The 72089-nt window shown below is 45.4% G+C and overlaps 2 protein-coding genes across 2 annotated transcripts; one reads left to right on the top strand and one right to left on the bottom strand.

The window, feature by feature from the left end:
- Nucleotides 1–13382: 13382 nt before the first annotated feature.
- LOC136473944 (uncharacterized) lies at nucleotides 13383–15158 on the bottom strand. The gene has a single exon (XM_066471562.1). It carries the CDS (start codon nucleotides 15079–15081, stop codon nucleotides 14515–14517), a length of 567 nt encoding a protein of 188 aa, XP_066327659.1. The 5' UTR covers nucleotides 15082–15158; the 3' UTR covers nucleotides 13383–14514.
- Nucleotides 15159–17452: 2294 nt separating this feature from the next.
- Nucleotides 17453–17981, top strand: LOC136470140 (uncharacterized). The gene is made up of 2 exons (XM_066468089.1): nucleotides 17453–17854; nucleotides 17970–17981. The coding sequence occupies exons 1-2, from the start codon at nucleotides 17453–17455 to the stop codon at nucleotides 17979–17981; spliced, it is 414 nt and encodes a 137-aa protein (XP_066324186.1).
- The last annotated feature ends 54108 nt before the right edge of the window (nucleotides 17982–72089 follow it).

A 72089-nucleotide genomic window follows, 5' to 3' on the forward strand; every position in this document is an offset into this window, starting at 1 on the left:
GGTCTTGACCATGTTTCTTGTACATGTGCCTGTCCTCTTCGAATCCTTGCTTCCAGGTCATCCTTTTCCCTAGCCCCCTGGTGTGGCCTGTGTGCTCCTTGTTTCCCAAGCCAAGGCTAAGCTCGTCCCTCTCTCTAGAAGAATTGAATGAGCTCGTCTCTTTGTCTTCAGCATATTTTAGTATCCTTGATACCGCCTCTTGGGTCTCCAGCTTATCAAACTTAAGATTACTGCTGGATAGTTCTGTACTCCTCGCATATATCCAGTTCCTTGAGCGTACCTTCAAGTTCATCACATCGATATTCCCAGCAGTTGTGGCCTCTTCATCCATCTTCCTAAACTGCTCTTCCTTGGCATAGTAGCCATCGGGGCCTAGATGATGGTGGTGTTTGTTCCTCTTCACCAGCTCGGTGTTACGGGCACTGAGCTCCAATGCCTCCGCTGAAGTATTCTGAGCCATGACCTCCTCCCATTGACTAGGAGTTATTTTGCCGAACTCGTTGAAGGGAGTTAACCCCTTTTGGATATACTTCGTGCTGAGCTCCGACCTCCAACGTCGAAATGACTCTCCCATCATCCTGATAGCATTTTTTTTACCAATTCGTGCTTACCCTCCGGAAATCTAAAATTGACCTTCAGCTGCCTATCCCATAGTGCATTCTTTATGTTCTCTAGTACCTCTTTCTAGTTAGGGATTGCTAGGTTTAATTTATCTCTTACTAGGGCCCCGATCGCATTACGGAATCGTCCTCTTAATTCCTTTGGCTCAAGGATCTCCCCTGCTGGCCCAACCTCCGTTATCACATAGCAAGCCTTATCTAGATATAGATTTCCTTTTCTATCCCCTCATTTCCTCTTAGGCTTGGTAGTCGTGGTTGTGTCTTGAGTTTGTGGAGCAGAGGCATCGTGATCCGTCTCTGTGGTTGTTGCCTCTGCTCTCCTTTCCTCTACTCCGTCTTGTCCAGCGAGATGTCGTGGATGTCGATGTCGTCTTTTCTGAGTTTCAGGAGGGACCTGTATATAGGATATGTCAAAGTGTTAGCAGAGGTAACATAGCCAAAGCTTTAGCAAAATTTACAAGCTAAGGCTTCTTCCCTACCTCCTCATTCGGGTCAAAATCCTTGTCCAAATCTTCCTCCGTTGGCCTCCTTCTTGCTTCAGGTGGGAAAGGATCCTCAGGACTTTCATATCCCTCTTCTGACTCATCATCCTCTTCTTCTTCGCCTTCAGCAGCCTCTCCTTCGGGGCCTTCCTCCTCGTCACACTCATCCTGAGTAAGCATCACTTCTAGATCCTTTTCTACCTCGTTATCGAACTGTTCCTGAGTAAGCTGGTCCTCTAGTGCTTGCTCCTCAAGGGTTGGCTGCTCATCATGCTCGGGGCATCGAGCTGCACTATCTGTTGTCTGCGACATTATTTCGTGCTTTGTTCTAAAAGATGCAAGAAAGTGTGCTTTAGGTACGCGAGAAGGTATAAGAAATCAAAAAGGTCTATAAACCAAAGTAGTCCTATAAAACAACAATATAAAAAACAAGAAGTAGCAGTGGTAGAGGCCTCAGAAACATGTCAATCATCATCGGATCTTGAACTTGGAGCATCAAGGCATCATAACAGAGAAGAGAGGAGAAAGTAATGTAGGGGCGGCTGCTAATGATGCCAAGTTCCTCACAAGTTCTTGATCATCAGCTCATATTCCATATAATGTATGGACTTAGACAATTTCATCATCGGCAAAACAAAGGAGGGGAGAGGAGAGGAAAGATTTGGCAAAAAAAGCAACAACTGCTTAACAAACACAGAGAGAAAAAGGTGTAAAAACAAGCAGCTGCTGCTTCCCAAACATAGAGGATAGGAAATATGGCAAAAATAGAGGAGAGGGGAGATTTGGTAAAAAACAGTAGCTACTGCTTCCAAAAAAGCAACAGCTGTCATACTGCCATCAGAAGTAGTAGACAATAGTAGTAGAGAACCTGTTATCTAAAAAAAGTAAGCAAGAACAGAAATATACTGTGTAAGTCTATAAATAACAAGGTGTAGATAAGCAAGAACATGCACTTATATAGAGAACAGAAATATACTGCCATCAGAAGTAGTAGGTAAAGGTGCTAAACTCATAGAACATGCACTTATATAGAGAACAGTCACAATAAACTGTATAAAAGAAGAAAAAGAATGTGTAGCAGCCAGCAAGTACCAATCAAGAAGCAAAACGCTAAAAATGTAGCACTAGCATAAAAAGAAGACAAATCTGCATGTGGGTTACTTGATAAAACACTAGATCACCTTTTTCTAGCACATGGCTATGATAGAGACCACCTAGGGCAGGAAGACGGGCCATGCTCTAAAAAGACATATACTCCAATCTAATCATACTACTACTATCATACCCTTGCATAGTACAGTAATTACCCAATCTAGTCATAAGCGTGTTGCCTTCCAATCTAGCCATTGTCAACACAAGGAATGACCTCTATTATACATACACAGCCTCCGAAGGATCACCCTACATACGCGTCTAGCTTGACTACACCGGCAAGATAAGGACTCAAATAGACCGTACATTCTATTTAAGGCAAACAGACATCAAATAAACTGTATCAAAATACCATCTCTCGTACTTTATGCTGGTGTTGATGCCTTGATGGCATCAAATAGTAAAAGAAAAGGGTTAGAAACTGCTCGATTTACTTTTAATTTTGCAGCGCTGAACTTCATACGAGCATGAATAAAGCGACTTGAACTTTTGCGCGGACACTAGACTAGAACACTTTGCAGTGGCAAATTATACATAATTGTTCCTATAAAGAAACCCATCAACAATGTGCAAGGGTAACTGCTTTGAGTGTTCACAAATTGGTCTTTTACTTGTATATAAGTTAGTCAAGGATCACCACTAAGCATGGCCCTTTGCAAGTAAACTCACACTATTGCAAATGATGCTTGATGATGTAAATTTAACAAAGAAGAGCAATTTAACAAAGATTTTACTCCCGGTTATAGCTTTTGTGCTGCTACTCACATTCACAGCCCTTGTCTGGACATGTAAAAGAAGAGGTGCATAGAAAAAGACCCCTTATTTTCAGAAATGTAGTTTAGTCTATAAATGTACCTACAGGCATGGATACCATTGTGAAGAGTAGAAGCAAAACGGAGCAGGTGGAAGGCCCAATCTTGTAAATGCAAAGGAAAGCTAGAGTGTACAGGAAACATGAAAAAGAGGAGCATACCATTGTACAAGCCCTCAGGACACAACACAGCAGCGCAGTTCATGCATAAACTCCATGATCAGCAAGTTGTTCAAAATAATGAGTAGTAGGTTCATAATGTAAATACTAACTAGTGTGCGTGTGCGTGTTTGTTTTAGTTTTGGGAAGGGATGAGTTGTGAATGTCAACAAAGGGTAGAGTAAATTTCTTAGATCTACATATATACTTGTGCAATACTATCATAGAATTGGAATTTTTAAGAAAACACTATGTACTACCTCGGGTGACAAAAAAGAGATGTCATTTTGGACAATGACAAGCCTCCAAAGTTTTATTCTTTTGGCTACCATTAATTTATATTGGAATACATAATCATGGAATAATTGTTGAAACAACACTTAGCATATGATTTCCATTCCTAATATTTAACTTTGTGTTGTGCTTGTTTGGACAATATGTTAACCAAGTATACTATGTTGAAATGTCTACGGTCTGTTAAAAGTGTTGTGGGACGAATGTTTTTCTGTTTTGAAACAATTAGCAGCAGCTCTGCCATATCACATAAGAAGGGGAGGAGGTCCAAGTTTTTCAAGGTTTCATGCCTAGACTCAAGAGGCGCATACATATTGCAAGGTGAGAATTTGGGGGAATTTGACATGGCAGGCAGCCCACTAGCCAAGCAAGGACGAAGTGCAGGTACAAATGTATAGTGCTAGAATGGAATCTCAAGACCAAGAGGAGGAGGGCGGGCGCCGTTATGGCATGACATGACATGAGGCCATGAGCATAAAGGAACTGAAGACAAGAAGAAGGTTCAAGGCACGGAACAAACCTGAGCCGAGGCCCCCAGCGCGTTGCCGCAACAACGGTGTTAATAAAACCAATGCTTGTTAACAAAAGCTTGGATTACTTCCTCTTTGGTACATTCAATTATCATATTTGTTAATAAAACCATACAAATAAATATGCGTATGTTCCTAGTGATATGCCTTGTTTCATGTTATTCTCATTAGACTCGTCAAAAAAAATCAATGCTTCAGGGAAGGCAAGGCAAGTCAATCACAATTAGAACTTCCGGGAAGCGAGGTCTGTCATGGTAGAATACCTGAAAACGATGGACCCAGCAATCCAGCCCCAAGAACAATCTAGGGCGCGGGTCGTCGCGTGCGGGGGCGGGCGCCGGGGGCCGGGCGCGGGACGCCGGGGGTCGGCGCGCGGGGGAGGGCACCTGGGGTGGGCGTGCGGGGGCGGGCGCCGAGGGTCGGGCGCGGGACGCTAGGGGTCGGCGCGCGGGGGAGGGCGCCGGGGGCCGGGCGTGGAACGCCGGGGGTCGGCGCTCGGGGGAGGGCGCTGGGGGTCGGGCGCGGGACGTCGGGGGTCGGCGCGTGGGGGCGGGCGCCGAGGACCGGGTGCAGGTGTGGGTAGGCACGGGACCGGCGGCGGAAACCCTAGGCAGCCTGACGGCGTCGGAGGAAGAAGACAGCGCCCAAACGATGACTCCCGTACGTTTCCTCCTATTTATACTAGGTACCATTTGTAGGGATGGTTCCTGATCCAGCCGCCCCTACAAATACATTTGTAGGGGCGGTTCCTGATCCAACCGCCCCTACAAATATTTTCTATTTTTTAAAATTATAAATTCTATATTTTTTATATCATAAAAACACAAAGTAATATAAAAAATTGTGTATATACACAAATATAATATTTTGTATTATTCTATATATGAAGAAATATATATATAAACAATTATAGTCAAAACAATATAGAAAACAAAAAAAAACAAAAATAAAAAATTTGAATTTTAAAACTTCGAATACAATTTTATGACGTTAAATGAAATAGAATAAAAATGTTGTAAACATAAAAGTTGTATAACTCATCAACATGTACAACTTTTATTTTGGTCATCTTGTCATGTGACTTTGTTTGAACGATTCAAATTTTGAAATTCAAATAATTTCAACTTGAAACAATATTTTGAAAGAGTAAATGATTTCATATGAAAAACTCATGAATACCAAAGATGTAGAACTTATCAATATGTACAACTTTTATTTTTATCATATTTTCATTTGACAAAATTTGAATAGTTCAAATTTTGAATTTCACTAAATGGCAACTTCAAACAAGATTTTGAAACCTTAAATGATTTGAACAATAAAAGTCGTGAACATAAAAGTTGTTGAGCTCCTCACTATCTACAACTTTTATTTTGGTCACTTCTTCATGTGACAAAGTATTAGTAAACATTGTTCATAAATTCACATGACTCATAGTTTCATGAACTATACGAGAAATATGTTGATTTGTGAACAATGTTTACTATCACTTTGTCAGATAAACAAATGATTAAAATAAAAGTTATAGATCTTGATGAGTTATACAACTTTGGTATTCATCACTTTTTTAGCTCAAAAACATTTAGTGGTTGAAAATCTCGTTTGAACTTGTTATTTTTTTAAATTTGAAAATTTGAAGTGCTCAAACTTTGACAAATGAAATTTTGTAGTAATAGAGTGGATGTTCAAATAGAGTCATCTAGATGTTGCAAAGGGTAGTCTCACACACATGCATAAATTGTAGTCTCATACACATACAAAAATATGTAGTCTTACATACATACATAAATATATAGTCTCACACGCATGCATAAATAAAGTCTTACAAACACACACTTACACAAACACTCCACGTTCAACAACTAGCTAGCCCGCTATAACGACTTTTTCTTTGACACCTTTTCGTTCCCATGGCATTATGTCTTTGGGGAGGTTCTTTTCCACAACACTGATCTTCTTAGGAAAGTCTATGAATAGCGGCATCTCATCGTAGTTATTATAAGCTTTAACATCATCCACGCCATCAACTCCAATAATGTGTTGTTTCCCGGAGGCAGCCACGTGCTTTGTCTTCTTCTTTGGGGGGAGGTTACTTTGTGGGTCAGACATATAGAAAACTTGTGCGACACGTAAAGCGAGCACCCAAGGGTCATCTTGGTAGCCTAGATTCTCGAGGTCCAGGACTCTCAATCCGATCTCGTTCAGTTGGTGTTGTTTGATCCAGCGGCATCGAAATAGGGCCACCGTTATATCCCTTCCATAGTCAAGTTCACATATCTCTTCAATGATGCCAAAGTATTGGATCTTTCACCCTAATCCATCGAGAGCCTCTATTCGAACACCGCTGTTTTGGTTCATATATTTACTATCCTTTGCGTGGGTATAGTACGTGTATCCATTGATGTCATAAGTATTCCAAGATGTCACTTGTCTCGATGGCCCCTCCGCCAACCTACTGATGGTAATAGAGTCTATGGTTTCTCCAGGTGGTATGTTTTGGTCCTTCAACCATGTAGTTAGTCGTTGCTTGTGCTGTTTCATGACCCAATCATCCGAATGGCCATTTCTCTCCGCCATAATGATAGCCAAGTGTTCATCAATATACGGTTGCATCAGTTGTGTACTCTGCAAGACACTGTAATGCGCCCGACTCACCTCTTTGTAATCATGGTCGATGAACACTTTTCTACCACTGGTGTCCTTCCCAGCTAGCCTACCCTTGTGATGAGAATCGGGTTTACCAATCCCTTTCTGTACTTTTAGGTACTCTTGACAGCACTCGACGACTTCTTCAATACTATAACCCTCTATCATGGAGCCCTCTGGGTATGCTCGATTATGCACGTATCGACTTAAAACCGACATGAACCGCTCATAGGACCACATTTCATGCAAGTAGCAAGGGCCAAGCGCATGTATCTGATGAACCATGTGAATCATGAGATGTGGCATTATATCAAAAAAAGCATGAGGTAAACACATCTCCAGTTGGTTTTGTGTCTCCACCACAAATTCATGTAGGTCACTCAGCTCTTCCTTGCCAATCGTCTTCTGTGAGATCTTCGAAAAGAAGTAGCACATGCGGGTGATGGCCATTTTCAAGAACTCTGGCTTTATAGCCCTGATTGCAATAGGTAGAAACACTGTCAGCATCACATGATAATCAGCTCTCTTCTCGTCTGGTGTTAGGTTGAAGCACGCCGCGGGCAGAGTGTATTTTCCATTAGCTTCAGGTATCGGGTGAAGCTGTGGCATCACATTTAGCTGCACCATGTCTTTCCGTGCTTTCAGACCATCCTTTGACTTGCCTATGTCCATCAAGGTAGCAATGAGACTCTCAAAGACATTCTTCTGCACGTGCATAGCATCAATGGCATGGGGGACCTCCAAGTATGGCCAATAAGGCAGATACTAAAAGAAGATCGATTGTTTCTTAAAAGGTACGCCTTCAACAGGAGGTGTGCTTCTATCTCTGTTCGTCCCATCTGGATTCTTCTTTCCATAGACGACGCGTATGTTTTTCACCATTCTGTACACATGTTCTCTGTTATGACGTCTCTCCGGAGGGGGTTCAATCTCTGGGGCGTTGTCATAAAATCTAAAGAATAATTTGCTACGATACTTGTGACTTGTCTTTAAGAAGCATCAGTTCCTTAGGTAAACTATCTTCTTGGATGCATCCAGGTACACCCATATAGTACTATCCAAGCAAACCAAGCATCTCATCTTCCCTTTGATCTGTCTAGACAAAGCAAACAGCGCAGGGTAATCATTGGTAGTAACAAATATTATTGCTCTACATATGAAGTCCTACTTTCGGAACGCATCGTACATCTGCTCCCCATGCCTCCATAGCCTCTCCATTTCTTGCATCAAGGGCTCGAGGAACACGTCTATATCAATGCCTGGTTGTTTAGGGCCAGAAATAAGAATAGTGAGGAGAAGGTACTTTCTCTTCTGACACAACCATGTTGGGATGTTGTACATGGTCAAGATCATTGGCCATGTGCTGTGGTTGCTCATCCTCTCATTGAAGGGATTCATTCCATCGGTGCTCAGGCCAAACCGTACATTCCTTGGGTCATCGCTAAATTCTTTATGCTTCTCATCAAACCTTTGCCACTGACTACAATCAGCTAGGTGTGCAATCTTATCATCATCCACCTTGCGCTCATCATCCCACCATGTCATGAGTGCGGCTTCTTTAGGGTTTAGGAACATACGTCTCAAGCGGTCAGTCACTGGCAGGTACCACATTACCAGGGCAGGAATTCTTCTCTGCTTTACATCGTTGCCTAATGGAGTGTCCTCTAGGGGATGAGATTCTTGTACCACCTTTTTTGTACCCTTCTTATTCCTCTTTTTTCCTGTGGATGGTTCGTCCCCACGGTAAAGGTCATTGTTCTTGTACCGACTGGCCCCACACCGGGGACATTTATCTAATGACTTGAACGTTTTGCCACGAAAAAGTATACAGTGGTTGGGGCATGCATGTATTTTTTCAACCCCCATTGTCAATGGACTTATGACCTTCTTCGCTTGGTATGTGTTGGCGGTAACTGAGTTTGGTTGTGGCAGCACCCATGACAGGAGATGCAATAGATCGTTGAAACTATAGTCTGACCAGCCGTACTTAGCCTTCAGGATGAGCAGCTCAAGCACGAAACGTAGCAATGTCCAATGTGTCGGACAACCCTTTTCAACACCATACACAGTCTCCTTCGATACTTTTGTCACTCTTTCCAAATTTTCTGGACCTTTTGGGCTATTTAGTAAAATCTCTGGTCCAAGGGTTCGAATCATGTCATCTAAATCATCTTCAACTCCAACACGTGCTCCACCATCATTATTGGCACCACCTTCGTCGTTACCATCCCAACCACCAGCATCACCACCTTGTTCATTGCCAAACTCGAAATCCATTCGTGCATCAAACTCTGCTGAATATTGGGAGAGGGATTCTATGGTTTCGTCGTCGTATTCCTCCTTATCCTCGTCATTAACAATAACCGTTTCACCATGATGAATCCACACTGTGTAGTCCTCAACAAATCCTCGCATAATCAAATGTGATCTGATGATAGTCACATCTGTCCATGCCATACGGTTCTTGCAATCTTTACAGGGGCAAATAATTGTATCCTTATTCTCTTTCAATGTCGTTGCATGCTTCGTTGCGGCTTCAATAAATTTATCCACCTCTTCACGGAAACCTGCCTTGAACCTTAACAAACCATACATCCAAGAGTTCCTGTACTCCATCTTTTACAACAACAACAAAACAAACATTAAAGGAGTACTTATTCAGATATATATAAAAATGAATCAAAGTAATAATTATTTGAGAATAATTATATATACCTCAGATATATATGAATATAAATCTAATATAATTACATGAAGCATACAAACACACCATGGTAGAGGAAAATTAATTAATGGCCCATTTATCCATAAATAATTAAAATACATATTTATTGATTACAATAAACAATTTCAAAGATAACAATTAGCAATAATTATACTTTACCCTATATCTTTCATACAAACCCTAGTCCAATTTTATCAAACATAAATTTATAAAAACGAAATTAATAAAAAAACCAAACCCTAGATCTAGATCACATGCACATGAAACATCCATAAAACTAACTAATGGTTCACTAAAATCAAGAAACATGGACCAAATAAGGGTATGATCTTGTTCCCCTCCCTAATTTATTCTAGTACATTTAAAAGTTGGGTCTAATTTGCTCATAAATAGCTCAAGCACCATAGAAGAGAGAGAAAAATAAAACTCTAATTACTCACTAACCAAGCATTAAAACTTTAAAAAAATGTGGAATAGCATTTTCTTACCAAAGGATTTGAGACCAAAACCTTCCCCTTTAGTAGAGCAATTTTTGGGAGGTGCCCAGGGCCTCCCCACTTTTCTTTCACGGGTTGGAGTGAGTGACCCGAGGAGGAATAAGGTGCTGCTTCTGTTTTATATGGGGGCCATTTGTAGGGGCGGCTGGTGATTGAGCCGCCCCTACAAATCGGAGCTATAAATACGGAGCCATTTTTAGAGGCGGCTCAATCACCAGCCGCCCCTACAAATAGCATTTCCAGGGGCGGCTGGTGATTGAGCCGCCCCTACAAATCAGACCCCATTTGTAGGAGCGGCTCGTAACAACAGCCGCCCTTGCTGTTTTATTTGTAGGGGCGGCTGGTGTCTGGGCACCCGAGCACGCCACTGTAGGGGCGGCTCCATCATCAGCCACTTCTAAAAAAAATCGAACTGTTGCTAAAAATCGTTTTCTACTTAGCGTAGCTTGCTCGTCCTGACAACCACATAATACTGCGTGATTTGGTGGCTGCATGCTTTGTGCATGTCGCAGCACCAAGCTGTCGGTTAACACAAAGCTAGATCTATCTATATGCACACACATCTCGTGTCACAGAAATTCGATCGTTTCCTTGTTGTCGCTTCCGGCGCTTGCATTGCGTGATGTAACTAGTAGTGCTTTCTCTAAGGAAAACATGCACTTGTTTTGCGTATAACCAGGCAGCAGATGTAATATATAGCAGCATTACCAAGGGCTCCGATCCCTCCGTCTGCAATTTACTACTCCCTACGTCCCAAATTATAAGTTATGCTGACTTTTTAATATATAGTTTTTACTACAAATCTATATATATATTATGTTTAGACACATTAAAAACATATATATCTAAAAAAATTAAACCAACTTACAATTTGAAATGGAAAGAGTACTTATGATGGATTAAAGAGCAAGAGCACAGTTGTTGAACTTGACTATTTTTTTTGTTTAAAAAGGAACTAGCACTGTGATGATAGTATATTTTTATTGGACATTGGTCATGAACAATAATTTTATAGAATAGTAATAATGTCACAAATTTTAACTATCAGCATAAAAAAGTGATACTATTCTCATACAACTAAAAAGACTAAAAGTAAGACTATTTCTTGGTGACTTTTTTTTTGGGTCGCTCCTCCCTTCCGGCCATGCGATACCCCGCGCGATAGAAAAAGAAATTGCCATCCCTGCGATCCCCACCTGCTTTGAAAAAAAAAACAAATCGATCACCTAAGGCCACATGTATGGAAGGAAACAATAATCATGCATAGAAGGAAACAATTGGCAAAGATCAAGCAAGACTTCTCTCTTCCAGCCATGCGATACCCCGCGTGATAGAAAAAGAAACTGTCATCCCTGCGATCCCTGCCTGCTTTGAAGAAAACAAATCGATCACCTGAGGCCACATGCATGGAAGAAAATAATAATCATGCATGGAAGGAAACAATTGGCAAAGATCAAGCAAGATGACTCAACGAGGTTGGTCCTTAATTTTAGTGTTTCCATTATGCAGACCTGAAATTAAAAAGTGGCTGCTCCTTGAGAATATTAGTGGTGCCAAATAAAAGATGTGCAGGTTATACATGATGAGACTGGTGAACCTTCTGTAATTTTCTAAACGAATATTCCCACCATTCGTATATAGGTCCATTCCTCTGCGTTTCTTCGTGCTCCAATTAGCATATAATATGAAAGTATTATTGTGTTCATCACGACTTCCAGTTGACTACTCCCATTAGTATATACTTCCTCTGCCCCAAAATATAAATCGTTATGGGATGTGTGCAGATCAAACTTTCTCAACTTTGACTAGGTTTGTAAAAAATACGTGCAACATTTAACAATCAATTGGTCGACTTCTGAGGCCACATGCATGTAAAAAAATACCTGTATTATAATTGGTTGAAGTTAAAAAAAAGTTGACTTCTCGGAAAACGATAATGAATTCTATTTTGGGACAGAGGAAGTATATGAAAGCAGTGTTGAAAATATTTTAATAATCAAGTTCATCTCTGTCTGATTGGTAAGCTTAGACATCATAATGGCATCAAAATTTTTGACTCTCATGGACACCCTCATGGATCAGTGCAAAGCATCCCAATCCTACAGCATACACAAATGGCAACCTTAAAGACCATCTTAGACGTTCTGGCATTAGAGTATATACGTGCAGACACATAGGCATGGTGGTGCAAGTGAGCAACCAATAGGAGTCGAGAGTTAGGGGGTGTTTGGATCCCAGGACTAAACTTAGTCCCTGTCACATTGAATTTTTAGATATCAATTAGGAGAACTAGACACACTGTTCGCCTAAACGGCCGTTTAACCCGTTTAAACACCGTGTAAACGCTACACGGTGGTGCGCCGTTTCCGTTTAATCACCCGTTTATCCTGTTTAATTGGCCGTTTAGCCCGTTTAATGGGACGTTTTGCCCGAATAATGACTAAACGGTAGGTGATCGACTGTTTATCGTTTAGCGTTTAGAAAAATACTGACTAAACATGAACTAATTATAAAACTAATTACATAAGTTGTGGCTAATTCGCTTGCCAGCGCCGTGTACAGGATGGTATAGAGATGTGGTGAAACTTATTCGTGGATTTATTGGCGCACGAAAGAAATGGATATCGAAAATCTCTTCCTGCCGGTATAAAAAATGATCTTAGCCACATCACGAAAAGATCAACACAGTAGAGTTTGTGAGCCTTCGACGCCATGCTCTCTGTGACTGTGTAAATTTCACGAACTTAGCTTTTTGGATTAAATGTCACTTTAACGTCGATCATATACTTTTACAGTATTGTTATCTTATCGTACGATCTGTGTGTTTTTAGTATGAAAGTTTAGCTGTCTCGTAGCAATGTACGGGCACGAACCTATTTACATATATAGTCAAACCTGTGTGTACATGATTATATGAAGATGCAGTGGAACTTATTCATGGATTTATTGACGCATGAAAGAAATGGATATCGTAGAATTCTTTCTACCGATATAAAATATTATCTTAGCCGTATCACAAAAAAGTCTATACAATAGAGTTTATGAGCCTGCAACGTCGCGTTCTCCATGACTGTGTTAATTTCACGAACTTTACTTTTTGAATTAAATATCACTTTGACGTCGGTATTTAATTTAACAATATTGTTATCTTATCGTGCGATCCGTGTATTTTTAGTATAAAAGATTTAGTTATCCCATAGCAACGTACAAACACGCTACCTAGTTTCTTAAAAAAAACAACCTACAACCCTTTATAGCTCTCTGTACTAGCTATATATTTATTTACATACATGCCACTCATCCCTGGTGGATAGATTTTATCACAAGTAATCTAACCAGTATGCTAGTTATAATAATTTTATAATATGTTTTACAGTTAATTATATTTGCAATTATTTTCTGGTCTAGTTTCTAGAACAGTTGGTGCCAACAGAAAAAAAAATTACAACACATTTATTCCCGATACTTGACACCTATAAAGGACCTTCTTGTATCTAAAATAAGGGTACATATTGTTACCAAAATTTCGGCATTGCTAGAGTAGAAGCCAATGGCTGGGTATTGGCCTATTGGGCAGAAAAACCCTTTAAAAAAATTAGGAGTACCTAATTAAGTCATGTTGCCTGTACGTAGTATTTCTTACATATGCCAAAAAAATAATCTGTATTTCTTCGAAGGCGCGCTGCTTAAAAAATATAGGTCAAAGTAGCATATTTGAGGCGATATATATATATATACTACACACATATCCATGTCAAAAAGACCATACAACGTATGTCATGCTTACACACCTTCATCTTTCCACCATCATCGTCTTTTCAGGATCACACGCTTCGACTTTTGATGTCAGCAGTGGCCACCCAGCTCAATTCAACCACAAGCTTAAAGTTCCCAGTGAACTTTGAACGTAAACCCAATAATTAATGATGAATGCTTACACCACCAGCAGCACCAAAACAATTTCATTGACTGCCTGAAATTTATGCTACGGCGGCGCCTCACGAATTATTGGCAACTCTAAATACAACATGTATATATATCAAATGGAATCATATACTCCTATTTACTGTAATACTTATACTAGTAATTCGAGTAATTTACAGTGAATTATCGTCGCACAAAATGCAAACGGCATCAAGCACACCAATATCAATCAACACAGCACACACACGGGAGCTGGGAGTGGGAGAGATCAGAGATGAGACTGAGGCCTGGTTTAGTTTCTAAAAATTTTCAATCTAAATTATCACATCGAATCTTACGGCATATACATGGAGTATTAAATATAGATGAAAAAAAACTAATTGCACAGTTTGGTTGGATATCGCGAGACGAATGTTTTAAGACTAATTAGTCCATGATTAGCCATAAGTACTACAGTAACTAACATGCGCTAATGATAGATTAATTAGGCTTAATAAATTCGTCTCGCCAATTCCAGACGAGCTATGTAATTAATTTTTTTTATTAGAATCCGAAAACCTAAACCAACATTTTCGAAACATCCGATGTGATGTAAAAAATTTTCATTGTGAACTAAACCTGAAAGTTGCAGCAGATCGCGGGCAACAACGACTTATCTCTCGGGCCTCAGTCGCTCAGGCCGCCGGCGACTTGGCCTTTGCGGCGAAGCAGGCGGCGGCGCGCTTGCAGGAGCGGTAGAGGCTGGGCATGGACAGCCACTCGGCGAGGGCGTCGCCGAGCCTGCTGGGCGACCGGCGCCGGGTCCGGCGCACACGCACCCTCCAGCGGTTCGACGGCGGGTCCATGGCGGCGGCGTACTCGGCCGGGACGACGGAGGCGTAGGGGTCGGAGCCGCCGGCGCAGGAGCGGGCGAGCAGCGACGGCGGGAGCGGGAGCGGGAGCGCCTTGCTGTTGTTGCCCTTGGAGTTGGAGCGGTTCCGGGCGGGCGTCTTGGGGATGCCCGGGCGGTGCTCCCACGAGAAGGGCACGGCGGAGGCGCGCAGCGGGGAGGGGAGGAACCGGTGGAACGGCGACGGCGACGTCGGCGGGAAGAAGGAGAACGGGGAGGTCGGCGCCTGCAGCAGGGACGGCGACGGCGAGTGGTGGTGGTTGGGTTTCCCTGCCTGGAGGAGGCGCCGGCTGCGGCGAGGCGTGGCTACGGCGGAGGGCGGCGGCGTGGGGCGCGACGGTGAGGTGGGCATCGGGGCCGGCCTCTGGTGACTGCTGGTGCCGTGGTGGTGGTGGTGGTGGCTGGTTGGGGTGAGCTGGGGTCGGTCGGTTGGTCGGGCTTTTATGCCTGCGCGCGGGGCCGGGGAGGAGCAGCGGCGCGGGTTTGGGCGTCGAGGCAAGGAATATTTTAGTACCCCGCGTCGGCCACGTGGATGCTTTGGGTTGGTTGCTCCAGTCCAACGTGGTAACTGAGCACTGTGGTGCTTCAACAGGCTTTGAAGATCCATGGTTTTAACTTTTAATGTGTATTATTTTGGCTCAAACAGTAAGTTTTGCCTTTGCCCATTTGGCCCCACTAGTCTTTATTGTCAAGCAGTGGGTGACGAGATGAAAATCGATCCTAGAATTGGCACCACTAACGCGGTCAGGATCGATCCCCACTGACTCTTACTTGGGTCTGCATTTGGCCTTTGACCGTCGTGTCATCTGAATCAGATGGCCATTGGGTACATGGGGTCTAGTAGATTCAGGTCATCGAGTGTGTTTGGTTCATGGTCTTCCAGGCAAAAAATATATTTATTATAAAAATATATTTCAGCTGCTGTTCCAGCTGCTTCCAGAGTTCCAGGTCTGTTGAGCTGCTTGTTCCAGCTGCTGTTGCGTTTTTGTTGAGACAGTGCAGTTTTTTTTTTTTGGTTGCGACAGTGCAGTTGTTGGATGGCTATATATAGATCATAGTTCTTTCTGAAAGCTAGGGCCGCAACGGGCAGCCGAGCAGACCCGTTATCTTTCATGTTTATGTTTATATTTATATATAGATCATAGTTCTTTCTGAAAGCTAGGGCCGCAACGAGCAGCCGAGCAGACCCGTTATCTTTCATCTTTGTTTATGTTTATATATAGATCATAGTTCTTTCATTGCTACCAATCATATTTGAAAAATCTCGAGAAAAATGTAGTACTACAGACTAAAGTTGCTTTATTAGTTTGTTTTACTTGCGTCAGACTTCCATGACAACAGTTCTGTCACCTCCCACTTTGAGATGGAGAAGACGAGGAAGGCAGGAAACGACGAGGCGGGTGAGGCAAAGAAAATTGAACACTTTGGGGGTGTTTGGTTCTCTAGTGGCTCCTAAAATTTATGTCACATCGAATATTTAGATACTAATAAAGAGCATTAAATATAGATTAATTATAAAACTAATTACATAGATGGAGGCTAATTTGCGAGACAATTTTTTAAGCCTAATTAATATGTCATTAGCACATGTTTACTGTAGCATCGCGTTGTCAAATCATGGACTAATTAGGCTTAAAAGATTCGTCTCGTAAATTAGTCACAAGTTATGTAATTAATTTCGTAATTAGTATATATTTAATACTCTATGTATATATCTAAACATTCGATGTGACAGAAAATTTAGACGCCCCTGCAGAAACCAAACACCCCCAAAGTAGAAGTAGGAGTAGGCCATCATCATCAAAGGGAGACGAACGGAGTAGTATAGTACCACCTCTGTTCTAAAAAAAAACAATTCTAAAACAGTGTCTTATTTTAATACATTAAGTTTGATCAATTATAAATATTTATAGTCTCAAATTAATATCATTAGATTAATTATAAAATATATTTTTATAATAAATTAATTATGAAATATATTAAAGCCGGCTAAAACTAATTTGTTGTGAGAGAAAAATACCGTAAGTTCAAATGAACATGCCCCCAAGCAGTTTGTCAGGCATCCGATTTTGGCCTCAACCGATATTGGACATCTAGGACTATTACCTGGGCCAGGCAACTCCGACAAGGAGGAAACCAAACAGAGCCTTAAAAGCCTTAAATTCGTGTTCTTTTCTAGTTACGGCTCTCTGAACTATCTTTAAACTATTGTGTTTCTGTTAAATTATTAATGAAGATGAGGAATGTATTGATTCATGAAAAAATACAGCCATGATCCAAATAGCCCAAAAGTACGTGTTCATGTATCTCTGATTTCGTCTAGCTAAGTAGCTAACAAGATGTGTGGTGGCAACACGGCATGTGTGGTGAATGGCATGGATCATGGAACTATATACTCCCTCCGTATTCAAAATACTAGACGTTCTGGACCAACAGCCCATTTTCGTATAAGCTGACCTTATGGCCTCCCGATGGAAACTTTGGACGCGAATGCCCTTGGCCATGCATGCGCCGCCGCTTCCGCTCCCGCAAATCCTGTTGCTCGTGCGCCTTCGGTCGTCGCCCGCATTGATCGCGCGTCGTTCCTCGCCCTCGGTACTTGCAGCAGAAGCACGCGCGCCTCCTCTCTTCGTCTCCCGACGCAGCCACGCCTCCTCGCTCCTCCATCGCTCCGTCTCGCAGAAACTCTGCCACCGCCACCTTGTTAGGGTTTAGCCTTCGCCATGGATTCCTACCGGTGGAGCCTCGATTGCTGCTCGGAGGAGGTGCTCGCACAAGCTCGACGCTCGCCAGTCTCCGCGGACGTCGCGCCGGTCTCCGCGGACGTCGTGCCACACGCTCGCCCACGGTCGACGCTCGCCGCGCACACCGTCTCAGCCTCGCTGGTGGTGTCGGACTCCGACGAGGTGCTGCAGGACTCCGACGAGGTGCTGCAGGACTCCGACGCAGTGCTGCCGGACTCCGACGAGGTGCTGCAGGACTCCGACGCGGTGCTGCCGGACTCCGTCGAGGAGGTGCCGGACTCCATCGAGGAGCTGCCCGACTCCGACGAGCTGCTGCCGAACTCCATCGAGGTGCAGCTGGAGTACGATGCGGTGCTGCCGGACTCCGACCAGCTGGACGAGGTGGTGCATTGTCCTCGCTGTGGCACGTTCCATGCCAGCGGCGTCTTCAGAGAGGAATGCTACCAAGCTCGCCACGAAGCTCGCCGGTGTGCCCGTTGTGGCCTCTTACATGAAGACTACGATATGATAGCAAAGTGGTTGGACTACCTGGACAAGTTCGACTGTGAGATCTACATCCCAGATGTCTCCAAACTTCAAATGGATGGTAACACCATCATTCTGCCAGAGCACGTCATCAACAAGTTGGACAAGATCAGAGATGCAAAGAAGTTGGAACTTGCAAAGCTCAAACAAGATGCAAACAAAGAACAATAAGGTACTACATGTCTTTTTTCTAATTTGCTACTACTGTAACGTGTTTGCATCTTCTAACATGCTTGCTGCTATTACAAAATCAGTAAAGTGCAAAAGCTAACTTGCTTTTTCTAATGCTTTCATGCAGGGAGACTTGCAATTGCTTCGGCCAGCAAGGAAGCTTCACAAGGGATTTGCAATGGCAGCCTATCTTCCCTCTCTAGTCTTTGTTTGTTCAAGTGAGGAATCTTTATATTGTTGCAACCTTTAATCTTCATTGCTTCCTTCAAAACAGTTTGTAGTGTTACAAATATCCTGTTTGCTTTCCATGGACTGTACTCCAAGAATGCCTACAAGAAATGTGTTCAAGAAATTAGATCTTTCATTGTCTTAGAATCTTTATTGTATTGAAACAATCAAATGGATGATCATTTACCTGCTGCACAACTAGAATTAGATCTTTCATTGTCTTAGCATTTTTCTTGTATTGAATAGCTTGAATAGCTCAGAAAAAACCCAAATCTAGGATGTTAAAATCTAGAGAATTGGGTGGTTGACATATGAGCCGAATGTCAAACCCATCTTGCTTAGCAATCTCACAAAATCGAGGATCATCCACTTTTAAATGAGAAGGAGCATTGTCTTGTTGTATGAAAATAGGCTTGTGCACATCTTCTCTTGGCCACTTGGCTCTAATTGCAGGCAAAACTTTATTTATCATGAATTCTCTGATCACCTCCCTTGTGATTGATTGAATTGGCTTGATTACTTCCTCTCCACGAAGGCGATTGTGACTTCCTCTAATAGCTTGTTCAAAAGTGACTAGTGGAAAGCAACCTATTTTTCTATCAAACACACATTCTCCATTTCTAAATCTTGGCCGAGCACATACACACAAGAACATGATCCTAGGGATGTAGTTCTTGTTTTTGCAAGTTCGATGTGGCTCATCTTCCTCGGGTAGCAAGTAGTACCTCTCTGATTTCTGATGGAGGTAGAACCACTTCTCATCAATAAACACAAAGTCAAACAAATCCTTGAACTTTGGATCATCAAGCAAACCTTGGTCAATCATGTCAATGCACCACTTCAACCTAGTCTTCTTGTTAGCATTAGTGAGATAAGGTTTGATACTACTAGAGTGGCGCCTAATCAAACCCTTTTTCAAATACCTTTGTATCCTAGATTTGCTAATACCAAGTCTACTAGACACATCTTCTATTGTCATTCTTTGTTGGAGAGGAATGTTGCACAATTGTTCCAAATCAAGAGGGATTGCTTTACGTCCACTTCTACCTTTCTTTAGATTAGGAACCATGACTGGAATGTTGTTAGCAAGCTGGTTTTTACCTTGCTTCCATATGCGCTGCACTGATTGAATCTTTACTACAAATTGAGCACCAACAATTGTTGTATCATGCTTGCCTAGTTTGCCATTTTTGCTTCTCATCAACAATGCTTGGTACACTTGTTGTCTAACATGATCAGAATAGTCATGCTTCGGTTGGTTTACTTGATCGGCATGTTGTTCTAGCAAAAGGAAAAAACAACCATTTTAATAGTACTCACGGCATGATCTAAATATAGGGAAAAAAAACAAGCACATTTACAATAGATGTTCACGGCATGATCTATTTATAGGGAAAAAAACAAAGACACTGATATAATAGATGTTCACTGCATGTTCTATTTATAGGGAAAAAACAAGCATGTTCATGGTAGTAATAGTAGTCACGGCATGATCAAAATATAGGACTACAACAAGCATTTTAATGGTACTCAAGGAGTGAAATAAATATAGGAATCTGTACATACTAAAAAAAATAGCATGATGTAAATATAGGCATGCTTACCATGTGGGTTATGTAAATAATCAAAATCTACAGCTCCAAATTCATCTAGTGGCAAGTTCAAATCAATTCCTATCCAAAAATAAAAGAGCATGCTGAGAATGGAACCTAATATGCATGCCATGCTCCACCGGATACAATGAAACAATTCATGTTCAAAAAGAAAAGAACATACCATTGCCATGCTCCAACGGAGGCTCGTTCAGATAAAAAAAAGCGTCGCCGTCATCATCTTCATGCTCTGCGAGATGAAACTCAGTGTTGCCATCGCCATCTTCATGCTATGCAACATGAAACCGTTGATGTCGTTGAGATCCCACGGTAGGTTGCCATCGCGCACACAGAAACAACAAAACAAAATGGAACTAATAATAGATGGTTACCGCTGTCGTCGTTGAGATCCCACGGCAGGTTGTCGTCCTCTTCTTCTACATGAACGTTGAGATCAAAGCCAGAGAAGTAATCAGCCATTATGCCGTAGTAGTAGATGTGCAAGGAGAACATCTAGTCCATGGCGGCGTAGTAGCACCAAGCAAGGCAGGGAAGGCAAGGGAGTAAATGGCGTTGGAGAAGAGAGAAAGCAAGTTTTTCACAGGCAGCTCAAACGTTGGTCTTCTCATTCGAAACGAGCGCGTACCATCAGCCATCCGAGCGCGCAGACGAAATAAGAAAATCAAACAACCTGAAACGCGCGCCAAGCGAAAATGCAGGCCCCCAAGCGACTCTAGCTTCCATCCGCGCGAAAAAAGGACGCGCCACGCCGGTGGAACAGTGGCATGCACGCCCATGCAAAATTCCCATGCAAAATGAAGGGGGCAACAAAAAAAATGTGGCTGCTAGGGTTCAAACCCGAGTCGCAGCACTCATGCCTCCACGCACTAGCCAGTTGGCTGAGTTACTTTCTCGTAAAGATAGCATCCGCAACCATATTTATTAGGGGCAAAGATGGAAAACTAACCCCTAATTAATCATCCTTGGTTACCGCAATCATATCCTAAACGTCAGGTTTTTTTTGGTATGGAGGGAGTAACTCTTAAGTCTCCTACTAGGATCTTTGGTTGTGCCAGACCCCTTGGTCTTGAAACCGACTGCCACCAGATCAGCAGTACTCACTCCGTCTTAAAAATAGAGTCGCTATGGGAATTATGCTGATCAAACTTTTTCAACTTTAACTAGATTTGTAGAAAATACGTGCAACATTTATATCTTCAAATAAGTTTATTATGAAAATATATTCAACGATCTACCTAATAATACTAATTATGTATCACAAATATTAATATCTTGTTAAATATATTTGATCAAAGTTTAAAGTTGCTGACTTTTTGAAAGCGAGAACGGCTCTCTTTTTTTAACAGATGGAGTAGTCGGTAAAGTAGTAACTCTGCTTTGGTACGTCAACGTTTGTATAAATCATGTCGTTTCTTTTTAGTGAAATTTTATAGTGCCTAAAAAAAATAGAGCCATTCATTTGGCTAGATTAGATGGCTACAAAATAAGAAGAACCAATATGAAGGAACTTAAGTTGTCGGCCAGAACCCAAAATACGTGGGCTAGTAACCTGAAATATATGAGTTAGGAATTATTTTCAAAATAAATTTAAAGGGTAGAATAGTACTTTTACTGCCCTTGTCTCCTTGTTCGAGCTCTGTTCCCCGTCCGCGCCGCCTCTGACCATGCGAGGACTCTGTGGGTTCGCGCCGACGCCGTTGCAGCAAGCCGCAGGCGCAACAGTTGTTTTCTAGGCTGCAGCCTCTGCCGGCCGGCGGCATCTTCTCCGGGTTCCCTATGCCAGCGTCGCAGCCACAACAGATGCATCCGTCCTCCTCCACCGATCTGCCCAGCAGGATCTTCTCTGGGTTCGAGCCGCCAGCGGCGTCGCAGCATTCGTCCACCTATGTGGCGCCTCTTCCTAGCGGGAGCACCATTTTCCAGTCCTCTTGGTGCCACGCGCAGACACCGTCCGGTGACTCAGTAGAGCTGCCTCCATTGCCGCCGAGCCTAGACATACGAGTCTGCCGACGACGCATGCTTCGCTCGCGCCCACAGCCAGGATTGGAGGGACGAGCAACCTGCCGCCATGGATGCATGTAGTGCTCGACCTTTTGACCTCGCTTGCCATCAGTCCTGTGGCCTCGCCGCGGCGCGTCGGCCCTTGTACGGCGCTGCGCGCTGCGCCTGCGCGCACCGGCCTCGAGCCCCCGAGTGTCGCGCCACCAGCTGCTCGTTGGCCCACCATGCCCACGTCCGTGCGCTGGCCCCCGCCACCGCTGCTCACCGGTCCGGCACTCATCAGCGCCGCCGCGTCTAGAACCCGTTGGCGACGGCACCTCGAGCGGACCGAGTTGTGTCTATATACTTGGGAGGCGGCGACGCTGGGAGCAGCCAGATCGTGCGTCGACGCAGGCAGCAGCGAGCCACGTTCGTGAAATTGGGTTAATACTAAACTAACTGCCCTTAAGTATAATTAATCAATTTTCTTAGTTAACAGCTGCCGTAAATAATTCTCGTGGAAGGAACTGGTGGTTCTTCCCGAGCACCCTAACAAAGCTCTAATTTTTATCATGTTTTTTTTGAAAGTTAATATCCTCTTTGGTTGATGATGATGAAGCAAAAGTGAAAGGAACACCATCGATAGAATTTTCGGAAAATTCATATTGTTCATGGTATGCGAATACGATGGATGTTCATGATTTGGATGGTTGATGGTGAACATGCAATTAATGTTCGTGAACCACACGGCGCCTATCTTTTTATCGGTAGTAGATGGTAATTCAAGTCGTTCTGTACAAGATTTGGATCAAACATTTAGAATATAAATCATGGATAACTTTAAAATTGTCGAGTTTGGAGATGTGAAAACCATATAAATAGATTTATCTTGAAAAATACTTTCATAAAAATATACATATATCATTTTTCAATAAATACTTTTATAAAAATAAGAAGTCAAAGTTATGCTTTGAAGACACATATCCAAAACGACTTGAATCACCGTAAGGAGGGAGTACTGTATTTAGCTGCATGCTCCGGTTAGGGGAGGTCCTTTTCTTACTCGGGAAAGGAGACAGTGAGGTGTTGTAATAACGTAAGGCGGCACCCCTGATGAACCTTTCAGGCTTTGCATTGAAGAAAGTAGTTACCTATTCCATTGCAAATTGCAATTTGAGGTTCAGCTGGTAATACGTCGTGCATCACGTTTGCCTCAAGCTTTGCATGCAAGCACACGGTCAGGCCAGTGATCGACGACCCAAGCTAGCTAGTCAGGTAAAAAGCACCTATACTACATAGTACTCAGATTGTTGATCTTAATGATCATGATCCATTGGAAGGGTACGTCTAGCAATCAAATACTAACGCATACTAGCTTGCTAGATAGCACTCCAGTATTTTATAGCGCACACGTGTACGCGAGACAAGGACGTACACACGGTTGCTGCAGTTTTAATGTTCGTCTCTACTTACTCTCGAGTAAGGCTCTATTTAGATTCCAAAAATTTTCATTCCAAAGTGTCACATCAAATCTTGCGACACATATATAGAGTACTAAATGTAGACAAAAAATAAAACTAATTGCACAGTTGGGTGAGAAATCGCGAGATGAAACTTTCGAACCTAATTAGTCCATAATTAGACACTAAGTGCCAAATACAAACGAAAGTGCTACAGTAACCAAAACCAAAAAATTTTACCAACTAAACGCGACCTAACTTGCTATATAAGTAGGATTAGTATAATAGTACTATGTACTAGCTAGAGTATATAAGTAGAAGAGGCTTATTGCTGAACTACGAGCAAGCAATTAGGCACATCTCAGGGCATGTTTAGGTCCATTAGCACTAAAAATTAGTTAGCTAATAGCTGTTATTTTTTAGCGAGCTAATTTTTAGAGAGGAGTGTTTGGATCCATCTGCTAATAGGTGATTGGATAGTGAGTTAAAGGTACATATAAACTATTAGCACCTATTAGCTATTAGCAACTACAAACCTGCTAATAGAACTAATAGTTAACAACCCTACAGCTAATAATTAGCAGATTATTAGCAGGTCTGTTTGGATCCTTTGGTACTAATTTTAGTTGCTAATTTTTAATGCTAATGGATGCAAACAGGCCTTTGCTTATAGTTTATTAATACTAATCCTCGGTTGCAGTACATGCAAGTAAGGAGGGCCTACTCGATCGAGCAACTCCTGCCGTCGTCACCTGAATGTGATGGACGACCCATCTCCATATCCTAGCTAATTAACTGACGTATTCTATTACTGTGCTACTGGTTATTATATTATATACATGTGTGTACATAGGTAACAACAGTAGCTTCTCTCTGTTTTTCCCCCCCGGTGGATCCCCTTCAAACTTGTTGACGTACGAGACGACGACGGGCCATGGCGTCCGTCCGTCCCCGGCACTGAGCAGTCAGGAGGAAGTGGGCATAGATGTCAGTCGAGATCTAGCACTCAAATCGTGGTGGACCCTGGACCGATGTATGTGAGCAATGCCCACCAAATCAACGCCCGTAATAATTAAATACACGCGTTGGATCGCCGGGAAGGATGGAAACTCAACAACGGAGCATGAACGCATGCAGACTTGTGCTACGAAATCTAGCAGCGTACTGTCACTACTACACAAAGTCTTTTGCGCAGCGTTTTTAAAATAGCCTCGAAGGCGAGCGACCTGATTGCCTGCCTCGGTTATTCGAGACAAGGCAGCTGGACTAGCAACCGCCTCGGTTAATACTTAACCGAGGCGGGCACTATAACATAAAAATATTAACCGAGGTGGTCGCCCTAACGTAATCATCTCGGTTAATCGATTAACCAAGGCGGTCACCTAGAAACATCTGCCTCGGTTAATCGATATTAACCGAGATGCGTTTTACATTGTCCGCCCCCGTTAATCCACTTACGGAGGCCGGCACTCTACAAGGCCCGCCTCGGTAAATGAGGCCCTGGCACCCAGCTCACACTAGCCCACACTAGCTCACTACCACCTCCAGCATATAAAAGCAAACACAACCCCTAAACACACTCAACTCTCTCCCTCAGCGCCGCGGCCGAGCGTCGCGGCTCCGAGCGCGCCCCTTCTCCGAGCGACGCCACCCTCTCCTCCCTCTCTCTCACACACATCGGCCCCTCCCCCCTTTCACTCCAACCACGCCGGCGCCCCTCCTCGCTGAAAGGTCATTGTGTGGTTTTGGTAATTGAGTGACAACCTAGGTAGACTAATTGTGTTTATGTGAGATACACAGGTGATTAGTCCACAGGTACATATGTGTGAGCAACATATGCCATGAAGGTGAAAATGGCTTGGAGATATTGCAAAGCTCACACATGTGATGATGAAGGAGCTCATTGCACATGAGACATGACATTGAGTCATGTGATCAAGGTGGAGAAGATCAAGACAAGACTTGGCTTAATGGACCGGTTGCAAGCGTGAAGGGCAAGTCGGAGGCTTTGGAGCGATGGACCGCGTGGTGGTGAAGCTTGAGCAAGACTTGGCGCCGATGGACGAAGGCAACGGTGAAAAGCAAGTGATGTCAAGATCGATGAACCAATATGATCACGTGATGATATGAAGTAGATCATATCATTGTTGATCATGTTGGTGCATGTGTTGCATCAACATTGGAGGAGATAGAATGAAACGCGCAAGGCAAAGGTATAGCCTAGGGCATTTCATTTCACCGGTCATAGGTGTGTAGAGAAGTTGATGACCGAGTTTAGGATAGATGGCCGTACTATCAAGAGGGGCAAACTTGTTTGCATATTGGTCATCTAGTGCCACTCGAGTGATCTAACTTTGCATCATCGCTAGGATTGAGTAGCGTGGCAAGTTGAGTGGCTAATCCTTTGGAAAATGATTGTGAAAATGCTAACACACATACACTTGGTGGTGTTGGCACATTTATAAAGGAGATGAAGTTGGAGTTGATGTGGATCAACTCGGCGATGGAACGGAGGTGAGAAGGGTTTGAAACTCCACCGGCGAAGTGTCCGCCCGTAGAGTGCGGACAGTCCGACAGTGCCACCGGCGCACTAGACAGAAAAGATAGGGTCTCATAAAGTGCACCGGACGCTAGGGTCCTACATCCGATCAATGGTGACAGACAGCGTGCAGGCATCGGTCATCGACCGGACACTGGCGCTGGAAGTGACCGGACGCTGACTGTGTGCGTCCGGTCAGGGTGACGTGTGGTGACGTAGGTAGAGCTGAAAGGCCAGAGAGTGACCGGACGTTGATGCTGCGTCCGATCACGATCGACCGGACATGTCCGGTCATGTCTGGTACCTTACTGGAAACGACCAGACGTTGGGGTTGCTGCGTCCGGTCAGTTCAAGCTGGAGCGTCCGGTCATCAGATGACCGTTGAGATTGGATGAACAGCGTTTGAAGAAGGGGACACATGGCGTGCATCGCACGACCAGACGCTAAGGTCCAGCGTCCGGTCGATCGGACCGGAGCGTTCGATCGTCCCGACTTTTGCCCAGTGAAGGGGTAACTGCTCTATTTGTTTGTGGGGTTATAAATAGAAGCCATGGTCGGCCTTGGGCCGGCAGCGGAGCACACTAGAGCCTTGGTGGCTTGTGTAGTAGTGCTTGGGAGCCCTCCATCTCACATATACTTGATAGTGATTATTCGATTGTGTGAGAGAGCGATTCTAGTGCGATTGCTTCGTGAGGTTGCATCGAGTGGCACTAGGTGATCGAGTTGCAAGCCGGTGGTGCTTGTTACTCTTGGAGGTTGCCACCTTCTAGACGGCTTGGTGGTGGTCTCCATTGAAGCCTGCAAGAAGCTTGTGTGGTGCTCCGGAGAAGAGCTTTGTGAGGGGCATTGTGCTCGCCCCGCGGGAGCCGCGAAGAGCAACTCTAGTTGAGCGTGTCATTGAGCTACCCTTACTTTTGGGGTAGGTTCTTGCGGTGCCCGACGTGCGGGCTTGGTAGGTGATGCCAATTAGCCACCGAACCACCAAGTGAGCGGTCGACACAACGGGGACTAGCATGTTGGTAAACACGTGAACCTCGGGAGAAAAATCATCGTGTCAACCTTGTTCTTCCCATTGGTTTGCATCCTCGTTATACAAGCTTGTAATTACTTTTGCATATATTGTGCTTATGTAGTTGCTCTTGTGATTAGTTAGCTTGTGTAGCTTACTAGTTACCTTCTTGCTTGTGTAGCATAGAAGTAGCTCCCTTGCGTGGCTAATTTGGTTTGTGTAACCTTGTTAGTCATATTACTTAGTTTGTATAGCTAAGTAATTGCGCTCTCTAATTTGGCATTGGTTGCCTTGTTATTGAACATTGCTAGTGAGCTTAGGTGGCTTTGTGCTTTTGCTTACTAGCTTGTGTAGGAGCTCCCTTGTTGCTTGAAGTACTAGCGGTATTGGTTTGTGTGACCTTACTTCTAGAATTGGTTAGGTAAGCTCTAGCTAGCCCAGCACCTTTGTAGCTTAATTAGTATCTTTGGAAGGTGCTAGAGAACATAGATAGAGGGGTAAAGTCTTAGCTAGACCGATAGTTTTAATTCTGTACTTGTTTCGGTTAGCCGACGCGATTAATTTTAGAAAGGACTATTCACCCCCCCTCTAGTCTGCCATATCGACCCTACAAGTGGTATCGGAGCCCGGTCTCTCTTTTGTGGTCTTCACCGACCCGAGAGGATGGCGTTAAATGGGCTAGATGTTTGTGGGGCACACATTTTTGATGGCACAAACTTTGCACTTTGGAAAAATCACATGCTTGATCATTTTTGTGCAATGGGACCTAAATTTTGGTGGGTTGTCATAAGTGGTCTCACCCATGTCTTGGACCATAGAAATCTCACCAAAGCTCAAAGAGTTCTCTATGAATTTGATGCACATGCTTGTTGTTTTTTAATGGATGCTTTAAGCTTTGATTTGATGAAACAAGTAAATATCAAGGGAACCGCTCGTGAGATATGGGAGTCCATCAAGGAAACCTTCGGTGATTCCTCCACATGGGATGATGGCAAATTCAAGGAGGATGAGCCCAAAAAGGAGGTACATGAGTGTGTTGAGCATAACCACAATTTGGTGATTGTGGAAGATTGCTCCACCTCATGGTCAAGTGATGATGATGATGATCGATCTACCACAAGTTCACTTGACAAGGTTGATGATGATGCCACAAGTGTTGCAAGTGATGATGCTACCCCATGCACACTTGATGGTGATGATGGTTCATGCTCAAGCCTTGATGAAGATGTTACTACAAGCTCTCCAACTACATCACCACATTGCTTCATGTCACAAGGTGACACCAAGGTAATAAGTGATAATGTGGTTGATTATGTTGATTCATATGATGAGCTTGTTAGTAGACTTGCTAGCATGACCATGTCTTTAGAAAATGAGAAAGCTAAAACATTAAAATTAGAAAATGAAAACTCATTTCTAAAGAACTCCTGTGAAGAACATAAGAAATTACTTGATGCTTATAAATCTTCACATGATGAGCTAAAATTGAATCATGAGACACTACTTGCATCTCATGATGAATTATTAGAACAACATGCTTCTCTCATTAAAATGTTTACAAAGAAACTTAAAAATAATGAGAGCTCATCACATGGATCAAATGATAAATCACAAATTGTTGCTAACCCTTGTGATGTAGGCAAGAAGCATGTATCCGCCTCTTGTGATGATTTATTAGATATGCCATGCTCTTCACAATTAGATGCTTGTTCTATTTCTATGTCTTGTGAGACTAACCTTTTGAAGGAGAACAATGAGCTCAAAAATGAAGTGAAGAAATTGAGCAACAAGTTAGAGAGGTGCTACAACTCTCAAGTCACCTTTGAGCATATGTTGAAGACTCAGAAACTTTGGTGACAAGAGTGGAGTCAGCTTCAAGACTAGCAAAGTCAATCATCAAGAAAGCCACAATGACACAAGTGGCATTAGCTTCAACAAGAGCAAGATCAAGGGCAAAATATGGGGCAAGAGAAGATATGAAAGAGAAATGAAGAAGCAAGAACAAGAGAAGCTCTCTCATTTCATGTGCTTCAAGTGCCATGAAGTGAGACATCTTGCAAATGGTTGCTCCAATGAAGAAAAGCTCAAGTTGAAGAAAGAAGAAGAGAGGCTAAGGCATGTGAAGTGCTTCAAGTGCCACACTTGGGGTCATCTTACCTCAATGTGCCCAACCAAGCAATTGGTGAAGCAACAAGTGAAGTCTCAACCAAAGCCACAAGTTGAGCAAGAGAAGACACCCCAAGAGCAAATCAAGATCAACCATGAAGATGGTGATGATTCGATGATAAAGAAGAAGAAAACAAGAAGGGGTGGAAAGGCAAGGCATCCAATGCAAACTCAAGATGCCAAGATGATGAGCAAGAATGAAGATGGAAAGAAAGATTATGTTCACATCAAATGCTTCAAGTGTGGAAGTATGGGACACTTTGCCTCTAAGTGTCCTACCAAGCTTGAGAAGAAGGCTCAAGCAATTCATGAGAGGCAAGGCAATGAGAAGCATCACATGAGCAAAGAAGAGAAGGCTCAAGCAAAGAGAAAGTGCTACTCATGTCGGGAAAGGGGACACATGGCACATTCATGTCCCCTAGGTGATATTTCTAAGCCTATTTCAATTGTTGATAATAATATGCTTAGAAAGGATGGTAATGGTACCTCTATGGTTGCTATTGCAAAACATCCCGCTACTCATACTAAGGCATTGCCTAAGTATGTTGCTCCTAACTTGAGAGGACCCAAACTTGTTTGGGTACCATCAAAAAGTGGATGATTGTTTGTAGGTACCATCGGCATTGAAGACTTGATTCAATTGATCTCACATTGTTCATCATATGTTGAATCAAGTCATGAAGCTTAGTGCACATCTAAACCCAATACCAAGAGAAAATTGAGTGAAGTCCAAGTGCTATCAACATACAAGTGCTATAATTCAAGTTGTTGGTAATTCATTGGATATATTTGATGACTTGCAAATAATTGAGTTGAAGCTTGCTAGTTGAAAGATCATGAGCTAACCAAGGTATATCTCTTGTTGATCATTTCACTTGGGTGCATATGAGTTGATTGAATTGGATAAATATGCAATGTTGCTTGCTATGAGATGATTGAATGGATAATTGATCAGTAGTCAAGTTTGGATTGATTTTTGTTGGATAAATTCATAAGATGACATTTAGTAAGTGGATTGAATGAATATATGTCTTATGCAAGTATTCAAACAAGTTAGTTTCAAGTTTGATTCACATTTGATGAAGTATAGCTCAATTGTTGAAATCTGTCCCATAATTGAGAATCTGAGCTAGCTGTGATCTTAGCCATGTTTGAGCAATCAACACTTATTGGATTGGCATAAAAATTGGTGTACATGCTCTAGACTTATGGTATAAGATGCTGTAAAATTTTCATGAGAATTGGATAAGAAATGCTTCAGTTTTGGAGTGGATCTTGTCAGCTATAGTGCAGCAGTTTTTAGCATGTAGCAGTGGTGGAAGAATTGAAATATGGCAGCAATCTAGAAGTCAAATGAAGCTCAAATTTTTACAGCTGCTAGATAACTTAGTAAAGAATATCTCCACCAAATTTCGTGGTATTTGGATTTGTACTTTGAAAAATATGCTCATTCCTTTGAAGGGTACAAAATCTGTCAGAAAAGTGACAAATGTTGGATTGATCTAGAGTCACTTTGATTGAAAGGTCCTCGAATTAGAAACATATTTACAAGTGTTTGAGGTACCTAAGTTTGGTTTTGAGATGATCTAGAAGCATGACAAGCAAAGAGTACAAGGCTATTTGATTGTGGAGTGTACTTTGCACACATTTGGTACTCAAATTGAAAGATCAAGATCAAACTCAAGATGAAGTTGAAGTTTAAGTTCTAGTGACTATTGGAAATCATTTGGTAGAAAGAAAAGGACTTAAACAAGAAGAAAGAAAATGACTTCAAGAAGAAATCAAGGTTACTCACCAAGTTAAGTCCATCACTTGGATCAATCAATCAAGTCATTTCAAGTGAGTATCAAGAATGATTCTTATAGAGAGGTCACTTCTCCCTAGTGTAGGGGCTTGCCGCCTATGTGTAGGTGAACCAAGTGTGGTACTTGGAAGGCTAACATGGAAGTGTTGATCCGAGGAACATTTGAGATGCTTAGTTGAAGCAATCAAAAGGGTTGATCAAAAAAAGCAAGCAACACCCCAAAGAGAGCTAGTCATGATATTTCAAGTGGTATTCTTAAATTGATGCTCTCATGCAAGCAAAGATCAAAAGATAAAGCAAGCCAACCACAACAAGAAAGTGCACTTGATCATAAGTGGTATTCATTTCATATGGGTAAAGAATGAAATTCAACATGGTATCTATTGGTCTTTACCAAGCTTATAATTGGACTTCACATTGCTATTGGAGTAATAAATTGGAATCTATGTGACTATCCTCTACTCCAACATAGCAAAGGTATCATTGTAATGTGCATGATCATTTCATCCCTTACTAGTATGCAGTTAGTGCATATAGTACATGCTTCATAGGATCATGCATAACAAATGAAATGTTTAAATTCATAGCCTACCACTATTGTTTGAATAATTACTTGATCTAGTGGTTAGTACATGAATTTGTTCATGAGCTAGTGAACCCAAGTACTTGACTCAATTTGGATTGCTAACAAGTGACAAGTACAACATTGGCAAGATAACCCTTGCAAAAGGTGTGAAGAAGCTTGTCATTGGTTCAAACCAGACTTGGAAGCTTAGGCAAATCAATTTAGTTCAAGTCAATTATAGAAGCTCATGATAGTGATAAGAGTACAAGCACAAGACAATAATGCAAATGGATATCTAGTTTGTTTGTTTCAAATGGTATCTAGACTCAAGTATTTTATCAAGAATCTACAAATGATGTCTAGATCAACTCACAAGTGATATCCTATAAGTGGTACTCATGAAGATAGCAAATGTTCAAGAAATGGTTTTTATTGATAAATCCAACAAGTGGTTCCATACTAGAAGATTCTTTCAAGTGATATCACATCTACACATAATATCAATCATGCAAGAACATGGTTCCACAAGTGATCCTCAACTTTAAGTGATCATCAAATGAAGAATGCATCCCTCACCTACAAGAGCTCAAGTGTATCAAATGGATGACCCATGCTATAACATAGGGGGAGGTGTCACACAAATTGGTATCAAGATCAAAAATCCTATGTGTGGTATCTCAAGAAGCCTTACACAAGATACAAGTGGTATGAGTTACAAGTGGTATCTACAAAGTGGTGTCATTCCAACAATCAAGTGATGTCCATAAAAAAATGCAAGATTCAAGCCTCAACCATCTACCCCAAACGTATACCTTTGCATCAATGAGAAGCTCACCTTTTATGGAAATTGATGACAAAGGGGGAGAGATTGTACAAAGATATGAAAGCTTTGAGATTGAGATTGAGATTGTACAAGGGCGAGAGATAAGATATAAAAGCTCAAAGAAGTAGAGGTTGGACATGGACATGGATAAAGAGGGAGCAACATTGAAAAAAGAGATGGATCAAAATTCTTGGACAAGAGAAGCACACAAGTAGGGGGAGCAAGCTCATGAACTTTGATTGATTGCATTTGACATGTGCATATTCATGTGCTTGCTTGCATTGCATAAGCTTTCAAATTCAATATGCATGCTTGTGTGGTGTATGCTAGTTGTAGAACTTGAATAATGATTTGATAACTAGCATGCATAGGATGATAGCTAGACACTTGGTATGCTTTTCAAGTAATGCTAGTACCTTGCTTTTAATGTTGATCTCACAAGGTATCTAGTGTTTTTATTTCCAAGTGATATTTAGCTAACCATGGTGCTAAGGATGAACTTAAAGGTGCAACTTCGATTGGTACACGCTTCAAAGGTTTATTCTATACACCTTAGCATCATTTAGTAGTAATTACTCTCCCACAATTTTAATCTATGCATATATGCGAGCTTTAAATCAAACACTCTAGCACATATGTAGGGGGGGCTAATACTACCATCTCGGGTTTGTGGTACTTGTCCAAAATCATTTTCACATGGTAAAATTGCTTGGGCAAGCAACATGAATCCAAAAGAGCTTAATTTCCATATCTTTGTAGAGTTGTCATCAATTACCAAAAAGGGGGAGATTGAAAGGTCCTTGTGTGGTTTTGGTAATTGAGTGACAACCTAGGTGGACTAATTGTGTTTATGTGAGATACATAGGTGATTAGTCCATAGGTATATATGTGTGAGCAACATATGCCATGAAGGTGAAAATGGCTTGGAGATGTTGCAAAGCTCACACATGTGATGATGAAGGAGCTCATTGCACATGAGACATGACATTGAGTCATGTGATCAAGGTGGAGAAGATCAAGACAAGACTTGGCTTAATGGACCGGTTGCAAGCGTGAAGGGCAAGTCAGAGGCTTTGGAGCGATGGACCGCGTGGCGGTGAAGCTTAGGCAAGACTTGGCGCCGATGGATGAAGGCAACGGTAAAAAGCAAGTGATGTCAAGATCGATGAACCAATATGATCATGTGATGATATAAAGTGGATCATATCATTGTTGATCATGTTGGTGCATGTGTTGCATCAACATTGGAGGAGATGGAATGGAATGCGCAAGGCAAAGGTATAACCTAGGGCATTTCATTTCACCGGTCATAGGTGTGTAGAGAAGTTGATGACCGGGTTTAGGATAGATGGCCATACTATCAAGAGGGGCAAACTTGTTTGCATATCGGTCATCTAGTGCCACTCGAGTGATCTAACTTTGCATCATCGCTAGGATTGAGTGGCGTGGCAAGTTGAGTGACTAATCCTTTGAAAAATGATTGTGAAAATGCTAACACATATACACATGGTGGTGTACACTTGGTGGTGTTGGCACATTTATAAAGGAGATGAAGTTGGAGTTGATGTGGATCAACTCGGCGATGGAACGGAGGTGAGAAGGGTTTGAAACTCCACCAGCGGAGTATCCGCCTGTAGAGTGCGGACAGTCCGACAGTGCCACCGGCGCACTAGACAGAAAACATAGGGTCTCATAAAGTGCACTGGACGCTGGTCACGCAGTGACCAGACGCTGGGGTCCTACGTCCGATCAATGGTGACAGACAACGTGTAGGCGTTGGTCATCGACCGGACACTGGCGCTGGAAGTGATCGGACGCTGACTATGTGCGTCCGGTCAGGGTGACATGTGGTGACATAGGCAGAGCTGAAAGGCCAGAGAGTGACCGGATGCTGATGCTGCGTCCGATCACGATCGACTGGACGTGTCCGATCATGTCTGGTACCTTACTAGAAATGACCGGACGCTGGGGTTGTTGCATCCGGTCAGTTCAAGCTGGAGCGTCCGGTCGTCAGATGACCGTTGAGATTAGATGAATAGCGTTTGAAGAAGGGGACACGTGGTGTGCATCGCACGACCGGACGCTAAGGTCTAGCGTCCGGTTGATCGGACCGGAGCGTCTGGTCGTCTCAACTTTTGCCCAGTGAAAGGGTAATGGCTCTATTTGTTCATGGGGTTATAAATAGAAGCCATGGTCAGCCTTGGGCCGGCAGCGGAGCACACTAGAGCCTTGGTGGCTTGTGTAATAGTGCTTGGGAGCCCTCAATCTCACATATACTTGACAGTGATCATTCGATCGTGTGAGAGAGCGATTCTAGTGCGATTGCATCGTGAGGTTGCATTGAGTGGCACTAGGTGATCGAGTTGCAAGCCGGTGGTGCTTGTTACTCTTGGAGGTTGCCACCTCCTAGATGGCTTGGTGGTGGTCTCCATTGAAGCCTACAAGAAGCTTGTGCGGTGCTCCGGAGAAGAGCTTTGTGAGGGGCATTGTGCTCGCCCCACAGGAGCCACGAAGAGCAACTCTAGTTGAGCGTGTCATTGAGCTACCCTCACTTTTAGGGTAGGTTCTTGCGGTGCCCGACATGCGGGCTTGGCGGGTGATGCCAATTAGCCGCCAAACCACCAAGTGAGCGGTCGACACAACGGGGACTAGCGTGTTGGCAAACACGTGAACCTCAGGAGAAAAATCACCATGTCAACCTTGTTCTTCCCGTTGGTTTGCATCCTCGTTACACAAGCTTGTAATTACTTTTGCATATATTGTGCTTGTGTAGTTTTCTCTTGTGATTAGTTAGCTTGTGCAACTTACTAGTTACCTTCTTGCTTGTGTAGTATAGAAGTAGCTCCCTTGCGTGGCTAATTTGGTTTGTGTAACCTTGTTAGTCACATTACTTAGTTTGTATAGCTAAGTAATTGTGCTCTCTAATTTGACATTGGTTGCCTTGTTATTGAACATTGCTAGTGAGCTTAGGTGGCTTTGTGCTTTTACTTACTAGCTTGTGTAGGAGCTCCCTTGTTGCTTGAAGTACTAGCGGCATAGGTTTATGTGACCTTGCTTCTAGAATTGGTTAGGTGAGCTCTAGCTAGCCCGGTACCTTTGTAGCTTAATTAGTATCTTTGGAAGGTGCTAGAGAACATAGATAGAGGGATGAAGTCTTGGCTAGACCGATAGTTTTAATTCCACACTTGTTTCGGTTAGCCGACGCGATTAATTTTAGAAAGGACTATTCACCCCCCCTCTAGTCCGCCATCTCGACCCTACACTCGCTCCAACCATGGCGGCGCCCCTCGTCCCTCGCACCACGGTGGCGCCCCTCCTCCCTCTCCCTCCCACCATGGTGGCACGGGTCCACCACGGCGGCATGGCTCCACCACGACGGTAGATATGGCACAGAGAGCTCGACGGGTGGTGGCGGATCCTCTCCATCTCCCTTCCTCTCTCCGGTGGCGGTGGCGGGTGGTGGCGTGTAGCCGGACGGCGCAGTGGCACAGGGCCGTGGTGGCACGCAGCCAGGCAGCGCGGGGGCATGGGGCTAGGGGTTGGGCGGCGCGTGGAGGTAGGTCAGCTCTCCCATCTCCCTCTCTCTTCCTCTCTTCGTCTCCTCACTCTTCCCTCTCTCTTTACAGATCTAGAGCCGGCGAGGAGGAGGCCGGCGTGGAGGCGAGCAGCGGGTGGATCCAGAGCAGGGGGCAGGGGGCAGTGGATCCGGCGAGGAGGAGGCTGGCGTGGAGGCGACCGCGGCATCCTGCGTTGCCGGATCTAGCTATTAAGCCCTAGGACGGGCTCGTCGGTGGGCTCAGGATTTTTTTTTGTTTTTTTATCGATTAACCGAGGCGGGTGTTGTAAGAAGCCTGCCTCGGTTAATCAATTAACCGAGGCGTGTAGGGCAACCGCCTCCATTATTCATGAATTAACCGTGACCTTTTGTTGGAGGCGGTTGCCTTTGCCCGCCTCGGATAATGAAAAACGCCCGCCTCAGTTAAGTTTAGTGTAGTAGTGTGTATTCTGTTTGTATATTCCTTTTGTTGCAAAATACACGCTTATATAGTTCTATTTCGTAGATCGTCGTCGTGAATATACTGCTACGTAAATAAACTAAAATATAAGCCCGGACAAAAATAACCGAGAACTGAACCAAAATAATCAGAACCGAAACCGAATATTTTGGTTTCTAGTTTGATTCCCAGTTCTAGGTAACCGAAATAACTACGGTTAATTCGGTTCTCAGGCTCGGTTAACCGAAAAACCAAAATAAACAAGCCCAATGACAACGAAGAAAAGGCCCAGCCCAATAGACATAGGTATACATATAACCTCTCTAGACCCTAGCACTACTCCCAGTTCCACTCATTCTCCCTCCCAGCCGCCACCGAGGCATCCCTCCCCGCGCCGCGTCTCCCTCCCCGTGATACGCCTCCTTCTTTGTTCCTGCTCCCTACTCTTGCTTCCTCATGCGCTGCCGCTCTTCCCCAGTCTCTGCACCCTCTCCAGCCGGCAGCCATCCCAGCCGCAGCTCTCCCCCAGTCTTCACTCCCTCTCCAGCACGACGCATGGAGTCCAAGCCGCCGACGCCTGGAGTCCAGGCCACTGGAACTTGCGCCTACCTAGGAGAGGCGTATCCACCACGGCCGCTCCTTGCTTGGATGCCTAGCAGAGCCGCCGCTTGCTCGAGCCAGATCTTGAGACCTATGCTGGAGAAAAGATAGAGAAGGGAAAGATTTGGAGCGAGGGGCGACGGCCGTATGTGACCACGATTTTTTTCTTTTTTTGTTCTGTTTAGATGTTGAAACAATTGCCTCGGTTAGTTGTTGTAACCGAAACAGAACCGAACTAACCAAACCCGAAATTCCTCGGTTCCGAGTTTTGTAACTAATTGATCGGTTGTCAGTTTCTTACTAACCAAATTTTGTAAATAACCGAGAAACTGAACCGATCGGATTTGGTTGACCGAATGCCCAGGCTGACTAAAATAGTTGTACGTCCCTACTCCCTCTGTTCATTTTTAAGTGTCGCTATGGTATTCGTACTGGTCAAACTTTTTAAAGTTCGACTAAATTTGTAGAAGATATTAGCAATATTTGAATCTCTAAATAAGTTTACTATAAAATAGACTCAATGATTTATCTAATAATTCTAATTATGAACCATAAATAGTAATATTTTCTTGTATATATTTAGTCAAAGATGAGTACGTTTGATGGCGTATCATGAGTTTTTCACATAAATTTTGGTGAAATTAACCTATTCTCTGTTAGGGTTTTTGGTCTAAAGAATCACCGTGCCATATGAGGTGGTGTAAACCAAATCAGCAGGAACATTAGCATAAGAAACCGCCATTTGAAATGTCTAGGGACAGTTATTTTATTATGTCAATGCCTCTAAAAATGGACAGTTTTTCAGCTGTAAATCGATTTCTAAGCTATAGTGCAACAAATGAAATAATTCTAGAGATGGTTTTCTATATGAACCCCCCCCCCCCCCCCCCCCCCCCCCCCCCCCAAAAAAAAAGAAGAAGAAGAAGAAGAAGTAAGGCGACTAAAAAAATCGTGCGTGTAAATTGTAGGCTTCTTGTGTATACGATCGATCGGATTAGCTTAGTTAGCTTAATTTAGTATTTAATACAATAGTTGCGAGCCCCCTGTGGTTTGGTGGTGTAGAGGAAATGGATTCTCTGTAGCTAGTCAATCGGCGGCGTGCCGATGTCGTCGTCGTTGCTCACCGGCGCACGACATGTAGATAAATAAAAGCGGCCGACGGAATTAATCCCACACCTACTAGTTACGTCGGTCGATCGCCGGCTAATTAGGCAGAAGCCAGAATGGAAGCAGCTGATGAGATGAACACGTACGCACTTAATTCTGACACATGCGCTTGCCCACATCGGCTCCTCTCCGCCTCGGTTGCAGAATGCGCATATGTCCTCATACTGCGTAGTGCATCAACGAACCAGCGGCCATGATCCTTTCCTCCCCTTCCCTGTCTCCCTCCTGGTGTTATTATTGCATAAATTTGATGGATTCTCCCCAGCCCCCTTGATTCAACTTGCAGGGTTCATATGGGAACAATAATCAACGACAACACCACCAGCAGCAACAGCAGCAACAACAATAATAATAATAAATAATCCCTCTGAAATGCGGGGACACACCCATTCGCGAAAAATATATAATCCCTCAACCAGAAATAAAATGGAGGCCAGCCAGGGACTCATGCACTGGTAACACTGTTCATCGTGGTTTGTTCTACTGTTCGCCGCTGCTGACTCATGCACTGGTAACACTGTTCATCGTGGTTTGTTCTACTGTGCGCCGCTGTTTAGTACTATCCTTTGTTTATACGCTATATTCAGCGTTGTTTATTACTATTCACTTCTCTATTATACTATTTATATGTACTTTAATTTCTTCATGTTTTTTTCCCTGATGTTCATTAGCCCACACAGCGAAACGCGTGTTATGTGCTAGTAATGTTAAGGTTGCCCCGGCCTAGAGATCTATATAGAAACTTTTTTTTCTAAAATAAAGAGAATTATGTTAAGGTCCTCTTTAGTCATCCACCAGCTCTACAAAATTAATGTTAATTGATTTCTTGTTGGATATTTGTAGCTCGAAGAAAAATCTTGGATCCAGAGACCAGAGCTATAGGTGCATCGAGAGCATTTAGATCAATCATTTTGTTTATAGTATAGAGCACATAAACCATTTTTACTTCTGCCGTTCTAAATTATAAGTCTTTTATAAATATGTAGTTTTTGTTATGCACTTAGATATACGCTAGGTTTATATATACCTAAAAAGTCAAAATGATCTATAGTTTGGAACATAGAGAGTGATAAAAGTTTGGTCTCTACGGTATATACAAGAGATTTGTACTCCCTCCGTCCTAAAATAGATGACGCTTTTGACTTTTAGATATAATGTTTGACTATTTATCTTATTCGTCTTTTTGTGTAAATAATAAAATAAATAAGTTATTATTAAAGTACACCTATTGATAAATTAAGTCATAACAAAATAAATAATATTTATAAAAAAATTGAATAAGAAGAGTAGTCAAATAAGATGTCTAAAATAACATCATGTATTTTAGGACGGAGTCACACAGTAATAACAAATCAAGATGCATGTATGAGGCCTTCTTAAAACCCTGGCCCTAGATATGACTTTCATGGGTTTTTTTTTATTTCTGCAGTTTTTCCCTAGTAGTAGCTATATAAATCACTAGCTTTTAGCTTCTTTAACCACTATGAGAAAGAAATTAAAACTGTACTATATGATAACCAGCTAACTTTGGTTACAAATCTACTACTAATAAATAAGTAGTACAATTTCCACGTTACACTCTACAAAGGCTTATGTTCTTTGTCGTTGTTTCGAACAGCCAACTAGTAAATTTATATATTGAGCATCTAACTCGTATGATGTGCTAAGAGGACACAAGGATTATACTGGTTCGGGCTGAATGTCCCTACGTCCAGCTTCGGGCTGCTCATGTTACCAGCACTGAGTTTGTAGTAAGGGGTTATAAACTGGTGAGAGAGGGAGGAACTCCCAAGTCTCTGTGGTTCGATTGTTCGATGCTTCTATTGCTCGATCTATCAGTCGATCGATCTCCCTTGAACGGTGCCCTGCCTTCCCTTTTATAGACCAAGGAGAAAGAACAGGATAGCAGAGACCGAGAGAAGGAAAGAGGGAAAAAAAGAAAGAGAAATAAGGCTCCCAAGGGTGTGCCGTCCTTCTCTTCGCGTGGGTCCCGCTGACACTGTAGATTGTGGTGGCAGCGGCGTCGTACTAGGGTCCTATTAGCCATTGCAGCATACATGCGGGCATCGTGCGCCGTTCTTATCTTCCATCCTATCCGAGCGGATGGAATGGTCAAAGGGTCCCCTGACAGAGGCCATACGGGGGTCTGGTGGTACAGTGCCAGTCAACTGACGCCGATCGACGGATGTTGGACGGTGGTCAGGCAGGGAGTTGGCAGCATAGTGCTGGCCTCTTGACGTGGTGGACGACATGAGTCTCCCAGCATGGTCCGATGCGACCGCCAGTCGCATCAGGACGCGCCCGAGACGTGCTCCTGGGCGTGCGCCTCCACGCCGTAGTGATTGAAGCGGTTTGGGTCCCACCTTGGGGCCACTGCTTTTGTCCGGTAGCAAATTCGACCCCTAGGGAACAGGCGAGGCAAAAATCTCGCCCTCAGGACCGAGCGAGACGGAATCTGACCCTCGAGGGTTGGATGAGGCGGAGCCCTCCCGTGGGACCGGACGAGTCAGAGCCCGCGCCCTAGGGTTAGAGGAGTCGGAGCCCTCGCCTTGGGGTCAGACGAGGCGGAAACCTCATCCTCGGAGTCAGAGCCCATGCCTTGGGGTCAAACGAGGCGGAAACCTTGTCCTCGGAATCGGACGGGGCATGTGAAAGCTCTAGTTTGGTTTTGGTTAATTGATGAAACCCTAAGTGCTAACCTAGTTTATCAAAGTGATTATGAGATAGGTAGCACTACTCCAAGTGATGAAGCAATGGCGAAGATCATGACGATGGTGATGGCATGGTGATGATCAAATGCTTGAACTTGGAAAAGAAGAAAGAGAAAAACAAAAGGCTCAAGGCAAAGGTATAAATAGTAGGAGCTATTTTGTTTCGGTGATTAAGACACTTAGCGAGTGTGATCACATTTAGGTTAGATAGCTGTCGGTGTTTTGAATAAGCACCGGTGAGTAAATTTATAGTTATGCGCGTTAGGCCCGGATGGTGCGCTAATGGACACAAGATTTATACTAGTTTGGGTTGAATGTCCCTACGTCCAGTCTGTTGCTGCTCGTGTTATTAGCACCAAAAATGGTTCATAGTAGGGGGTATAAACGGTCGAGAGAGGGACTGGTCCTAGATCTCTGATGGAAGGGTCGAAAGGATGTCAAGAGTCTGATAGCAGCTTGACTGTGTGTGATGTGTGTTGTTCGTCAAGAGCCGGTCCCTTCGTTGAAGGAAGCACATCCCCTTTTATAGATGAAGGGGACAGCTTTACAAGTGAGAGGGCTCGGATGTGTACGCTACCAAGCCTTGTTGTCCATTCCGGTGGGTGCGAAAGGATGATAAGCGCCTACAATACTGTCGATGCCACTGTAGAATGTTAGGATGGCTACAGAGCACTGTTTCATGCAGGGTATGGTCCCTGGTACAGTGGTTTTGACTTATGAGCCATGCCTTGCCTTTCTCCGCATGTCTTCTGGTTCCCTCTGAACCGGGGGGGCCCCGGTCGGATGGCTCCGATTGGCCCTCAGTGCACCGATCGGAGAAGAGCGGTGAGCAGGCTTCCCGCGAGCCCTGGTCACGGGGTCGGAGCAGGAAGCAGTGCTGTGGGCAAAGCCTTTTGATCGGAGGGGGCGTCTGAAGGCTGAAGCGAATACTCCGATCTGGTGGACCCGAGGGGCCATGAAGCGGATGCCGCTCCCTTGGGACCATATCATGGTGATAGCATATCCATCATTTGTGGAGGACATGAGTCTTTTTCTGGACCATAGTGGTTGTCATATGTCTACGTTGGGTTCCGTGCCTGAGGGCTGAAGGTGGCGCCCACAACTCTATAGGGCAAAGAGCATGCGCCCATAACACTATTCAAGCTCTGCTATGCCTAGAAGGGTCTAAAGCACCCATCCTGTCATTCCCTGGCAGTACTTTTCCTATCGGGGCGTAGGGTATGGTCCTTGAAGCCGCGGTTAACCTGAATGTCTTGTCCTACCCTATACCTATCATCATGAGGGAACGGGGAGAGGTTGTCAGGCAAGACGAAACCAGTCCTTGGACATCGAGTGAGGCAAGGTTCTTCCTCGGACGTTGGGCGAGGCGGAGTCCAGTCCTTATCCCTCGAGCGAGACCAAGCCCGTCCCTTGGGGGTCGGGTTAGGCGGAGTCAATCCCTAAGCTCTCGGGCGAGGTGGAGCTGGCCCTTATCCCTCGGGCGAGACCGAGCCTGGCCCTCGGGGGTCGGGCGAGGCGGAGTCTATCCCTAAGCCCTCGGGCGAGGCGGAGCTGGCCCAAAGGCATCGGGCGAGGTGGAACCAAACTCCCATCATTCGGGCAAGAAACGTAGCGGCGCCCTTGTCCGTCTAGAAGTTTTGAACATTCGATGGTTATTGGTTCCACCTCCTGGGGTACCCCGGTGTTAGGTCCCCGACAGTAGCCCCCGAGCTCCCAGGTGATTCGGACAGAATCATCCAGGGGGTGTTTTCAATTTCGTCGGAGTTAATTTGCCAGAGGGTGCGCGCGAGCGCACCCGATGGGTGTAGCCCCCGAGCCCTCGGGTGACTCGAGTAGAGTCACTCGGGGGGTAGTATCGGACCCTTCATGGGTAAGGCTGAAGAACTTGGTTTTTTGTCGACGGGATATTTTTAAGGGAATCGTGGTATTCCGTTCGTGGGAATTTTACTCAGTGCTGGCCTGGCTAGGTCCTGACTGTGGATTGAGGCCCTGGTAATGGTTGCGTTCTTGAGTCCCGGTAGTTTGTGGGCCTATCCCTCGTTGGGATGGGCCTTTGGCTTTGGGACCCTAGGTGGGCCAGAGGGTAAAGCTTTGTGACCCGTGTTCCCTCGATGGAGAAAGAGTCCTGGTCCACCGGGGGAAGGCGAACCGTCTAGCGTGATTTTTTGGGAAGGGATAAGGATCGTGCACGTGTATCCCGCGAGGTGATGCGGCGGTGCACGTGGTAGGCTTGGAGATCGAGGTGGACGACTGCCCTTCTCGCATTCGTCGCCCCTATAAAACCATGGGGTTCACCCCCAGGGTTTTGTATTTTGCCTCCTTGCTGTCGCGTCCTCAGCCTCCGCCGCCAATCGTCTGCGCCTTTTTCACTCGTACTGCCTCTGCCGTCAAACTCACTGCTGCCTTGTTCCCCGTGCTGCTCCTGTCATCGTAATGTACCCGAGGTACAAATCCAACATCTCTCGTCAACGCTTAGAGGGCCTCATCCGCCGAGGCCTCCTTCACCCGTTGACCACCGCCGTGGAGTGGCGGCTGCCCGGTGAAGAGGCGGAACCGAAGCCACCCGAAGGGTACATCGTTTCTTTTGCCCACTTCCACGAGCAAGGATTTGCCATGCCCGCCCATCAGTTCCTTCAAGGATTGATGGACTACTACCAAGTGGAGCTTCAACACCTTACCCCCAACAGGATTCAGCACATTGCGGCATTCATCGCCCTGTGCGAGGGGTTCTTGGGGTACCTCTTTGCCGTCAGTCTCGTGAAGAGGCGGGTCGAGAAGGAGGACATACACATGCCAGTGGGGTACGCCAGCATCCACCTCCGTAGCACCCGGGCAGGGGCGTATCTGTTGATGCGTCTGACCACCTCTAACAAGGGGTGGCATTCGCAGTGGTTCTACGTCAAGAACGACGCCGCCGCTCCCTTGCTAGCCTTTACTGGGCGCTACATCTTGGAGGCCCCGGAGTCGTGGGGATGGGGTGTTAAGGCCAAGGAAAAGAAGAATCTCAATGGCCTTCTTGCTACCCTCCGAACCCTGAAGGAGAGGGGTGTGAAGGGGTCGGGGATTATTGGTGCCTATCACGTGAGGAGGGTTGCGCCGCTGATGGCGCGCGTGCTTCCCCTATATCAGATGGTGCCTGAGGTGTTGTTCAAAGGGACGACGCTTGCCGACGATGCGCTCTCTCCTTCTGAGGTGGCACAACGTATTAAGGAGGCAATGGAGCCCACAAAGGACTCTGTTGGCGCCGTCCTCGACTTTGTGTACCCAGTGTCAGGACATCCCCTGATGCGCCCAGAGCCAGGGTTTATTGACTTTGTACGTTTTCTTTTTCCTTGCTCCTCCTTTCACTTAAAATTTTTGATCCTCTGGCACTAACCATGGGATAGCGGAATCAGCTGGGGGGACTATTTTTCAAGAACAGCCCGGTTTCGCTGCCGAAGGACCTAGCCCGGGTGGCAGCGAACTGTGCCCTGGCTAGTTGGGACAAGAAGATGAGGGAGGTTGCGAAGAAGAAGGCGATACGGAAGCAGCATGCCCGCGATCGAGGAGAGGAGACCAGTAGTGATGACGACAATGATGATGACAATGATGATTGGGGTATCTGGTGAATGAGGACTTGCTGTCCCTTGCTGGGACCCCTTCCATTCCATGCAAAGGGAAGTGAGTCCACGAGGATAGTGGAGCTGGGCCTGCCCTTGGGTCCAACAGGAGCCAGAGAATCCACCGTCATCCGCGGGGTGCTAGTGGCGGATCGATGGATGGGAGGGGATGGATCTGAGGCTGTCCCTGAGGTACTGGTAGAGAGGGGTAGCTCCGATGCCATGCCCCATGAGCTGATGGAGGGGGCGGCTCTAGTGCTGCACCCCATGAGCCGATGGAGGGAAGTGGTTCTGGTGCCGTGCCCCCGAAGGCGAGAGAGACGAGCCCCCCTATGTCGGATTAGGGGGCAGGCTTGAAACGGTCCTACCCACATGAGTTGGAGTAGGGGTCCAAGGGTTCATCCCTAAAACATACCCATCGATCGAAAGCATCAGAGTATGTCACCGATTCCCCTCGTTCTCTTCCTTTATTTTTCCGTTCCGACCTTATGCTCTTTTTCCGTTTTGCAGATTTTTGCGACAGGGCCACCCTTTGGGACCGGCGCCTAGGAAGAGCCTTGCCCTTCAGGAGGGATGGATCACGCTGCCCGGCGTCACCCCTGTTCTGGGCAAGAGTGATGCTACCACTGCAGCCTCGTTGGCTGGTCCGGTGGCGTCCGCGGTGGCGCCCGTGCCCTTGGTGGTCGACGAGCAGGCAGCCGCGACCACGACAAGCTAGGAGCAGCTTGATGCAGCCATGGTGGTGTCCGAGGGGGTGGCACATTCCGTGCCCCCGATGGCTCGAGTGACGGCGCCAGACGCGGGCCAGGTGGAGTTGGATGCCGCCATGGTGGCGTCCGATGGAGCAGCACAGTTCACGCCGCCAGGGGCCCAGCCGGAAGTGGTCACGACCGTGATAAGCCCAATGTGATCGGATACTGCCATGGTGGAGTCTGAGGGGATGGCACAATCTGGGCCACCAGCAGTCTAGGCCATGGTGCCTAGGGTAGGCCGGATGGAGGAGGACCTGGCCGGAGGGTCTTCGGTCGTCATGACGGTGGGGAGGACCCGAAGGGAGCCGCCTTTGGCCCTTTTGTCGGGAGGCAACTGCTCTCCCACGAGGGGAGAGCTGCCGCTCTGGTGGATGGCCGTCAAAGACCCATCATTGGCCCTGTTCTTGCTCGACGATGCTACCGAGAGCCTGGAGCGGGAGAACCTGGACATTGGGTTCTCGGCTGCGTTGAATGCCTTGAATGAGGCCACTGGTGCCTTGCGTGAAATCCTCGCTCCTTCTAGCTAGGTATCCACTTGATCTTCTCGCTTGTTTTCTTCTTTGTTCACATATTTTTTCATGACTTCTGATTCTGGTCTTTTTTTTAGAACATTGTTGCTCATAGCCAAGACAAGTCCTGGTTCTTTCATGAGCAAAAGGTGGAATGGGACCGCCTTACCGAGGAGGCTAGGCTGCGAGGAGATGTAGGTGTGCAACTCGCTGCTGCACAGCAGCGGGAGGCCGAGGCGTGTCGAGATGTGGAGGAGGCTCATGGAATGTTTGAGGATCTATCGACGAGGGTGAAGCTGGACGAAGAGGAAACCACCAGGCTTCGAAAGGAGTAGGACGAGCTACTATAGAAGGACACCGTGGCCAGTGAGCAGGCCGGTGAGCTCCTGGCAGAGCTAGAGACAGAGTGAGATCTCAAGCTTAAGGCTGAGGAGAGGTCCGTGATGTTGTAGCAGAGGGTGGACCGGGCCATCCGGGAGCACGACGAGGCACGTGGGGTGGCCGACTCCCTCTAGGCGGATCTTGGGGATGCGGTGAGCCAAAGGTTGGACGTTGAGAATGTTGTTACCTAGTTGGAGAAGGAGCTTGCTGAGGTGCGAGGGATCCTCCGGGTCGAAAGCGACTAGCACGATCTTCTGCAAACTGCCGTCAGTGTGGTTACCGATGCCCTAGAGGTGGCGTAGCCAGAAGGATCCAGCTCGCTTGCAGCTCATGCCGCGGGAATCACGGCGTGGGTAGGCCAACTTGAGGAGGACACCTTCCATGCCAGGATCACCCAAGCCTTTGCTGTCACTCATTCCCATTACGATCAAGAGATCAACCTAAAGGTAATGAGTCATGGTTTTGCACCTATATATATGATGACGATGAGCTAGACAAGATGGAAAAGGCAGTGGCTCCCCTCGCGCGGAACCTGGCAGACCAGCTGAAACAAGAGGTTCTCCCTTCGTGGAAGTAGTTAGCTTGATAAACACTTATTTGTAATATGTGAACAAGTGTCAGTATTTTTGTGTCCTGGAAACGGTTTCATAAGTCTCATTTCATTTGTTTTGATCTTACCTTCTCTTTTTGTGATGAAAAAGATTTAGACAATCGACCCTTCCAATTGTTAAGACCATAGGGCCCGAGGTTTTTTAGGGGAAACTTGATTGTGCTGGTGAGCAAAATTACCGTAGCTATCTGGGCATGGGCCTTTTGCGGTCTTACTAGTCTGTTCTACCAAACCTTGCCACTGGTCTTGATGCGAAGAGGGGGTCAAATGTAATATTTTCTTGAAAAGAAAAGAAAGGAGGTTCCCATACCTTTATCAGCCCCTGAGTGAGATCTGACCCCTTGCAATTGCTGGGGTCGGATGTTACTAGAGACGAGAGTGAGGGAGGCGAACTTACATTTGTATTTACTCGTACCCCTTACCTTAGGACTTTGATGATTGCTGCATGACTGTGCGTTATGAGCTTGCTAATGGGGATGTTCGGACGGAATCCGATCCTATTTGCTTCATGATAGGGTTGGTGAAGCCCTCGGGTGGCGTTCCGCTACTCCTTGGCCCACCTTCCAATAGATTCCTCCTCAATGGGGTTTCTATGGGCTTGGCTAGAGGCTGGATTTAAACAAGAAGATTGAGATGACCCTATTCACCTTAATGCAGGTTGGGCAAAGGCCGTTGAGGCTCATCTATGTTTTCTCCCCTAGCTCTGGTTCAACGCGAGGCGGCCCCGGACCCTTCACTGGTCAACCATCGAACCTCGGTCTCTTGATCTTGGATCAAGTGGCTCAAGCCCCTGAGCCCTTGAGGGTCTGCTAGGGGTCAGCCATGTTTTCGTGCGCTACCCCATCCTCGGTTTCCACGGCCAGAGGGGCTGAGTTGACGACACTTGCCTCGATGGCTCGAGTGTCGCGCTTAATGAGCTCGCTAATGAGTATGTTCATGTGGAATCTAGATCCATCATTCGCTGATGGGGTCGGCAGAGCCCTCATGTGGCATTCCACTACTTCTGAACCCGCCTCCCGGCAGATGCCCAAGCCGTTTGTTGGGCTTAGGTGGCCCATTGGCCTCTCCTCGATGGAGATTCTGTGGGTCTGGCTTGAGGTTAGAATCAAACAAGAAAGGTCGAGATGTCCCTGTCCGCTTCTGAATGGGGTCAGGCAAGGCCGCTGGGGCTCATTTCGGTTTTTCTCCCCTGGCTCTGTTTGACACGAGGCAGCCTCGAGCCCTTCGCGGGCCAGCCTTCGAACCCTGGTCAGGCGTCGCTCATATTGAATGAGGCGGCTACCTCTTCATGATGCGACACAAAGCGTTGAGATGCAAGGGTTTGCATATGCAATGTTTGAATGCATGAATTTAACATATAGTTTAATCGAGATGAAAGCGGGGGTCGGTAACATTACCTTGGTGGTATGAGCCATGGGAAGCTCCTATCAGACATGTCCATGCCAGGTTTAGGTCTGACGTTTGCGACGAGGCCAGCGTAACCTGCATAAGTATCGTGATTTTTTATTTCCGTCTCTCGGTGGCAATCCGAGCCATACGATTGGCTTTTAAGCGATCTATCAGCTTCCCCCCGAAGGGGGTTCTATAGGCGGACCCCTCCAAACTCCTTTTAGGAAGGCAGGAGCTAAGGCTAGTAGTGTGAGGAATTGTGAACGCGATTATGCTGGTGAACCAAAAAAAACACCATAGCCGTCGGGGCGTAGGGTCTTGTGGTTCGTCTAGTTGTACTCATCGTTGTATTCCCACACGCCGTGCTTTTGGTTTCCCAAACATAAGGAGGGGTCAGGCTAAGAGGGTGTTTAAACAAACATGCACCCTCGGCAGCCCTCGAGTGATGTCCGTGTCCCTACCGTTGCTAGGGTCGGAGGCCTAGTAAAGAATTTAATACTCAAAGTAAGTAAACAGGGGTACTTATCTTTCAATTGGTCGTTCGTTTGTTGATTTGCCTGGGCCGCCCGATCGACCTAGGAGGCCCGTTGGACTCCCCCTAGAGGGAGGTTCTGTCATTGGGTTGTTCCACGGGCCTACCAGGCGGCGTCCCGTCGACCAGAGCGCGTCCCATCATTTCTAGTGCATCCCCTTTCGCCTTTCCTCCGCTACTGTGCCCCTTCTTTAAATAGGGAGGGAGAGAGGAGTTCTCGCCCCACTCTCAGCCAGCCTCTGAGCCACCACCACTTCTCCTTCCTTTCCACCAAATGCGGCGGTTCCTGAGTAAGAGAGGGTGACATGAGGGAGAGAACAGCTCATAGGTCTGCTTGTGAATCCGGAGCACGATGTCGAGCTGGAGGTCGTCCCACATAGATGAGATGGTGCGAGCTGCCCTTGCTGTGGGCGCACCACCACCACCGATGGAGGAGGGGCACTAGAGGGCGCTGAGCATCGTCGACCTTGCCGTCGTTCGTTGTGGCCTTCCTTCAGTGGGAAGTGCCTCCTGTCCTAAGTCCGTTGTCGGGGTTGGAGCTGATGATGATGGCATAGTCCCTGAACGCCCCGACGGAGGGGCACCGCATTCATCGGTGCGGTGCTCGACATTGTAGATGACGGTGCTGCAAATACTTCTTGATGTCGTATGGGAGTTTCTAGCGGCCCCTTTCTCCGCATGTCTTCTGGTTCCTTCCAAATGGGGAGCCCCCGGTCAGATGGCTCTAGTCGGCCCTTAGTGCGATGGTCGGAGAAGAGCAGTGAGCAGGCTTCCCACGAGCCCCAGTCGCGGGGTCAGAGTCGCGGGGTCGGAGCAGGAAGCAGCATTTTGGGCCAAGCCTTCTGATTGGAGAGACTACTTAGAGACGGCTGGTGCCTGAAGCGAGTGCTTCGGTCGGAGAGGTGGGCCAAAGAAGCTGATGAGCGGGCGCCTATTCTTACGAGTAGACCTTCCGGTCGATGACTGGACTACCCTTATGGCCTACTGTGTTTTAGTTTTTTGGGCCATCCCATGGAATATATGTTGTTTTCCTAGGCCGAGCCTAGGCGTGGAAGCCGGTCATCAAGGGACCCTAGGTTTATGAACCCGACAGGAGCCCTCGAGCCCCCGGGCGATTTGAGCTAAATCGTCCAGGGGATTTTTGCCTTGCTAGCGGGTGCGCGCGAGCGCACCCGCGGGTGTAGCCCCCGATCCCCTGGGTGGTTCGGGCGAAACCGGTTGGGGGTTCTTTGTGTGATGAAATCATTTTGTAAGTGGTTAATTTGTGCAAAAATAAACAAATTTTCATCTTTTGTTATGGCAAATAGCTTTTCAGCTTCCTCTTCTTGGAGAAGAGGTTTCGGTGCCCTCTGACCCTTCCCGTGGCCCAAGTTGTAAGAAACTAGGAGTGCGGGTGAATTAATTCTGATAAGCCTTTTTGAGTGGCCCAACTAGGTCGAGCCCCTAGACCACGAAGGGTCATGTGATGGGGATCATCTGGAGCGCCTAGGCCAGGAGGTGAGTCTGCCAAGCATAGTACTGACACCCTTCGTAGGTGCGTACAATTTGCTCGGCGTTGGCTACTATGGTGGGCCAGTAGAAGCCCTATCAGAATGCGTTTCCAACCAATGTCCTTGGCATGGCATGGTGACTGCAGACCCCACCATGGATATCGCTCAGCAGAAGTTTTCCCTGTTCACTAGGGATACAGAGCTGTAGGATCCTGGTGTGACTCCGTTTGTAGAGTTCACCTTCTACAAGAACAAAGGACTTGGCGTGACGTGTGAGCCGTCGGGCTTCCGTCTTGTCTGCCGGTAGTGTGTCGTAGAGGAGGTAGTCAAGGTAGAGCATTCTCCAGTCATTGGGAGGGTCAGACTTTGCTGCTGGACCCTCTTCAAGCTCCATGACTTCGGGGTCAGGCAGAGCAGTCGGTGGATCGGCCCTCGAGGTCGGATTAGATGGGCCATCGTCGGCCTATTCTGACCCTGCGGAGTGCATCAAGGGCTTGTGTTGATCGCTGGCGAAGACACCTACCAAGACTGGCTCTCGGCCAGACGATGCTTTCGTGAGTGTGTCGGCTACTTCGTTGAGGCACCTTGGGATGTGATTGAGTTTGAGGCCGTCAAATTTTTCCTCTAGCCGTCGGACTTCTTGGTAGCATTCCTCCATCTTGGCGTCGTGGTAGCTTGACTCCTTCATGACCTAGTTGATGACCAACTGGGAGTCGCCCCTGATGTCGAGGCATCGGATGCCTAGCTCGATGGCGATTCATAGGCTGTTGATGAGCACTTCGTATTCGGTGATATTGTTTGATGAGGGGAAATGGAGCTGAATCATGTACCTCATGCGGACCCCAAGGGGAGATATGAAGACTAGTCCCATGCCAGTGCCCTTTTTCATCAGCGATCCATCGAAGTACATCATCCAGTACTCTTGATCGATGACTACTGGTGGCATCTGGACCTTGGTCCACTCCACGATGAAGTCAGCCAGCACCTGGGATTTGATCATTGTTTGGGGGGCATAAGTAATGCCGTAATCCATCAGCTCGAGTGCCCACTTTGCGGTTCTTCCTGTGGTGTCCTGGCTATGAATGACCTCACCAAGGGGGAACGACGTCATGACTGTCATAGGGTGTGACTCAAAGTAGTGGCGTAGCTTCCTCTTGGTGACGAGGATGGTGTAGAGGAGTTTCTAGATTTGGGAGTAACGGGTTTTGGAGTCGGATAGCACCTCGCTGATGAAATATACAGGGCATTGTACCTTGAAGGCATGCCCCTCTTCCTCCTGCTCTACTACTAAGGCAGCGCTGACCACTTGCGTGGTGGCCGCTATGTATAGTAGGAGGGATTCTCTGTTGCTTGGAGGAACCAGGACCAGGGGTTTTGTTAGAAGTAGCTTGACCATGTCAAGCACCTCCTGGGCCTTGACTATCCACTCAAAGTGGTTGTCTTTCTTTAGGAGTCGATAAAGGGGGAGTCCTTGTTCGCCGAGGCACGAAATGAATTGGCTGAGGGCGGCGAGGCATCCTGTGATCCGCTGAACCCCCTTTATGTTCTGGATTGGGCCCATCTTTGTGATGGCTGAGATTTTTTCTGGGTTGGCTTCGATGCCGTGTTCAAAGACAATGAAGCCGAGCAGCATGCCCCTCAGGACCCCGAAAACACACTTTTCGGGATTGAGTTTGATGCCGTTTGCCCAGAGTTTCGCAAAGGTTTGTTCAAGGTCAGCGACAAGGTGGTTAGCTCGCTTGGACTTAACTACGATGTCGTCGACGTAGGCCTCAACGGTCCGCCCGATGAGGTCCCTGAAGCAATTGAGCATACAGCACTAGTAAGTTGCCCCAGTGTTCTTTAGACCGAACAGCATTGAAATGTAGCAGAATGATCTGAAGGGGGTGATAAAAGACGTCGCGAGCTGGTCGGACTCTTTCATCACGATCTGGTGGTAGCCGGAGTATGCATCAAGGAAGTAGAGGGTTTTGCACCATGAGGTGGGATCAACTATTTGGTCTATGCATGGCAAAGGAAATGGGTCCTTTGGGCACGCCTTGTTGAGGCCCGTGTAGTCGACACACATCCTCCATTTCTCGCTCTTCTTTCACATAAGAACGGGATTTGCTAGCCACTCTGGGTGGTATACTTCCCTAATGAACCCAGCAGCCAACTGTTTTGCTATCTCTTCACCGATGGCCCTGCACTTTTCCTCGTCGAAGCGGCGCAGGCGTTGCTTCACCGGCTTGGAGCCTAGGTGGATTTTCAAGGTATGCTCGGCGACCTCCCTCAGGATGCCTGGCATATCCAAGGGTTTCCACGCAAAGATGTCTTTGTTATCATAGAGAAAGTCGACGAGCATGCTTTCCTATTCGGAGGAGAGCGCGGTACCAATTCATACCTTTTTAGCCTCGGAGCTGCTGGGGTCCACAGGACCTCCTTGGAGCCTTCTGTTGATTTGAATGACCCGATCGATTCAATTTTTTGGCAACCTCCTCCCTGAGGGTGGCGAGTTCTTTGGAGGCGACAACTATGGAGGCGTGACCGTATCATTCGACTTCGCACTCGTAAGCGCACTGGAAGGAGGTGCCGACGGTGATGACCCCGCGGGGGCCCGACATCTTCAGCTTAAGGTACGTATAGTTGGGGATAGCCATGAACTTCACATAACACGATCGTCCTAGGAAGGCGTGGAAAGTTCCTGGGAACCCCACTACGTCGAAGTTGAGGGTCTCAGTCCTATAATTGGATCGATCCCTGAAAGTGACGGGCAGATCGATCTGCCCCAATGGCACGGCCTGCCTACCAGGCACGACGCCTACCAACCACCTCCTCCCCTAAGGCATGGCTGGTGGCAATGTCCAGGAGCTCCTTGGTAGTCCACAGGCCCCTTCGCCCTAGCTTGTGAACCAGGGATTTGTAGGTTGTCCCGGATAGGAAGGCTCCTATCACGTTGGCATCAGCGACGTTAGGGAGCTCATTGCATTGCCAGGAGAAGCATCGGATATACCCATGGAGGGTTTCATTAGTCTTCTAGCGGTAGTTCTTGAGGTCCCATGGGTTTCTAGGGCATTTGTACATGCCCTAGAAGTTCCCCACAAAGATCTCCATGAGATCCGCCCAACTTTGAATGGCGTTGGACGGTAGGTGCTCCAACCACGCTCGTGCCGAATCAGCCAAGAATAGTGGGAGATTGCAAATAATGAAACCATCATCACTCGCACCACCGGCTTGATAGGCAAGCTGATAGTCTTTGAGCCAAAGCCCGAGGTTTGTTTCTCCAGAATATTTAGGGATATTGGTGGGCGGTCGATACCTTGGTGGGAAAGCAACATTGAGGATGTGTCGGCCAAAGGCCTGAGGGCCTGGCAGGCCGAGGCTCGAGCTCTGGACCTCGCCGCTGTCATAGCGTCCACCACATCGGGGATGATAGCCGCGGTGGGCTCCTTCCCTTCTATCGCCGTGGATGCGCCTAGGGGCGTCGATGGTGCTGCGCACGTCGTGGTTGTGGCCGAGATGTTGATGTATCGAGACAACAGAGTGCTACCTGCCACCTAGCAGTGTCTGGTGAACGGACGTGCCTTGGCAGGGCATACTGAGGACGTGCACTGGCTGGTGTCGGGCTCATGTCACCGAGACAATGAGCTTTCCACCTGCTGCGCCACCGCGCGCTCGAGCAACGTGCGAATCTCTCGGTGGGCCCGGTGATCCTCGGACGTCGTGGCCTTCGGGAGGCCGTGAAGCAAGGCCATCACAGCGGCGATGTTCTGGCTTGCTTGAGCGAAGTGAGGGAGAGTCCCATCATCGGTGAGGATCCTCTGGTGCACATCACGGGCCGCGGCGCGTGCGTGCCCACCATCTCTATGATGCTTGATTTCCTCATCGATCTTCTGGTACTCCTGGACAAGCTGTTGTCTGGCGTCATCGATCTCCAGCTTTTGCGCTCTTAGCTGCTCCATCCTTACATGAGATGGAGCCGCTGCCTCCCCCTTAGTCCTAGCATCGAGGTTGCCTGTTGGGGTTGCCTCCTCTCTGAAGACGCTTTGGACGTGCCCCTCAGGGGTTTGCGTCATGAAGCATTTCTAGGAAGGGTGATGGCTCCCCCTGCTGGAGTCAGAGCTAGAGGATGACTCTGGTTCCTCCGTGAGGAGCCCATGGAGTGTCTCCGGATCATGTTCAATTGCCCCCATGAACTCGTTGTCCGTAGGTGGCTGAACCATGCGTGGTGCTAGATGGTGGCCAGCGGTTGCCGTAGCGTTGCGGAGGCTGAATGGCAACGCCATCGAGGCGCGCCGTGTGGAGCGTTCTGGAGAGAGGGTGATGTGGCATGGGGCCTCCCTGGACAACTAGGGCCCAAGGGAGATGCTGGGCTAGCCCTCAAGCCTCCGGTAGCTGAAGTTGATGGGAGGAAGAGACTGGACGGCCGTGTGGGTCAGTGCCATCTCTCCACCCAGTGTGACGATGAAATCCAAGTCACCGAAATGCACGTGTGCGCCTAGGACCCAGCTGATTGCATGGTTAGCCATTCGAGGCTTGATTTGGAATGCGCAAAGTCCCCTACATGGTGCACCAACTGTCGGTGTTTCGAATAAGCACCGGCGAGTAAATTTATAGTTATGCGCATTAGGCCCGGATGGTGCGCTAATGGACACAAGATTTATACTAGTTCGGGTTGAATGTCCCTACGTCCAGTCTATTGCTGCTCATGTTATTAGCACCAAAAATGGTTCGTAGTAGGGGGTTCAAACGGTTGAGAGAGGGACTGGTCCCAGATCTCTGATGGAAGGGTCAAAAGGATGTCAAGAGCCTGATAGCAGCTTGACTGTGTGTGATGTGTGTTGTTCGTCAAGAGTCGGTCCCTTCATTGAAGGAAGCACATCCCCTTTTATAGATGAAGGGGACGACTTTACAAGTGAGAGGACTCGGATGCGTACGCTACCTAGCCTTGTTGTTCATGTCTACCAAGCCTTGTTGTCCATTCCGGTGGGTGGGAAAGGATGATAAGTGCCTATAATACTATCGATGCCACTGTAGAATGTTAGGATGGCTATAGAGCACTATTTCATGTAGGGTATGGTCCCTGGTACTGTGGTTTTGACTTGTGAGCTATGCCTTGCCTTTCTCCGCATGTCTTCTAGATCCCTCCGAACGAGGGGCCCTCGATCGGATGGCTCTAGTTGGCCCTTAGTGCGCCGGTCGGAGAAGAGCGGTGAGCAGGCTTCCCACGAGCCCCGGTCGCAGGGTCGGAGCAGGAAGCAGTGTTGTGGGCAAAGCCTTTTGATCGGAGGGGGCATCCAGAGGCTGAAGCGAATACTTCGATCTAGTGGACCCGAGGGGCCATGAAGCGGGTGCCGCTCCCTTGGGACCATATTGTGGTGATAGCATATCCGTCATTTGTGGAGGACGCGAGTCTTTTTCTGGACCATAGTGGTTGTCGTATGTCTATGTTGGGTTCTGTGCCCGAGGGTTGAAGGTGGTGCCCACAACTCTGTAGGGCGAAGAGCACGCACCCACAACACTATTCAGGCTCTGCTACGCCTGGAAGGGTCTAAAGCACCCATCCCATTGTTCCCTAGTAGTACTTTTCCTATCAGGGCGCATGGTATGGTCCTTGAAGCCACGGTTGACCCGAACGTCTTGTCCTACCCTATACCTATCATCATGAGGGAATAGGGAGAGGTTGTCAGGCAAGACGAAACTAGTCCTTGGACATCGAGTGAGGCGAGGTTCATCCTCAGACGTTGGGTGAGGCAGAGTCCAGTACTTATCCCTCGGGCGAGACCTCGCCCATCCCTCGGGGGTTGGGCGAGGCGGAGTCAATCCCTAAGCTCTCGGGCGAGGTGGAGCTGGCCCTTATCGCTCAGGCGAGACTGAGCCTGGCCCTTGGGGGTCAGACGAGGCGGAGTCTATCCCTAAGCCCTCGAGCAAGACGGAGTTGGCCCAAAGGCGTCGGGCGAGGCGAAACCAGACTCCCACCATTCGAGCAAGAAACATAGTGGCGCCCTTGTCCGTCCAGAAGTTTTTAATGTTCGATGGTTATTGGTTCCACCTCCTGGGGTACCCTGATGTTAGGTCCCCGACAATAGCCATACCATTAAGAGGGGTGAAACTCGTATTGAAATGCAGTTATCAAAGTGCCACTAGATGCTCTAACTCATTGCATATGCATTTCGGATCTAGTGGAGTGCTAACACCCTTGAAATGCTTTGTGAAAATATGCTAACACATGTGCACAAGGTGATACACTTGGTGGTTGGCACATTTGAGCAAGGGTTAGAAACCTCACCAGTGCCCTAGACAGAAAAGACAAGGGGTTCATAGAGTGACCAAACACTAGTGGTGTAGTGACCGGACGCTGGGTTTAGAGTCCGGTCAATAGCAGCAGTGAGCACGTGTCTCAGTCTTGTAATTGGATGCCGGTGCGAAGAGTGACCAGACGCTGGCAAGGTGTGTCCGGTCAATGCTAACGTATGCTGACGTGTGGTGCATAGTGGAGACATTGAGTGACCGGACGCTGGGTGAGTCTGGTCGAGCATGACCGGACGTGTCCGGTCATGAAAATTCGTGTTTGGAACCTTACTGGAAATGACCGGACACTGAGGTCCAGCATCCGGTCACTTTCTAACTGACGCGTCCGATCATCACTTGACCGTTGAAATCAGGCGATCGACATTTGAAGACGATGACATGTGGCACACATCGCACGACTGGACGCTGAGGTCCAGCGTCTGATCAATATGACTGGAGCGTCCGATCGGCCTGGGTTCAGTGCAGTGAGGAGCCCAATGGCTCTATTTCATGGGGGCTTCTATTTAAGCCCCATGGCTGGCTCAAGCTCACCCTCTTGGCCATTTACATTGACATAGCAACCTTGTGAGCTTAGCCAAAGCCCTCCCACTCATCTCCATCATTGTTTCATCATCATTGTGAGATTGGGAGAGAATCCAAGTGCATTGCCTGAGTGATTGCATTTAGTGGCACTTGGCAGTCGTGTTTCGCTACGGGATTCACTTGTTACTCTTGGTGGCTGCCACCACCTAGATGGCTTGGAGCAGTGAGGATCGTTGAGCGGAGGTTGGTGATTGTCTCCGGCTCCAATCGTGGTGATTGTGAGGGGTCTTGTGCCTTCCCCGACGGAGAGCCGAAAGGTAACTCTAGTGGATTGCTCGTGTCATTGAGTTACCTCACTTGTGGGTAGGTTCTTGCGGTGTCCAATTGTGTGGACGAGGTTCATGCAACACCTCTTAGCCGCCGAACCACCAAGTGTTGGTCGACACAATGGGGACTAGCGTGCCAACAAGCACGTGAACCTTGGGAGAAAAATTGGTTGTCTTTTGCCCTTTGGTATTCTCCCAGTGATTAATTTAGTATTCATCTTGTGATTGGTTCACTCCTCTACACGACGGTATAATCACCCTACTCACTCATTTATATTCTTGCAAACTAGTTGTGGCAAGCTCTTTAGTGTAATTAGAATTGAGAGCTTGCTTTGTTATTTTAAGTTCATCTAGTGGAGTTCTTTAGAGTAGCAAGATTGAGAGCTCTTAGTGAGTAGTAACTTTGCAAGTTGTGTGCCTAGTAATCATTGCTACTAGAATTGTTGGATAGGTGTCTTGCAACCCTTGTAGAGCTAGAGCAAGTTTGCATTTCACTATTTGTCAAACTAATCAAATTGCTCTAGTTGATTTGTAGATTTTTAAATAGGCTATTCACCCCCCCTCTAGCCATATTAGGACCTTTCAAGTGGTATCAGAGCCGTGGTCACTGTTTGATTAAAGGCTTAACAACCTCGGTGTCAAATTATGGCTCAAGTTGTGTTCAACCATGTGGGGGGCAAACCACCGTTCTTTGATGGCATATGCTATGATTATTGGAAGAGAAAGATGAGGATGTATCTTGGTTCAATCAATGATCAAGTATGGGAAGTGACCGAGAATGACTATGCTATCATTGATCCCGATGATCCCACCAACCAAGATAAGATCAACAAGCAATGCAATACAATGGCTCTTAACACCATATACAATGCCATTGATTCCAAGGTGTTTGAGCAAATCAAGGATTGTGAAAGAGCAAATGAGGTGTGGAAGAGATTGAAGGAAACATATGAGGGCACACTAGCGGTGAAGAGTGCCAAGTTGTATATTCTCAAGGATAAATTGACAAGCTTCAAGATGAAGGAAGATGAGAGCATTCCAAAGATGTTCCATCATTTGCAAGTGATTGTCAACGACTTGAAGGCATTGGGAGAGAAGATCAAGGATGATGATGTCTCTCATCGATTCTTGATGTGCTTACCTTCAAGATTTGAGATGTTGAGATTGCTCATCATAAGAGGAGGATTGAAGGACATTACCCCCAACCAAGTACTAGGTGATGTCATGACACAAGAGACATACCATGTGGAAAGGGAGGGGGATGACAAGGAGGACAAGAAGGAAGAAGAGGATAAGAAGAAGAAGAGTGTAGCATTTAAGGCTAGCTCATCATCATCCAAGAACAAGGGCAAGTCCAAGAAAGAATCAAATGATGATGATGATCTTAGTGACATTGATGATGAAGCCATGGCTCTATTTATGCGTAAGATGGGAAAATTTATGAAGAAGAAGGGCTATGGTGCAAGAAAAAGAAGAGATCACACCAAGAGCAAAGAGTATGTGAGAAGATGCTACAATTGCAAGAGCCCCAATCATGTTGTAGCAAATTGTCCCTACAATAGTGATAATGATGAAGATGAGAAGAAGAAGCACAAGAAAGATAAGAATGAAAAGAAGGAGAAGAAGAAGAAGAGAATGACCTTCCAAAAGAAGAAGAAGGGTGGAGGCTATGTAGTCACTTGGGATAGTGATGGCTCATCGGATAGTGATGACTCTAGTGATGATGGCAAGAAATCTATCAAGAAAGCACTAGCAAGTATCGCCATCAACAACAAGCCCTCCATCTTTGACACTCCATCGACATGTCTCATGGCAAAGCCTACCAAGGTAAAATATGATGAGAGTGATGATGATGAATGTGAAAGAGACTCTTGTAGGAATGATAATGATGATGATGAGGATGAGGAGTACACCAAGGAGGAGCTCTTGGACATGTGTGAGCAAGTGCACGCTTGCAATGAGATGAAGAGAAAGGAGTGCAAAGAATTGCGCAAGAAAGTAAAATTTCTTGAGCAATCCTTTGATGAGCTCAATGCTACTCATGAGAGGCTAATGGAAGCCCATGAGAAGCTTGGCAAAGCTCACTCTAAGCTTGAAAAGGCTCACTCCTCTCTTATTGAGCAAGTCAAAGTGGAGGAAGCCAAGAAGGAGCAAGTGATTATATCATGTGATGTGGGACTAACATGTGATCTTATAGATGAATCTATTTTTGTTGCTCCCACTAACACTTCTTGTAGCACTACCACTTCCACTTCACCCTTGAGTGATGGTCTCACTTGTGAAAACTCACTAAAAGTGGAAAATGAGACCCTCAAGAAGGAGGTGAATGAGCTCACTCGTGCCTTAGGCAATGCCTATGGTGGAGATGCCCGCTTGCTAAAGTGCTTGGGTAGCCAAAGGTTTTCTCAACAAAGAGGGATTAGGCTATACCCCCAAGAAAGGCAAGGCGGCCTTTGTCACTCCCAAAGTTAGCTTTGTGAAGGGCAATGGTCGGTTTTGCAATAGATGCAAGCAAGTTGGGCATATAGAGCAATATTGCAAGATTAACAAGAATAAGCTACCTAATGTGTCCTCAATTAAATTTAATTCTTGTTACATGCTTTTTAAGGGTGCCAATGGTGTGAAGGCTAAGTTTATTGGTACACCAATTGTGGGCCCAAAGAAGAAGGCCATTTGGGTACCAAAGACCTTGGTAACTAACCTTCAAGGACCCAAGCAAGTTTGGGTACCTAAAAGGAATTGGTCCTCTTTTATAGGTCAATTATAAAGCCGGAGGAAGGCATTGGGTGCTTGATAGTGGGTGCACACAACACATGACCGATGATCCAAGAATGTTCAATTCAATCAATGAAAACAAGAGCAATGGGATTGATAGTATCACATTTGGTGACAATGGCAAAGGCAAGGTCAAAGGGCCTGGTAAGATTGCAATATCTAATGACTTGAGCATTTCCAATGTGCTACTAGTAGAGAGCTTGAACTTCAACCTATTATCGGTAGCTAAATTATGTGATCTTGGTTTCAAGTGCATATTTGGTGTGGATGATGTAGAGATTATAAGTGTAGATGGCTCTAACTTGATATTCAAAGGATTTAGATATGAGAATCTATACTTGGTTGATTTCAATGCTAGAGAAGCTCAATTGTCAACATGTTTGATCACTAAGTCTAGCATGGGTTGGTTATGGCATAGAAGGCTTGGTCATGTTGGAATTAAAACAATTGAACAAGTTGATTAAGCATGACTTAGTTAGAGGTTTGAAAGATGTCACATTTGAGAAGGATAAGCTATGTAGTGCATGTCAAGCCAGAAAGCAAGTTGGTAACACACATCCTAAGAAGAGCATGATGAGCACATCTAAGGCATTTGAGTTAATGCACGTGGACTTGTTTGGACCAACCACATACACTAGCATTGGAGGAAATAAATATGGATTTGTGATTGTGGATGATTTCATTAGATACACATGGGTATTCTTTCTTGTTGACAAGAGTGATGTGTTTGCAACATTCAAATCATTTGTCAAGGGCATTCACAATGAGTTTGAAACAACCATTAAGAAAGTTAGAAGTGACAATGGTAGTGAATTCAAGAACACTAGAATTGATGAGTTGTGTGATGAATTTGGAATTAGACATCAATTCTCGGCTAAGTACACTCCTCAATCAAATGGCTTAGTTGAAAGGAAGAATAGAACTTTGATTGACATGGCAAGATCAATGTTGAGTGAATACAATGTGAGTCATTCATTTTGGGCCAAAGCAATCAACATGGCTTGCTATTATAGCAACCGTCTCTATTGTCACTCCATGATGGAGAAGACACCTTATGAGCTTTTGAATGGAAGAAAGCCCAACATAGCATACTTTTGTGTTTTTGGTTGTAAATGCTACATATTGAAGAAAGGCACTAGATTGAGCAAGTTTGAAAAGAAATATGATGAAGGTTTCTTGCTTGGTTACTCCACTACTAGCAAGGATTATAGAGTTTGGAATTTGGCTAGTGGTACTCTTGAGGAGGTTCATGATGTGGAGTTTGATGAAACAAATGGTTCCCAAGAGGAAGATAAGAATCTAGATGATGTGAAAGGCACTCAATTGGTCAAGGCAATGAGAAATATGGACATTGGTGAGTTAAGGCCTACAGTTGTGATTGATATCGAAGATGACAAGAATCAAGTGCTCTCTAACTCAAATGTGCAAGCTAGTGGTTCTCATGATCAAATCCAAGCAAGCACTAGTGATGGCAATGTGCAAGATCAACAAATGGCTAGTTCATCATCTCAACCAAGTGATAAATCAAAAGCTAGCAATCAAGTGCAAGTGCTTCAACCAACCAATGTTGTAAGAGATCATCCATTGGACACTATCATTGGTGATATTTCAAGAGGTGTGCAAACAAGATCAAGATTGGCTTTATTTTGTGAGCATTTCTCATTTGTGTCATCCATTGAACCTAAGAAGATAGATGAAGCTTTGAGGGATGTTGATTGGGTGAATGCTATGCATGAAGAGCTAAACAACTTCACAAGAAACCAAGTATGGGATTTAGTTGAGAGGCCTAAGGATCATAATGTGATTGGAACTAAGTGGGTCTTTCGGAACAAGCAAGATCAAGATGGGATAGTAATAAGGAACAAAGCAAGATTAGTGGCTCAATGTTACACTCAAGTTGAAGGTCTTGACTTTGGAGAAACATATGCCCCGGTTGCAAGATTGGAAGCAATTAGGATCTTGTTAGCCTATGCTTGTGCCCACAACATCAAGTTGTATCAAATGGATGTGAAGAGTGCATTTCTCAATGGGTACATCAATGAGCTTGTGTATGTTGAGCAACCTCTCGGTTTTGAAGATGAAAAGAAACCCAACCATGTTTACAAGTTGAGAAAGGCTTTGTATGGATTGAAACAAGCACCAAGAGCATGGTATGAGAGATTGAGGGATTTCCTACTCTCTAAGGGATTCAAGATGGGAAAGGTTGACACCACTCTCTTCACCAAGAAGCTTGGAAATGACTTGTTTGTTTGTAATGCAAATCTATGTTGACGATATCATTTTTGAGTCAACAAATCAAGATTTTTGTGAGGAGTTTGGCAAGATGATGTCAAGTGAGTTTGAGATGTCCATGATTAGAGAGCTTAGTTACTTCCTTGGTCTTCAAATCAAGCAAATGAAGAATGGCACATTTGTGAGTCAAGGCAAGTACATCAAGGACATACTCAAGAAGTTTGGAATGGATAATGCTAAAGCTATTAGTACACCAATGGAGACAAGTGGAAGCTTGGATAGTGATGCTAGTGGCAACATGGTGGATCAAAAGATGTATCGGTCTATGATTGGAAGCCTACTCTATGTGACCGCATCAAGACCGGATGTGATGTTTAGTGTATGCATGTGTGCTAGATTTCAAGCCTCACCAAGAGAAAGTCACTTGAAAGCAACAAAAAGAATATTGAGGTACTTGAAGCATACATAAAATGTTGGATTGTGGTATCCCAAAGGAGCAAGATTTGAGTTGATTGGATATTCGGACTCCAATTACGCGGGATGCAAAGTTGAGAGAAAAAGCACATCGGGCACATGTCAACTATTAGGAAGATCACTTGTGTCTTGGTCATCAAAGAAGCAAAATAGTGTAGCACTTTCAACCGCCAAAGCGGAGTACATTTTGGCCGGTAGTTGTTGTGCTCAATTACTTTGGATGAAGGCTACCTTAAGTGACTTTGGGATCAAATTCTAGCAAGTGCCATTGCTATGTGACAATGAGAGTGCCGTCAAACTCACCAACAACCTAGTTCAACATTCAAGAACAAAGCATATTGATGTCCGCCATCATTTCATAAGAGATCACCAACAAAAAGGAGACATTTGCATTGAGAGTGTGGGCACCGAAGATCAACTTGCTGATATCTTCACCAAGCCACTTGATGAAAAAAGGTTTTGCAAGCTAAGGAATGAATTGAACATACTTGACTTCTCAAATATGTGTTGATGCACCCCCATTATATGACATGCCTCTCCTTCGAGCAAAGTAAGGTAGAATTGATTGACATGTCATCCATCCATTGCTAAGGACTTGTTTAGTGCATCTAGTCATTCCTATCATGTCCTAGGCTCATTCATGAAAATCAAATGAATTTGATGCTTGTATGGTACCACTATTGCTTGTATGTTTGAAATGATCTAGTGGTAGCATATGACATGTTTGTGGGCTTGTAAACCTAGTGTTTGATCTATAAAATGAGCTATAAGTGTTTAACTCAACATGGTACAAGGTAACCCTTATTTGGAGGTGTGAAGTAGCTTGTCCTTGGATCAAACCGAGTTAAATAACTTTTGCAAGTAATCTAGATTGAACTAATTTGGGAAAATGATTCTCACTTCACATGGTTTCACCCCAACCTAGCTAAAATTTGAGCCCTCTTTTTGTGCTAATTGTTGACAAAGGGGGAGAGAAATGCACAAAGATAGTAAGATAGATAGGCGGAGCAAACAAATGAAATGACATTGTAAGGGGATCAATCAAAAATGCACATAAGTAGGGGGAGCAAGCTCATAAACTTGTATGTTGCATTTAGATGTGCATTTCATATATTTGCTTGCATAGCACAAGTTCTAAATTTCAATATCCATGCTTGTATGGTGTATGCTAGTTATAAGTTTGAATGATGAAATGAAAAACTAGCATGCATAGGCTAAGTAACTAGACTCATGCTCACATTATGAAAACTAGATCCTTGCTTCTAATGTTGATCTCATGGGATATTCTAGTTTTTGTGTATGTCTAGTTACTAATGGTGCTAAGGATGGTATATTGGTGCACTCCGATTGGTATCACGCTTCAAAGGTCCATCTCTTATACCTTAGCATCATATGGTAGAAATTGTCTCCTATATTTCCTATCTAAGCATATGTGCAAGCTACAATCCAAACTCTTAGCACATATGTAGGGGGAGCAATTGCTACCATTTGGAGTTCATGAAACTTGTCCATATTCCTTTACACATGGTAAATATGCTTGGGCAAGCAACATGAATTCAATTAAATTTCAACTCATATCTTTGTGAAAGGGTTGTCATCAATTACCAAAAAGGGGGAGATTGAAAGCTCTAGTTTGGTTTTGGTTAATTGATGAAACCCTAAGTGCTAACCTAGTTTATCAAAGTGATTATGAGATAGGTAGCACTACTCCATGTGATGAAGCAATGGCGAAGGACGATGGTGATGGCTTGGTGATGATCAAATGCTTGAACTTGGAAAAGAAGAAAGAGAAAAACAAAAGGCTCAAGGCAAAGGTATAAATAGTAGGAGCTATTTTGTTTCGGTGATCAAGACACTTAGCGAGTGTGATCACATTTAGGTTAGATAGCCATACTATTAAGAGGGGTGAAACTCATATTGAAATGCAGTTATCAAAGTGCCACTAGATGCTCTAACTCATTGCATATGCATTTAGGATCTAGTGGAGTGCTAACACCCTTGAAATGCTTTGTGAAAATATGCTAACATATGTGCACAAGGTGATACACTTGGTGGTTGGCACATTTGAGCAAGGGTTAGAAACCTCACTAGCGGAGTGTCCACCTATAGAGTGCGGACAGTCTGACGGTGCCACCGACGCCCTAGACAAAAAAAGACAAGGGGTTAATAGAGTGACCGAACGCTGGTGGTGTAGTGATCGAACGCTGGGTTTAGAGTCTGGTCAGTAGCAGCAGTGAGCACACGTCTTGGTCTTGTGACCAGACATCAGTGCGAAGAGTGACCGAACGCTGGCAAGGTGTGTCTGGTCAATGCTGACGTACGCTGATGTGTGGTGCACAGTGGAGACATTGAGTGACCGGACGTTGGGTGACTCCGGTCAAGCGTCATGAAAATTCGTGTTTGGAACCTTACTGGAAACAACCAGACGTTGAGGTCCAGCATCCGGTCACTTTCTAACTGACGCGTCCGGTCATCACTTGACCGTTGAAATTAGGCGATCGACGTTTGAAGCCGATGACACATGGCGCACATCGCACGACCGAACGCTGAGGTCCAGCGTCCGGTCAATATGACCGGAGCGTCCGGTCGGCCCGTGTTCAGTGCAGTGAGGAGCCCAACGGCTCTATTTCGTGGGGGCTTCTATTTAAGCCCCATGGCCGGCTCAAGCTCACCTCTTGGCCATTTACATTGACATAGCAACCTTGTGAGCTTAGCCAAAGCCCTCCCACTCATCTCCATCATTGTTTCATCATCATTGTGAGATTGGGAGAAAATCCAAGTGCATTGCTTGAGTGATTGCATTTAGTGGCACTTGGCATTCGTGTTTCGCTGCAGGATTTACTTGTTACTCTTGGTGGTTGCCACCACCTAGATGGCTTGGAGCAGCGAGGATCGTTGAGCGGAGGTTGGTGATTGTCTCCGGCTCCAATCGTGGTGATTGTGAGGGGTCTTGTGCCTTCCCCGGCAGAGAGACGAAATGTAACTCTAGTGGATTGCTCGTGCCATTGAGTTACCTCACTTGTGGGTAGGTTCTTGCGGTGTCCAATTGTGTGGACAAGGTTCGTGTAACACCTCTTAGCCGCCGAACCACCAAGTGTTGGTTGACACAATGAGGACTAGCGTGCCGGCAAGCACGTGAACCTTAGGAGAAAAATTGGTTGTCTCTTGCCCTTTGGTATTCTCCTGGTGATTAATTTAGTATTCATCTTGTGATTGGTTCACTCCTCTACACGACGGTATAATCACCCTACTCACTCATTTATATTCTTGCAAACTAGTTGTGGCAAGCTCTTTAGCGTAATTAGAATTGAGAGCTTGCTTTGTTATTTTAAGTTCATCTAGTGGAGCTCTTTAGAGTAGCAAGATTGAGAGCTCTTAGTGAGTAGTAACTTTGCAAGTTGTGTGCCTAGTAATCATTGCTACTAGAATTGTTGGATAGGTGGCTTGCAACCCTTGTAGAGCTAGAGCAAGTTTGCATTTTGCTATTTGTCAAACTAATCAAATTGCTCTAGTTGATTTGTAGATTTTTAAATAGGCTATTCACCCCCCTCTAGCCATATTAGGACCTTTCAGCGTGGCCTGGCCCCTAGGGGTCGGACGAGACCACAGTTGTGTCCTTAACCATTGGATGAGCCAACATAACGCTCATTAATCCTTTAGCTCAGATACCCGAGTATAAATATCCAACAGTAGCCCCCGAGCCTTTGGAGGAGTGAAATACTCCTGCAAAGGCTTTTTGCGATCCGTCTTTTGAGGGTGCATGGGAGTACTGTTCGTTACTGTCGCTTTGTAGTCCGTCTGTGGTTTCTGTAACCGGATGTGACTCATTGTTTGTCTGCGACCGTGTGTTCGATCTCTTTGCGATGCCGAGCCCACAAGCCCCCGTGCGTAGCAAGGGTCCGATAGGGGGTCGGTTCGTCTTGTGATCATCGTTCCTCACGCGTCCATTTGCTAGAATGGAGGGGCTGAGCCATGCCATGCTTTCCTCACTGGATGGAGCATGGTGCTCAGTGAGTTGTTAACGGGCTTGTTCGAGTGGAGCCCCGACATCCCCTTTGTAGGGGTTCAGTTCAAGATCAGCTGGTGACTGACTCTAGATTCTTTATGGCTGGTCCATATAGTTCTCGGATCCATTCGACTGGTCCGAGGGCTCGATGCCATTCTTCAGGGAAAAACATGGACCTTGCATCATCCAAGACTCAAAATGAGGGTCAATACGCTCATGGTGCTTTGCACGACTCGGGTTTTGGCTGCTAGTGGGCCCATCCTTAACCTCCCCTCACTCTAGGGTGCCTTAGAGCGGTCGTGAACCCACTGGTGGGCCAGCCTTTGAACTCCTGGGCATTAATGGGCCATGGGAGTGTTTTTAGCTCTGTATCCCACTTACCTGCGGTGGCCCATAGACTTTGAAGGTGAACCATCACCCCTGTGGATCCTTCACAGGGAAGGTTTGGATAGGCATGTGCTCATCTCTCTAGGCAGTGATGTGACTGATGCAGCATGGAGTAGTGAGGGCACGACCTCCGAAGGAAATGGATCTGGTGAGGTGTGGGGCCATTAATTTAGGCTGATGGTTCGCCCCTCGCCCGTTCTGCCCTTACCTTATAAACAGAGCCATTTCTCCCCAGCCTTTGTACGCACTGCCACATCCTTGCCCCTCTAGTCTTTCTACCTTTTGCTCTCGAGTTCCTGCCTTCGTTCCCCTGTTTCTGCTCCACCACCGGCGAAGTTCTCGCTCTCTAGCCCTATGCCACCGCCGGATGTGGCAGAACCTCCTAAATTATAGGGCACACATGCACCTGTCACTGTCCAATGACCTCTAACGACTATGCATATATTCTCGGTAACTTAAGAAGACTATCGGGTGTCCTCGGAGAACCCTGAATCATCCACGATTTTCCAAGCAGGATCCCATTACAGAGTCATTGCAGTATTACAATAGTTTATTCATTAATATACATCAGAGTAAAATAGCGGAAGTCTTACAGTAACTTAGTTACAAAACAGTTGTTTCACAAACTAAGTATGATTATTATTACAAACCATAGTAGTGGAGTGGCATTAGTAACATAAACATAACACACAAGGAAAGTGCCCTGCCCAAGGGCCACACATTTACCTGGCATCATCGAGTTGAACAACCGTCATGCAGCATAGTTCAAGACAGACCTATGCATGAGGCTCACCTACAACAAGGGTTTAATGAACCCTGAGTATAAAAGTACTCACCAAGACTTAACCGAAATAAAAACTGATAAGACTTAGGAATGTAGGCTCAGGGATTCAAGGTAAGGCTTTAGCAATAAACAAGGTTCTTTTGCATAAAAGCTCTTTAAAAAGATTCTTTCATCATTTAATTCTTCAAAAAGACCATATATGAATCTGCCATGATCCGTAATGAGATCATGACCTTCATATCAACTCTTTCTCAAAACTTCCTCAAGTTTCATTTATTAACTATGATGATGAACAGTGAGTTGAGTCTCCATAACCGAGGAGCAACGACGATTCAAACCGATTAAAACCCAGCTAGGGATTCCCAACCACATGACATATGTAGGTCCCTGACCTACATATACCAACCTACCCTCAGATCCTCTAAAACAAGAACGGGTCCACGCCACCCGAGAATACAGTACTCCACCAATCCAGCCCATTGCCACGTGGGTACACGCTACTCTCACCATCTCTCCACTCCCAGTACGCGAGTAGCCATTCTCATAATAGAATAGCCAAGTTAAGGCTTACCATAGTATGTGATCAGTACTACAAAGTCTCACCTCATGCAATTCAACAACGGACGTGTCTTAATCGACATAGGCGGAAAGAACCCGCTCACAAGACCTCCATGTCTTGTGGCTCCCATACACCGAGTCCACCCGGTCTAGATTTATTACTCCACATGCTCATATCTCATGATCACATAAATAACCAGTCGTAACCAAGAAACCATTTATATCTCGCAGGTGACCAGTGATCACCCGACTTGTATCGCTATAAGCATGGCTAAGCATAAATAAGCATTCTCGGATTGAAACGGTTAACAAGGTTGATATTGAAAAATAAGGTTGGTAATGCACCAATTACGTTTTAACTCAAATCCTAATCACTTAATGTAGTATTGAAAAGCAAAAGCGATATAAATTTGTAAAACACAAGGTAGGTTTAAATGCATTCGGGGCTTGCCTTGGTTGTCGAAAAAGTCAGGTTTAGGAGATGTTCCATAGATATCAAACCCGACCTCAACAAACGGATTAACTTCCTCCACAACTTGATTCACTACCATGTTCTTGCTTTCATTCACTACACATAGTAACAATGCCATGTTTAATATGATGCGAGATATAAAACATGATGCTTGACAATGGATGCAAAAAGGTAATAACTTGAATACAACTTTCCTTCGTGGTACAGTTGCAAACCAACAACTAATTAAACATTTTCATAAATTCAAACACTTACTTTAAGTATCAAGAATTATTTTTACTAATGACCCAAGGTCATCAGTCAATCCAAAAATCAAACAAAACCTAAGTCATTAAGGTTTACTATTTGCTTTTATGAATTAAATATTTAATTCAAAATTATGAAATAAATCAACTTCTTCCAATTGAGCTCAAAATTTTTGTGAAGACTCATAATATGATAACTAAGTGGAAAAACAATTTTCATAATTTTTGGATAAATATATATAAGCCTAGAAAAATCATGAAAACCCATTTAATAATTAATTTGAGCAATTTTTATCACATTCAAAATGTACTGAAAATAACATTTAATATTTTTCCTAAATAGGCTACATCTCAGAGAGGTCACACAAAAATTTTCATAATTTTTGGAGCTCTAATTAATTCTATACAAAAATAACAAATGACAACACTATTCATTCAATTCTGCAAAATAGAAAAAAATCATTTTTTTCAAATACACAGTCACTGACAGGGTGACCCCACCCGTCAGTCCTCGCTGACCACGGCGGTGAGCCCTATGACCGGTGATTTCTCACCGACGGTGAGGTCTCTGGCGACGGCCAAGGTACCAGCGTGATCCCTACGACAAGGCGCACCTATTGGTGGCACTAATTGTACTGATCGCTGCACAATCCGAGCTCGACGCTGGCCATGGCAGACACGGTGGTGTGTCTGCGCTACGCTAGTGAAGGGAAGCTAGTAGCGGTTAAACAAAAAGCTTGGGAGGACTCAGAAGCTCACCCCGAACACGCTCGAGCTGATGGCTTAACCGGAGAAGCAATAGAGAAGCTTGTCGACGATCAAGGCAGTCACGGTAGCGTTCCGGCGTCGACGGCGGCGTTCTGGTGGCTGTAGTGGATGAATGGATTAGCTAAAAGGCCATAGAGCACCAGGGCAACATGGTGAAGATGAAACCAAGCTTGAGAGATCGAGAAAGCTACCGGAGCTTGCTGGCCACGGAGAAGCGAGCTCGACGGTGATGCTGCCGGCCGCGAGGAAGAAAGGCGACATGTAGCGTAACTCGGTGAATTCAGGCTGCTAGAACTAGTTGGCTAGGTTCGCGAAGAGTAGGCGGAGCTGTGACATGCTTTGCCGAGACTGGAAAGGCGCTACGGCGACGGTGCGAGCTCGACAGAGCAACGACGGCGTCGTTGGAAAAAACAGGGGAGAAGAACGGCGACGGCGTAGGCCTTATAGCATGGCTCAGAAGCAAGAAGAAGCCACATAGAAGCCTTACCCTGCCAGCGCGAAGCCAAAGATGGCCACAGGCGCGCCTGGAAGACGTCGGAAGCTTGCCGACGGTGAGGTGTCGCCCGCGGGTACTGTTCTAGATAATTACCGAATTGCCACTCGATTTAAATCATAAATTACTCCCAAATTTATATGGTAACTCAAAAATCTCCAAAAATAAAAGTTGATCCAAATTGAAAGTTCTACAACTTTTCTTTAATAACTATACCCAAATTATGTCTACATTTTGAAATGCAAGTTTAAAATCAAAAGGGGACACTTTAGGAACATATCGCCTTTTCAAATTACTTCAAAATTTATACCACAACTTTGAAAACTCCAAAAACCAACTTTGTACAAAATGACAAGCTCTACACTTTTCCTTTTAGGCTTAACCCCAAAATGTGCTTAGATTTTGAATTAGGTTTTCAGGGTAGAATTTAAATGCTGAAAATTAGGGTTTTCGGAAATTCCAAATCAATACAAAGATTTTGAACTTGATTCAAACCATACAAGTCAACCCATATAACATAAAAGTAAACTTGTTTTAGTGGATGCATATCAAAGTTTTCACTAACACATAAATGATGTGCAATACATATGATGACATGGCATGTTTTAGGGTTTAAAACACCAGAGGTGTTACAATCTTTCCCCCTAAAAGAAATCTCGTCCCGAGATTTAAAGTCATAGGGTAAGTAATGGAAAAGGAAATGTGTCAAGCACAAACATCCAAAACCTGTCCATAAAATAGCTAAGGTCCCTTTACAAAACATGGTTCATAACGACAGAGCACAACTAACATTATTCTATATTGACGCAAGAAACCCCGGAAACTTTTCTAACAAGTAATCTTCGGATTCCCACATAGCTTCTTCTTTGGAATGTTGATTCCATTGTATCTTGTAGAATTTGATTGTCCTCCTTTGAGTGACACAGTCTTTCTAATCCAAAACTCAGATAGGATATTTGGAATAGGTCAAATTAGGTTCAAGTTCCACCCCTTCAACCTCAACATTCTGATCAGGCACTCGAAGACATTTCTTTAATTGAGAAACATGGAACACATCGTGTACCGCTGAGAGATGTTCTGGTAACTTCAAGCGATATGCCACCTTTCCATACCTTTCCAATATTTGAAATGGTCTAATATAACGAGGTGCCAACTTGCTTTTAACACCAAAATGGGTAACTCCCTTCATTGGTGATACCTTTAGATATACAAAATCTCCCTTGTTAAACACCAATGGTCTATGTCGTTTATCCGCATAACTCTTTTATTGGGACTGAGCTATCTTCAAATTACTTTGTATCTGCCTAACCTTCTCTTCTATTTCTTTCACAAGGTCAACCCCAAAGAACCATCTTTCCTCGGGTTCAGACCAATTTAGCGATGTTCTACATCTTCGACCATAGAGTGCTTCAAACGGAGCCATCTTAATGCTCTCTTGATAACTATTGTTGTATGAGAACTCAGCCAAAGACAAACATTCATCCCACTTATTGGAATAGTTAAGGACACAACACCTTAACATATCTTCAAGTACTTGATTTACCCATTCAGTCTGACCATCAGTCTATGGATGATAAGCGATACTATACAGAAGTTTGGTACCTAATGAAGGATGCAATTGTTTTCAAAAGTTGGAGACAAACTGTGTACCTCTATCCGACACAA

Source organism: Miscanthus floridulus, chromosome 8 (genome assembly GCF_019320115.1).
Source record: "Miscanthus floridulus cultivar M001 chromosome 8, ASM1932011v1, whole genome shotgun sequence".
NCBI classification, from domain to species: domain Eukaryota; kingdom Viridiplantae; phylum Streptophyta; class Magnoliopsida; order Poales; family Poaceae; genus Miscanthus; species Miscanthus floridulus.

Bases quoted from the DNA above. Each gene is read 5' to 3' on its own strand.
- LOC136473944 (XM_066471562.1), bottom strand. From the start codon at position 15,081: ATGCCCACCTCACCGTCGCGCCCCACGCCGCCGCCCTCCGCCGTAGCC.
- LOC136470140 (XM_066468089.1), top strand. From the start codon at position 17,453: ATGGATTCCTACCGGTGGAGCCTCGATTGCTGCTCGGAGGAGGTGCTC.